Source organism: Hakea prostrata, chromosome 5 (genome assembly GCF_041222555.1).
Source record: "Hakea prostrata isolate BN-2017 chromosome 5, UWA_Hpros_2, whole genome shotgun sequence".
In the NCBI taxonomy this organism is placed as follows: Eukaryota; Viridiplantae; Streptophyta; class Magnoliopsida; order Proteales; family Proteaceae; genus Hakea; species Hakea prostrata.
In genome coordinates, this window is record NC_142604.1 from 47,918,252 (window position 1) to 47,990,092 (window position 71,841).

The 71,841-nt window shown below is 37.5% G+C and overlaps 4 protein-coding genes across 7 annotated transcripts; 2 read left to right on the forward strand and 2 right to left on the reverse strand.

Moving 5' to 3' along the window:
• The first annotated feature begins 2,546 nt into the window (after nt 1-2,546).
• LOC149016250 (uncharacterized) lies at nt 2,547-10,958 on the forward strand. The gene is made up of 2 exons (XM_089157379.1): nt 2,547-3,004; nt 9,557-10,958. Exons 1-2 carry the CDS (start codon nt 2,789-2,791, stop codon nt 9,920-9,922), a joined length of 582 nt encoding a protein of 193 aa, XP_089013505.1. The 5' UTR covers nt 2,547-2,788; the 3' UTR covers nt 9,923-10,958.
• Nucleotides 10,959-15,217: 4,259 nt separating this feature from the next.
• Nucleotides 15,218-49,082, reverse strand: LOC149016251 (kinesin-like protein KIN-4A). Of its 4 annotated transcripts, XM_089157382.1 has the most exons (27): nt 48,624-49,082; nt 41,676-41,822; nt 41,430-41,579; nt 40,222-40,475; nt 37,291-37,478; nt 37,076-37,200; nt 36,774-36,810; nt 32,420-32,511; nt 32,161-32,274; nt 31,939-32,052; nt 31,582-31,675; nt 31,249-31,370; nt 30,059-30,157; nt 29,839-29,952; nt 29,635-29,751; nt 29,453-29,533; nt 20,770-20,841; nt 19,881-19,974; nt 19,765-19,796; nt 19,563-19,660; nt 19,362-19,460; nt 18,952-19,173; nt 18,060-18,222; nt 17,093-17,162; nt 16,968-17,053; nt 16,569-16,874; nt 15,218-15,877 (listed from the first exon to the last, which is right to left on the reverse strand). In XM_089157382.1, exons 1-26 carry the CDS (start codon nt 48,738-48,740, stop codon nt 16,662-16,664), a joined length of 3,114 nt encoding a protein of 1,037 aa, XP_089013508.1. In that variant the 5' UTR covers nt 48,741-49,082; the 3' UTR covers nt 15,218-15,877; nt 16,569-16,661. The 4 variants fall into 4 exon arrangements, with proteins under 4 accessions (XP_089013508.1, XP_089013507.1, XP_089013509.1 ...); XM_089157381.1 differs by having other exon boundaries at nt 16,968-17,162; nt 31,249-31,361; XM_089157380.1 differs by having other exon boundaries at nt 15,219-15,877; nt 16,968-17,162.
• A 13,549-nt stretch (nt 49,083-62,631) lies between these two features.
• On the forward strand, nt 62,632-68,739 carry LOC149016252 (SUMO-conjugating enzyme SCE1-like). Its single transcript, XM_089157385.1, has 5 exons — nt 62,632-62,823; nt 62,997-63,080; nt 67,643-67,795; nt 67,899-68,012; nt 68,116-68,739. Exons 1-5 carry the CDS (start codon nt 62,755-62,757, stop codon nt 68,176-68,178), a joined length of 483 nt encoding a protein of 160 aa, XP_089013511.1. The 5' UTR covers nt 62,632-62,754; the 3' UTR covers nt 68,179-68,739.
• A 732-nt stretch (nt 68,740-69,471) lies between these two features.
• Nucleotides 69,472-71,495, reverse strand: LOC149016253 (scopoletin glucosyltransferase-like). The gene has a single exon (XM_089157384.1). It carries the CDS (start codon nt 71,190-71,192, stop codon nt 69,753-69,755), a length of 1,440 nt encoding a protein of 479 aa, XP_089013510.1. The 5' UTR covers nt 71,193-71,495; the 3' UTR covers nt 69,472-69,752.
• Between the last annotated feature and the right edge of the window lie 346 nt (nt 71,496-71,841).

Genomic DNA, 71,841 nt, shown 5'->3' on the forward strand with positions numbered 1-71,841 from the left:
CTTTTTCATGGTCGCCCCTTTCCCGCATCCCGGCGGCCTCCATCTCCCATCTCTCCGTTTCCCTCCCCTCCCCCTTCCCCTTCCTCCCCACCTCCCCATTTCGCTCTGACTTCCCATCTCCGCCCTCGCGTCCATTTCCTGAAAACCAGATGCGGTGTTTTCTCCCAGAAACAGTTCGACATGCTCCCAATAATCAGATCTAGGGTTTCCCCTTAGATTTTTTTTTCTTTTCTTTTCTGGTTGCAGTACTTTGGTTTTATTTTTTTTTATTTTTTTATTTTTTTACATAACAACTCCTTTGATTGTAGCTGTTCTTTGGTGCACCCCGCAGAACAACTCCAAGTCTAGGTACAAGTTTTTCTGCGTTGAGCTTGACCGGTACGCCTATACGGCATCGCTGGATGGGAGGTCTGAACCTTATCCACACTTTCGCTGCTACCATCGCTGTAATTGTAGGAGTTTTGGATCCGCCCCTTGAGGCGTGTAATTTGTCCCCTTATGTGGGTGTTATGTCCGCCCTTGAGGCGTGTAAGTTGTCCCCCTTTGAGGGTGTTGGTGTTTTTTCGGTGTTCTTGTTCTAAGGGTTTTGTGGCTGTGATCCACTTTGGGGTTGACCCAATCCTTACCCTGGCTGACCCTGTCTATTGCATGTACGACAGTTTAGTCTTTTGCCACTCCTTGGTTCTATTTGAACCTTGTGTACTCATGCAGGTGTGTTTGTACTTTTTTTAGTTATCTAAATGAAGTGCTGTTTACCAAAAAAAAAAAGAAGGAATAGAAAAAGAAATTAAAGAATTTTATAAAAAAATGTAAATGTGAATTTTATTTTTGTTGTATTCTACATTTTTTTCATAAAATTTTACTTATTTAGTGGGATTTAAATAAGTAGGATTTTGAAAAGAGATGGGGTGGGAAAAAAGTTAGACATGTAAATGAATAGTCAAAATCTGCTTCCAAATTCGTATTCGCATTCGTATTCGTTTAAGGGTGTCTGTATTCGAAATTTTTCTTACCGAAAAATATCCATATCCATCCGCTAAACAATCGGATTGATTCGGATAATTGTGCTTATCGGATCGGATATTATTCAAATAAAAATTGGAGCAAAATATTCAACATTTTTTTTCTTCTTTCTGAAATGGATGATAATCGGATCCGGAAACCGATAATCGGTAATCGGAAATTATCTGGTTAGAGTAAAGAATTAAATACTTTTATCTAAAAAGGGGGTTAATAATCCAATTCGGAAACCGGTAGTCGGTAATCGGAATTTGAAAATCGGAAAAAAATAAATAACAATCACCAATCAATAATTGGATAGTTTATCGGATCGGATTACTATCGGATATCCGATAAAGTTCCGGATTCGAATTCAGACGTTTTTCTAAATTTCTGCTGGATTTGGATAGTGATTTTGCTAATTGGATTCGGATATTGGTGTATCCGAGCCGAATCCAATCTATTTACAGGTCTAGAAAAAGTAACATGCCACATGGGTCGCTTGTTTGCCCACTTTTTTCACTCTATTGAATCAAAAAAATTGTATTTTAGAGTTTCATGAAAATTTTATTTCACTATTTTTTTCCACTCCTGTTTTTATTACCCCACTTCAACTCCAGATTCAACAAACAAAGGGTAACTTAGCGTGTAGATTCATCTCTACAATACAAAGTTTGTTTGTGGCAATTGTTCACATCACACACCAGGAAGGAAAGGAAAAGGCAGCCCCCGACAAGCGCCCCGGGGGGGCCGGCCCCCCCCCCCCCCCCAAACGGGCCCCCCCCCCCCCCCCCCAAAAACATTCTAGGATGTGTCAATCGCCTGGTACTTCATTCATCCTGTCTTAATATTTTAAGCAATGTTGTCTCATGCCCTGCACCCTCTTTATTTGTGATTGACACCACATATCTAAAGAACTTACTTTGTGGGATCTCCCTCTCACTCATAGCCACAGCCTCGTGATCCATCTTAAGAGTAAGAGTAGCTAAGATACAATCCATTTTTTTCCAATTTTTGCTTTATTTATCTTTAAAACCTTTTGATTCCATGTTTGTTTTTATAACTCCACTTTGGCGATAATCCTTGATTATCTAAACTAGATTTCGGGCCATCTTTTATAATTTACTCATTTTGTAGTACTCCCGATTCACATCTGCTATTGAACTAATTCCAGTTCCCACATCTTGGACTCAGATCGACGGAATACTTCATATCAATTAGATACTTGTTATATCAATATTAATTCAAATGGATATCTCTTACTCGACTTGCATTTTCAATATTTTGCCTTGAAAAGAACTTAGAACATCTACGCTTTTTAGCACAAGAATTTGAGTTTTGATCTGATTCCAATATTGAATCTTAACTTGATCTGATTCAGGGGGAATAAGTTGGGTCAGAGTTTAAGTGTTTAGTCTGCCTTATCCATCTTGATTTTTAAGTCTAAATTTATCCCTAATCCTAACCCAATCAGGCTAAGGATGAACTTCCATGTAAAGTAATCTTAGGGTTTTCCAAAACCCGAGTTCAAAGTTCAAACCCAACCTTAGGAATCCACATTAGCCAACCATTGGTCTCGCGTGCGTGCGTGCGGGAGTTACATGGGCCAGGCAAGTTTCTTGCCTATTTAAAGATTATAATCTACCTGACTCAGCGAGTTTAATCTCGGAATTCTCTTACGTTAAGGTGGTAGAAGAGTTGAAGAAAGGGAATTCACTAGAAACATCTGGGCAGAAGGGAAAATCGAGAATTCATTTATAATTAAAAAACCCATAAAATCTTCGAGGTGATGGAGAACGAAAACGGGAGAAGTATCGCTGGTGTGTTTGCTGATGCCATGGACGAGAGCTCTGGTATGGATATGGACTCTCAGAACACGGTGATTTCGGTGACGGCAACTAATCCGTCGCCTAACAACTTGAAAGATTCAGAGCGTCTCAGAAGCTTGCTCACATTGGCTCACCAGTTTTTAACTGAAGGAAAGCCATCTCAGGCACTGCAGATGGTAATTAACGACGACTGAAACCCTTTTCTTGTTTCCGTTTTATTCAAGATTCTGTCCTTTGCTTGATATTTGTACCTTCTTTCTGAAATTGGGTCTTTCAGCTTTCTTCCTTTTCTATGGAATGCTTTAATCCCGTATCTGTTTTTGTTTTCAATCCCTTCTTTTCTGAGTGTGATCAGTGTAGTTACTCCTGACGATTTGTTTTTGGACAGTAAACTTATATTGCGATGAGAAAAACTTATATTGAGATGAGATTGCATGCAGGGAACGGGTTCTGATAAATAATTTGAATTCGATTTTAGGCCGAGTAAATTAGTTTCCGAATTGGGGTTTGCTCTTTTCATGGTGCAGTTGAAAAGTAATTAATAGGCTATGTGGCAGATCACTGTCCTATCAGTGCAAGTTGGAAATGTGATTTAATCTTTGGGCAATGAATCCATTTTTGATGAATTTTGGTTGTGATAAACTTAGATAGTTAGCTTGTGAATGTTTTAACTGGTATTACTGAAATAGTCCTTTCAACACCAGAAAAACAGGCCGGAATTTAAAAGTTTCATCCGTCGTAATTCTTATCAAACCAAGGTGAACCTAAGATGTCTATAGTTGATGAATGTGAGGGTTGGAATTGGACAAAAGTTGAACCCAGTATTTATGGAGATTGACTTGAGTAACATGCATGGAATACTTCCACAGAAGTCTCCATAGTCTTTTGAAAAATCTGACCTAATCTGGTGCTTCTGTTTTGTTTGCCCGCGTTTCTTTTTTTTGTTTTTTTTTTTTTTTTTTTTTTTTTTTTCTGGGGCGGGGGGGGGGGGGTGGACAATTTTGTCATCAGCGGATCCCCCAACCAAACTTTATCCTATAAAAATTCACTGTGGCATGTGAAGCATTGGAATAAAATATAAATCTGGTTTACCCTTGGGTATAAAAGCTTGTCTATTCATAAAATATAATTAGGTCTTCCACCACTGTTGTTGAGTAAGATTGTCGGGATTTAAGTCTTTTTGAGATTAAGCATACCAAAATACCCTAATTAACTGCCCGATGTGGTCTCCAGACACCCTAATCATGACAGAAAAGTTAATGGTCTGCAATTAGTAACTCAATTTGAAGTTTGTTAGATGTCAGGGGGTAAAAAGGGAAGATAGCAGGTAAAAAGAGGGAATCTTGAGTCAGCACCTGGTGCTAACTGGAGAACGTAGTTTCCTATGTTGCGTGATTCTATTTTATGGTTTCCTTGTTAGGATTGCATTCGAAGTGTTAGTCTATTGGAGGCTCACAACTTAACATAAGGCCTAGCCTCCTAGGCTTTTCTAATTTCTTCTTCTCCTCTTGCCTTCTTTGGTTCTCTCTTTGATTTACGAAGTTCTTTATGTACTGTTTAGAGAATTCATGGTTAACTATAGTGTTTGGTGTAATTCATTCAGATTTTAAAGGGGAAAAATGTTCAAAAATGGAGACAAATATCAAATAAGACAATTCGAAATAAATAAATAATAATTTTAGGAAGCCACCAATTCAACCAAGGGGATTCCATTCCTTTTAACCATGAATGCGTTTCACTTAAGTTCTTGATTTGCACCGAAGATGCACTTAATCAAATATAATACTGATTCTCTGTTTTAAACTCATTAGTTCTGCGTAGGTTGCTTTGAAATCTCTTTTTCTGTAGCTTATTATCTTTGCACTGATTCATTCTGCAGATGTAGATCCTTACTGAACTGCTTTTTATTGTGGAGTCATTACTCTACAGACTTCGCATTTTTATGGAATTCTTTTGTTGTTTGTCTTCTGACATAGCTGTCCTTCTCTGCTTTTGTGTAGTAAGTTAAAGCTGTATGCATTTTTGTGCATGATTACATACCTGATATATGTAGCCTAACCTCAGTCTGAGAACTCTCAAGATCTTACCAGATCTCATGAAATATCTCTCTTTTTTCATTTAGCAAAATGAGATGATGTGCAGATGAATATCATGGCAAATAGGTCTTAAGTTTCGACTCTTGAGTTGTAACTTTGATGATTTGATTAACCATGTGTAATGTATAAGCTTGTTTGAATTTTTGAACTTTGAGTATAATGTATGAGTATATGATGTGTACAGTAGGGCTTCTAAAGTTTCACTTCATTGTAGTGGTTTCCCACTTGGGATCCAAACTGGAAGTCATGTTTCCGCTATTTTCTTAAATCTGAGTTCGCCAGTGTGGTTAAAAAGGCTGATTTAGGCTGGACAAGGAATTTCAGCCTCAAATGACCTCTAATTCCCCTTGAGTTTGAGTATCGAGTTGGGGTAAAAAAGTTCCACCAACTTGATGAGATTTTCTTTATCTCAAGCCAACTCTCTTTTTTGAGTTGGCAAGACGGTCTCAGGATTGAGTTCTTGAACCATGAGCCTAACTTAAACCACCAAAGAGAGAATTAAAGAAAGATTTTCAAAAACAGAATCTGATTTGTTTGACAACATGGACGCAAAAGATGCTCTGAAACTGGACATCGCATAAAGGAAGATAAGTAAGGAAACAAAGGTGGCAGAGAAGAAGGTGAGGAGCTTCTGACCAGCTGCCACGATGGTCCAATTTTCTGCAGGGGTTTCAAATTAGGACCACTGTTAAGAATGAGTTGCATCCAGTCTCACAAAAAGTTGGCAAAAATTTTCAGATTGTTTGATAAATTTTCGTCTCCTTTTCTGGTTTTCATGTGCTGCCTTAAAAGTAGATCTTCACTTACAGTTAAAGATTATCCAGGATAGGAGAAAGATAAGGAAATTTAAATTCAAATTGCAAGGATGCATGAATGATTGATTCAATAAAAAACCGGCGCTGAAGGCTTCTGCACAGGTAGAGTCCAGGGGGCAATTTCCTACACTGTCTTACCTCAACAACTTGGTAAATCATCTTGACCATCCATTTGATATCCATCACCATTTATTCTGGCTGATGCTGAGACCTTGACTCTTTTGTTGAAGGCTGTTTCGGTACCTTAACCTCAAGCTACAACTGCAGTCTACTAACCATTGCACCAGGTGCTTACCCCTGTGAATGTTTGATTCAAATCATTCAATTATGCATGGAAATTAGGGTTATGCAGTTCAGATTGGAGCGGGATTCATTAGAATGTCTTTTTTTTCTTCTTCTTTTCGGATGAATAAATAAATTTATTAACCAAAGGAGAGAAAGGGGAAGGGGGTGTAAAATTTGAATAACCTCCTTCTGTCCTGCATTTTCTGACTTTTCTTCCCCCCCCCCCCCCCTCTTTCTTTTGTGTATTTGGGCTAGGTTGGGTCAGTGAGTATTGGGACAGGTTGCAGCGAACCAGCAAACTTGTGCTCTCAAAAGGTAGTGTGGATAAAGAGGAGATGAAGAAGAAATTAGGGACAAATGAAAGGATGGTGTTAAAATTATATCAGACCCCATACATCTGAATCTATGAGAGAGATTGAGAAACTGACAAGACACTGTTTATCTTATAGTCGGTGGTTGGCTCGTGTTGTCTTCAAAAAAGAACAAGGGGTATGGCATTAGATCTCGGTTTCTTTTCCTTTTTTCTCTTTTTTTTAATTTATTTTTCTTTTCTTTTCTTTTTTGGGTCTATCCTTCTTTAATTTTAAGTTTTTTTTTTTTGGGGGGGGGGGTTCATATGGTAAGGTCAAACCAGATTTTGTTTTTGGTTCAGTTGGCTGGTATACTTCAGTGGTTGGTTAGGGATGGGGCCATATTGGGGACCACCTAGCAGGAAATTAATGGAATGGACTGGATTGGCTGATTTTGAAAATCAGGGGAGGCCTGTGTCATATACATATTAAGAAGGGTGATTGGTCAATATGCAGACTGAGAAGGGAAGTACATGTCATTTACCCTTTCAATTTTGGAAATGTTGGTTTTATGGGAAAGATTACATGTTGCATGCAGTTAACTTTTTGTATCTTGGATTGTTGAGTAATGCTTATTCATTACCTTAAAGTATTTTGAAACTGTACCCATATTTTAATACTGGATTTTTTTGTAAAGAGTGTACAGCATGCATGAGGCTCCTACCACTTTTAAGGTCTGCGGACTAGGGAGGGTCTCAATGGACGCAAACTTACCCCTTCTTAGGGAGGCTGTTTCCAAGACTTGAACTGATGACCACTTGGTCACAGTGGAAAAACCTTTACTGTTACACCAAGGTCCAACCTCAATGTTGGATACTTTTATGTGACAAGGAATTCCCTTTTTGTTTATATTTGAAGACATTGATATCATCTTTGCTTAATAAACTTACTTATCTGTTTTAGTATCTTGTGGTTCTGTTTTTCTTGTTATTACTTGTGCCATTTGACATTCTTTTTCTATGATTCCCATTCTGTCTTGTGTTTCATGGTTAATTTTACCCAACCTTTCAAGACAAACTTGCCTTCACAAGCCACCTAGTTACTACTTCTGGAGGGCTGATAGAACTCTTGGGACTTATTATTTCATCTGTTAGTGAACTTTCAAATTATTCTGAATGCCTTCTGGTGCCACATGGTGAAAGTATTTGTACTGAATCTTACAGGACCATTAGATGGTGTCACAGGCAGCATTTCTACAGAATCTGAAGAGATACAGGTCAACTGTTGGATTAGTTAGGATAATTATATGGTTTGATTTATTTAATGGTATTTATTTTGTTAGATATGTTATAGAAAGTAGGAGTTCAAGTCTTAGCTGCAGTCTAATTTGTTTCTGTTCTAGGATAGTTTCTTATGCTATTATCTATATAGTAACCATGTAACCAGTGAATCTGAGTTAGGGTTGCGTTGTGAAACTGAATAAAAATTTTGTGCATGTGCTTCCAAGAGTTGAGAGTACACAACCTCTGCAACTTCCTATTGTTTATTCTTCCGTCTTCTTTTCAGGTTAATTTTTTCTTCCTCTCTGTTCTGTTCTTCTTAATTGCTATTGTCTAGCCTCTGGTTTCCCTGTTTATTTGACTGATTTGTTTTTATTGCTGTTGGCCTAAAACCAACCCTATTCTATTAGTGTTTCCCTTCAATGATAGATTGCAGAACTTTCAAATGAATCCCTTTGAGTCTAGGGTTTTGGACATAGATTTCCTCTGGTGAGAGTCTTTGATCAGACTGCAAATCTGGATTTGAAGTTAACACCTTCACAACTGAGTTGCAACAGTTGCAGATTGTAGGCCATGAAGGATAATTTTGCTTTCTTTAATGTACGAAATGTAGGATCCTTAACAAGTTGGCAAACTACTTGTGTTCCTAGTGAATTAGTTACCATGACTAAGCTTCTTTCTCATTTTGTGCGCAATTTCAAGCTTCAGTTTTTGCATGGCTCTCTTTTGAATGTCATGATCCTAGTGAAAAGTTTTGACTCGAGAGGATTGTTGTTGGCTGAAGACTAATTGGACCTCTTTGGGAGGCTGTCACACACTGGAAGCCTCAATTCTTTGTAGGACTTTCCAAATATGTTTTAGGCCAGTGGACATTTATTGTTCACTGCTTGTGTAGGGATCTCAATGGCCAATTAGATTTCTGAAGTGCTTTGGGAGGACTGTCAGTCTTCTTTAAGTCTAATTTCTTTATAGGACTTTCATCCAAATAACTGTTTAGGCCAGTGGACGTTTTACTGCTCACTGCTGATATAGGAACAATAGCCAATTAGATTTCCAAAGTGCTTTTATGATAGAAAATCGCGACTCAGCTTCTTTTCTAGCGTCATTGTGTATGATGTGCTTGGACTTATGATGGGTCTTACTGTGTTAGCTGAGTAATGTCTCTGTATGTATGTTCCAAGTCTTTTAAAGTTTCTTTGCAAGTTAATCTTTTACTTGGACTTATGGTGGGTCTTACTGTGTTAGCTGAGTAATGTCTCTGTATGTATGTTCCAAGTCTTTTAAAGTTTCTTTGCAAGTTAATCTTTAACCCTAATGCATTTTGTCATAGTTTTGCAGTCCTTGTATTTGACATTTGTAGTTGATTCAATTCATATGGAAGTGAGGAAACTTTTAGGTGATAAAGATTACCATGGGATATTGCATGCATGTTTGTTTCTGGTATAATGACAATGTGTGAGTCTCCGGTTCTATGTAGAATTTCATACTTTTCACCTTGATTTGCATTCATGAAGAAGTTTGACTTGTGCAGCTGTTTAATACTTGAGAAATACAACCAGTTCTTTGGTAAATAAATGGAACTGTCAGAATTTCTGTTAACCCCCAAGGTGCTGTTGTCCTAATGTTAATCCTAATATGTGCAGAAAATGTTAGATTATAATGACACAATCAGCTGTATGAACGGATTTAATCCCTCTAGTTCATTCCAGACAAGGTAGAGTAGCACATACAGTTTGAGGATGAAGAGAAATGCTAGTGGTATGGGACAGACTTCTATTTAAGTTCATAACCAAATAAATAAATAAAAATAAAAGTATTAACTTGACTGTGGTGTGGATGTGGACTTGGATGTGGACATGAGTAATCAAATCTCTGTTTCCTTTTTGTCTCCCATGACTGTGTTTCCTCTGTCCTTGGTGTTGTTTCACTCAGCTTATACTGATCCATCTACTATGGGAATAGGTGATGGTTGCTATTAGAGATGATGGTGGCGAGGATGCTGTGAACCAGACCCTTCACCGTGCTCGTGAAATGTACCGAAACAAAGTGCGGACGGAAGCTGCTGCTGATGAGCTGGCTTCCTTGTTTGCTGAATGTGCAATTGCTGAAGCAGACCCCCTTATACCTAAATCATCACTACTTGATTCTGGGGGCTCATCAATGACACCTGATCTTCATGGAAGTTCAATCCTTGCAAAAACTGGAAGGGAACAAATCATGTTGGATGCATGCTCAGATGGAAGTAGTTTCATATGCTTACAGTGTGGGGGCCTTGTGAGTCGACATCGAAGGGAGGAACATTTTGCTTACTGGTGCAGCAACATCTAACATTAGAAACGTATTTAAATTGGTTATTCCCATCCCTTCACCGAAAACATAGAAACAACATAAGACTAGCATGTACTGAAAATTTAGTTTTTTAGAGTAAGTAATAGTGTTGAAGTAAAGCCCTGTAATATGCAGAATAATGAACAGACTTTGTGCCCTTGTTGTATTGTAGATGCATTTGGGAGTGGATCCAGGCATTCTTATCTTTGGATACCAATTTAAAGCTCTTTTTTCTGTATCTTGCAAGTAGAGTGCAGGTTCCCAGAACCTAACCTCATCTTCACCTTGTGCCTTGGGGTTAAAGCACCCGTTTTCAGACATTTTGAGCCGTGTGAAAAGTTTTACTAGTTGAATCAATTGGTTGTTGAAGCTTCAATGTTTGCATTGGGACATGCATTTGTGTAGAAAGTATAAAGTTTGTGGGATGGCGGTGTGAACATGTCTGCAGAATTTCAGTGCCAAATAATTTCTGGATTGAAGTTCTGGTGCTAGTAAATGTAAATTAGGTTGTACATGGGTAATGAAGGAAGCTTTCCCTTTTCCAAACTTTTATGAAATGGGCTTTCGCATATCGTGCATCATTATGACTTATTACTTGGGAAGAAAATGAAAATTTGAAGAGTAAAAAAGTAAAAGAAAGCAAAAGATTTTAGAATTGAACCATTGAATAGGATATCTAAAATTGAAAGCTTGGCTGCCCCAAGTGTTGGTTAAATTCTCCAAACAGGATAATTCCATCCCACAAGATCCTGAGATTAAAATTTAATATCAAGCTAAAGTGGTAAATGCCCATATTTGTTACTCAAATCTTCTCTCCTGAAAGCTTCCCTCTCTTTGGTTGGATTTCATTTCATTTCATTTCAGCACAAGTTATTTTGTTCTTCTCTGCAAGTCTGCTGTACTACAATTCCAGAGCAATACACGAACTTCTCCTTCTAAATCATATAAACACTGAAACGAAATGTGGGTAAGAGCAATGCAATTATATTGACAAGAACCATAATACAGAGGAGTTCACAAAGTGAGACAGAAAAGAAATGAGTGTGGCAAGTAGGGGTGTAATGAGGAGGGTTGGTATTGAAATGGGAAGAATTTGGTGAAAGTTGGATACATGAGAGACTATGAGATTGAAGGATCTCATAAGACTTCGAGAATAAATATTTTAATCAACATGGTTAGAATCTAAAAAAAGAATTCTGTTTTTAGATTGGAATTGAAAATTTTGCTCTGCGTCTGGATAGAGGATCCAAACTCAATTGGAATTCAGGAAAAACCATGGTGGAGGACACCGAGACCAACCCCGTCAAGGGCGTTGTGAGGGAAGTGGGGTGGTCCGCCGAGCATATCTTGCCAGAAAAGCCTGAGGGCTCTCTCAATCCTGTGGAGTCCCGTTCCATTAGCGTTTAGCCCTTCAGCTGCAATCCTTTCTAACCTGAACATCAGAAGTGAAGATGCTGCAGAGAGGGTGTCGCACATCTTAGAGACACGTCTTGACACTGGAAGGTATAGATTGAAGGGCCACAACAGAGGGGTGAACTTGAACCAATACAGCACTGTCGTCTTTGCTAACAACAACAAATGGATTCCCATCTCTCTCTCTCTCTCTCTCTCTCTCCACTTCAGTTCATCCCTCTGGAGTTGTTCTATTCAACACTTGCGATTCACTTAAGCGTGTGTGACTTCTCTGTGTCTCTTGTACGCATCGCCAATTAACTTTTAGGGATGTTGATGTGTCTAAACTTTCAACTGAAAAATTAATGATCTTTATGAAAATCCCAGAAGTACACGCAACAAATCCCAAAGTATACGCAACAACTAGAAGAAACAAAAGAGTATGGCAGAAGAATGCCAGCGCTCTCGGATATTAGAATAACAGCAACAATTCATGTATCAATTTTATTACTTCCTCACATCAACTAAACTCCTCAATGTATCTAAATTCACATGAATAACCCATTTTTCATTGTTTTGCAGAAGAATGGAACCGAATACTGGATGAAGAACATCAAATTCCTACCACTTCAGGATGAACATCAATAACTTGTTTTTTTCTTTCAGGGATTTCTTTAAAAACTAAACGCATTTGAAGTCGTTGGATTATTTTAGCCACAAGCGTCACAAGCACTAACAAAAATCCTCGGATGGCAGTTCGTCTGGATATTTGATTGAATTAGTGAAAATTTTGTTAACAAATTTAGAACTTCAACCAAAAAAAAAAAAAAAAAAGGCATGATTTTCATTTTTGAATTGAAGCTATTTTTTTTATTCAAAATACAAAAATCATTTGATAACTAATCTGTTAAAACATTTTTTTCACTTCAAAAATACGTTTGACATTACCTTTCTGTTAAATAATTTTTTTTATGTACATCAATTGCAGGTTGTTTGTAATAGTTTTTTCATAAATCTAATATCAATCAACACATAAAACACTAAACTTATTGGTTCATTAGTCGTCTGTCATACCCGATAATAGTAAAAAACCAGTTAATGCCTAACAAAAAAAGAAACTCAGAAGGGTCACGAGAAAAAAAGTAATAAAGGCAAGCTTTCAAGAATCACAAGAAATTGTTGGATTTTGTTTTAAAAAATATATAATATAATATAATATACTATTTAGATAAATTTCAAAATCATTAAAAACTCTTTCTCCCTAGTTTTGTTTTAGAGACTCTTGTTTCTATGGGAATCTTCTGGATGTATATTAGGTGATTTAGATTACTTATGCATTTAGTCCCACATCGGATAGAGCTAATGATTATATGATTATATGATTATATAATCATATATAGCTCCTAAGTGAGGTGTATGCTGGTAGAGAGCTATGTGTGGATCACGCGTATGCAACGAGTTGGACCAAGTCGGGCGTGGTTGCGGTAGTGGTCCATAGACCCTAGTCTAACCAAGCCATGTTTTTGGTGAAAAACAGAATTTCGAAAATCTAGTGTTAGAAAATTCATTCTTTTGTTTTATACATTCGGTGCTGTTTATTACCTTCGGATCTCCTTTGCAAGTAGACTCCGTTGGAGTGCTGCCTTCATATCTAAGAGTTGTTGTATCTTGGAGGTAAGAACGTCAAGGTCAAACCCAGCAGCATAAAGGGGGTGTTCAAATACCTTAAGGAAAAGTACAGTTTGTACACCTCAACTCAACTCACCCTTTGAAAGTTCGTGCGTGTTCAAATACCTTAAGGAAAAGACTCACCCTTTGAAAGTTCGTGCGTGTTCAAATACCTTAAGGAAAAGTACAGTTCGTACACCTCAACTCACCCTCTAAAAGTTCGTGTTGTTTTCCTTTCGCTCATTCTACTACATTACATTCGGGTAAATACTGATATAAAGAATACGTTATATATTTATTTCTTTTTGATTCTATAATTGGTCTTCTGTTTGATTCTGTAATTGGTCTGGTATTCTGGTTCTAACAGAAATACCTAAAAAGGATGAAGCAGTTTACAAATATATTCTACAATTTTTTTTTTTACAAATATCACCTGAATTTCGTGGATTTGAATTTTGAAGCAACCCATTTACAAATTTCATTCATTCTTTCTTTTTCTTCTTCTTTTGTTTTTAAATCATAATCCTAGACATTTTAACCGACTGAGTCAATTCTGGAAATAGGTGTTTCTTTCTCTCTATACATGAGACTTCAATGTCAATCGAACAAACAAATGGATGCTGTCAAACAAATTTTTGATGCCAAAGGTAGTATGTTAAAGCGGTTATTGACCCAATTTCTCTAGGGGAGGTCTTGGGTGTTTGCACCGCGGCATTAATACAAAGCTCCCCCCCTGAGGAAGTAAATCGTGGTGCGTGCAAGCTGGCCCGGATGAACCTCAGTAAAAAAAAAAAAAAAAAATTGATGCCATAACAGTTCAATAGGAGTTGAGACATGGCTAAACAATCTCCTCCCATAAATTATCCCTTATACATAGCTTTGTATCTCGTACAAATATTTGAAACCATATTAAATTCATGTGATAGATTAATGCCAACACTACCTTTGATTGCTTGGCTCACAAGCCAAGTTGCCTTCCTTCTGAGTATTATTGGAAACCTTTTTCCCATTTTCATACTCTTTTAATTAGGCTTTGAGCTAACGTAACTTCATAAAACTTGCGCATCAACATTTCCTCCACTACCTGAAGCTTATGCAGCTCATGTGACATCGAACTATTTGCATCCGTAAGGTCCTCTCTTGTGTTCTCCAAATGATTCATCTCCACAGAGTATTTGCTATCCATTTTCATTCTTCAATTGCAGAGAGCAAATCCAACTTTCCAAATTAACCTCACTTATGACCATTAGATTCACATGTGTTGTAAGAACACCGAAAAAACAGATGAAAGTGATTTTCATAAAAAAAAATCAAAAACAGGTTGATAACTATTTTTCTCTTTTGATTTTTCTCAACCCTTTTTAAATAGAGAATAGACTGTATAAATTGTACCAAACACTACCATTTCTATTTATTTGGGTAAAAAAAAAAATAGAATCATGCCGAAAACCTAGTTCTCTTTATGCAACAGTTGAACTAGACATACTGTAACCTAATTTCTACCATTTCATCTCTAAGAATTCACAAAGGAATGTACAATAAGAGATAGATATACACAATTGCATGAAGTGTCATGATAAGAGAAAAGAGAGGTATCGGTTTTAGTTTCATGGACGATCAAGGTAGGCCAATCCTGGTGGTTTTGGAGCCAGTGGAGATCCAATATTAGGTGCACTGATGGGTGAAGCCCTCGCTCTTCATTCTAGTTTTCTTGTTGCGATTCAAGAAAAGCTTTCTGAATCTTGAAGTAGATAGCAATTTAGGGAATCTCCATTCTTTCCTGATGGACCTTATGTATCCTCCCCCAAGGGGTTAAGTGAATGTGGTTAGTGACATTAGAACTATACTAAGTCAATTCAATAGTGTGATGCTCAAGAAAACTTCTAGGGCATCTAATGGTGTTGCAGATGCCTTAGTTAGGAGGGCCCTATCTGTGGCAAGTCATACAAAATGGCCACCAATCAATCCTTGGGGCTTGGAGCTTTGTAACCAAGACTCTTTTGTGTTTTTCTTGCCCATTCGTTCAATATGAGAAGTGAAAGAAATAATTGTTGGTAGAAAAGTTAACCTTGGGATCAGAAGCCATTTTCATCCAAAAAGATTAGAAGAGAATCTACTTTACTAGTTCTGATAAATAATATCAGACCCTCAGCCCAACATCAGTGGAGCATTGGATGAGCATTGCAACCAGAAAGAAATCTGGTTTTAAGTGCAGTTGGTACTGCATCATGAATATGCAAAATATCAAAAAAACTTGGCCTTGGTTTTGGCTTGTTAATGTTCAAGGTCCAACTTTTGTCTAAACCAGAGCTTCTTGCCAAGGTTTTATGTAGTTCTCACGATAAGTAATCAGGGTAGAAGGAACAGATAAGAGAAGGGGATGGGGTGGGTAGGGGGTGAAACAAAAAATGGTGTATATGAATTCCATTCTAGATAAAAGAAAATGTTACAGATCTAAAGTTCTTACAAACTAATATTTTACTTATACACAATAAAACAGACATTGCAGACTACAAAATAATGATGACACTGAACAATCAATAAGAACCTATATATAATATACAAGGCTACACCACATCAGAAAAATTTCTTCTCTTTTCAATGTTATTGTTACCACCGAAATATACCCCAACACTGACCCTTCCGTACCAGATCTTCTCTTTAGAACCAATATCATGCCTTTTTTGTCTATCCAACCCTCCTGGTTGTCTGCTTTTACTTTGGTTAACCACACTGTCAACATGTACACTTTGCAAGATGCTCATGGTGGACTAAACCTGGCTTGAACCCATGTTAGTCCAGAAAACTATCCCATCTCCAGATTTGCTCGTCTTGGAGAAAAGAAACTGCAAAAACTGTGGTTCGCTAGAGTTCCACCACCATTTTAGAGCATTCCTACATCCATAGAGTAACATAACAAGTGTGCTTAACTCTCATAGATTGATCAGTATGCTAAAAAACTTGTAAATGAAATATTACCAGCCGATAAGAAATTTGATGCAATCATGACAGTCAGGTGACGGAATCAAAGCCTTGGGCGATCAATTTTAACTTTCTCATAAACAGCAAGCTCAGCATGACACCAATATGTGGCACGAATGGAAGAGGTCTATTGCATAAGGGCAACAAAACAACACTCTCCCTCATGGATTGAAGTTATTGAACATCTAACCTCTACATAAAAGAAACTGGCTTTTTGCTTGAAGCCAGCATCTTCAGGATCTATTGGAGGGGCAATGGATTCAATCCATTTGAAGGGGGGAACAAGCTGCAGGTAGGCAGGCAAAGTGGGGGAAGAGGGCATCGATTGAACAGGAAGAAAAGAACGGAATGCTGGTTCGCTCTGCCAGATGTGTCAGTTTACATATAACAAGCGAGATCTTTACCGTCGAAACCAACTGTTTTGATATGAAGCAATAACTCCACATAGCAACTGTTGCTTAAGATGAGCGATGTCCAGAAAAATCAAGATGAATAGACTGTCCCAAGGCTTAGGCCACTTCAGCTTTCAATGAGGTTTTTCTTGTAAGCCTCAGATCCAGGAAAACAGACCATACCAAACGAGTCTAAAGTTCATGATGATTACCTCAATTCTATTTCTGTATGCCATGACATTGGAGTCTCGTAGTGGTCAGAGAGCTAAGTTGCATAGGAAAGAGAAGTTGCCGGTATAAAAGTTTCACATCATCTTCGACAAAACCTGCTGGCGAGGTCTTGTCCTCACAATTGTCTCATCACTATGTCTGATCAATTCTGAGAGCCTCCATGGCTTCTGCCACTTCCATTTGAACTGCAACAGCCACTGATGATGACTCCTCTTCCACTTCCAGAGCTTTCCGGCTTGGCCAACAACTGCCAGCTTCTTCATCGATAGTTGTCCAATTGGTATCATCTAGAATCAGGGAAAAAAAATCAAACTCCATAACCAAATAAGAAGGCATGCCCAGTTCCAAACCAAGAAATAGCAATGAAGCGAAAGACTAACCTTCTGCAACTGGTCCATCGATGCTGTTGAATCTCTTAATGAGCCATTAGCAATGCCTGCTGTATATTTGAGTTGCTTCTGTGCAGGTACTGACATTGGAGACAAGGGCCCATTCATGTCATCAGGTACTGACATTGGAGACAAGGGCCCATTCATGTCATCAGCAAAGTTTTTCAATGAACCATGTGAGTTACCCTGTACATTGACAGCAACAGCTTTCAGATAAATCATTTTCATATTTGAGATAGAAAATTGAGTAACAGAAAATGCAACTCCCACAGTATACTAATTATGGTTGTAAAACTATGACCAATTAGAAGTCCAAATATTTGAATTACTTCACTCCTATTACCAAAGAAATTCGGGATTGTTTTGAAATGCAAATAAGCTCTGCTTTCTTAATTGACCTTTTACAGACGGTGGCGTGCATATGAGTGGGAAATAAGGGGTGGTTTGTTATACTCGTGCTGCTGTTAACGTTTTAAAGGAATAGTCACACGACTAATCTAAGAAAATACATTTTTTATTTTTCAGCAAACAAAATCCAACCCTAAGAGAAGTTAGTTTCAAATATTAGGCCAAGGCCATTGCGATATTTAAATTTCTCACCACAAAGTGAAAATAAAACAAAATAAAATCACCGGGTACACAATAAAAAAGGAAGGAGTCTCAAGCGTTCAATTTTTCCCTTCCAAATATCCACTGGCTAAAGTTTTATTTTTCCCATAAAACCTTCTAGTCTTTGGACTTCTTGAAGAAGTGGACAACTCTCTAGAACATCTAATTTCTCCTGTGCTGTCAAGAAGTTCTTCCGTCTCAGTTTTTGCCTCCAAGAACTGTCTCTCTTTTCAGAAAAGTCACATGTTTAGCTGCTACTATTATTTTCCCTTCTACTTGATACAACAATTTCTGGCCAAAACAAGTTGATGGAGGTTTCAAGGTGATTGCAGGCTAGGTAAAATAATTCCAAGGTGACTGTAGCCTAGGTAAAATAACCGATCACTTTTCTTCCTCAGCTCTCAATGATGAAAATGAGTTCCTTTTTCTGTTTTTTTTAAGGAAAAAGAAGTAGAGATGCACAGAGAATCTTACCGAAGCTGATGTAGCCAAGGCAATGGCAACAGCTTGCTCCCTCAGCTTTTGCTGCTTCTCAATTTCTTTTCTCTGCTCTTCACTCTGTCGTAATAGACCTACAAGTTCATTTAACTGCTCTTTCATCTCCTTGATTTCAATTTCCTTCTCCCATAATTGGCACCTATGACAACATAAAACCTAATACTATAAGAATATAAATAGTCAATCACAATGTGGTTAGAATCAAGGTACTAAGTTGGACAAGAAAATAATCCTTTGCAACCATATATTCTGAACTTGGAACTAGAAACCAATACATGAGGAGTCAGATTGGGCACAGAAGATGCTACAGGGAATCCATTGTACCAGAAAATGTGCATTATTATCAAAATAATTTATGGTTCAAAAAAGAAAAATGAACAGCAGCCTTAAAAATCAATTCATGAGCTACCTTAATTTGATGAGTTGAGGAGAGTTTATAGAAGGTGGAAATTAGCAATTGGTCAATCAGAAAACATATCTCTCCAGACACGTTATGGTGAACGGGAGCAGGAGATGGCTGGAAAAACCCTTTAAAATCAGTTGCTTCATCACAATATTTGAAATTTCACCTCTTCCATTTTGTCCTTATTCAACACTATATATATTAAAAAAAAAAATTCCTTACTCAACTCTCTACTCTATTTTTCTCCCACTGTCTAGAACTACATGACCTTTCCCTTCATATGGTATACTACAGTCAACAAGGAGAATCTCTGAGCTCTTTCTCAAGCAGACATAGTATTTAGTAAATGCAACATAATGGGCTAATTTCCAAGTTGGTAGAAAGTTACAGAACTGAAGCTCCAAAGACCAAGTGAAAAAAAAGCAAATCACCATCACTGCTACTAAAATACATATCAAAGAGCACCTTGCTTCTGCTGCTCCATTGAACATGTACTGAAGTAAGCTCTTTGCATCTGCCATTGAGCGCAAATGATTCCAACGTCCTCGGCCGGTGAAGGCACGATCACGTTCTTCTGCCTCTGAAAGCTGTGATGCCATTGCCACAAGTGTGTTTGATGAAATGCTAAGCATGTTTTCAAGGGATGTGATCCTTGACATTCTTCCATTTGGTGAAATGGAGGAAGCCCTGAAAAGAAAGAGCAAAAAGAAAAGGGTTCAATTAAAACAACACAGTATGCTCATATTATGCTTCAGTAAATTTTTTACCATTTACTCCCAAATACCAGAAGAAACTTCAATAAAAGGAGGGGGAGAGGGGAAGGGGGAAAAACTGCATTTGAGGTTCATATACTAGCAATCTTAAACATTTAGTACCTAGAATGTCCGTTTATTCCTCCTGGAGGACTAAGCCCCCTTGCAGCATATTCATCCACTTGTTTCAATGCAGCAAGCTCTTCTGCCAAGGCAGATCGTCTGAAGAAAAGAATGAGTAACATGATTAAGATACTCAAAAAAAACTTGGGATAATTATCCTCCATTAAAGGTTCTAGCATGAAATTAATTTTGAGTACATACACTTGGCTTTGCTTCTCATACTCATAACGGACTTCATGCACTTTCACCATGACTTCCAGCTCATTATCAAGCCAACGTTGTAGTGATTTTTCATTGCTCTGGAAAAAAAACTTCTTGTAAGTTAATAGCCATAGTTTCTCAGGACAAACAACTAGAAAATAAAAGAATACTACAAGCAAAACTGTCAGATATTGACTAACACCTGGCCACTTGGGAGACTTCCATTTGAGGTAACTGAAAACAACATCAGTTGACAAAAAAATTATTAGGGAATAAGGTAAGTAAATGACCAAATTTAAATCTGCAAGAAATCTTTACCTGAATTGTCACGTGACGAAGTCTTCCGTGCTTCAAGCAACTCTTTGAGCCTTTTGGTGACCATTGCAGCCTCTTCTGTCTTCCTCTGGAGAACCTGCGAAAGTAAGGAGTTTCTTCTGAAGTTTAGCTTTGATTAGTTCGTCAAATGAAATATAGATTCAAGCATAGATTAAAGAGAGTCTATTCAAAAAAATTATGAGGAGGTTTAGTTTTCAATTGCCTTCTTGATAATGAAATAACAGATAGGAATCAGTAGTCAATGTCACAAATGCTTCCTCATCATGAGGATAACAAGTTTCTCTTTCAGAGCAAAGACACAAGTGAACATCAAAATGACTTCTTCAACTTGGCAACAAGTAGAAATTAAACTAAGCAACAGAAAATAAGCTATTCTAAGTCTGTTGAAAGAAGGGGAAAAAAATTCTCAAACAGAAATTTGCCTTATGGGAGCATGTAGGTCCATTTATCTTATTATCACTTTGCACGTGCTTTTATATGCAACAAATGTGCTTGAGTGCACATTCATCTGGGTGAGTGTCAAGGGATATAAATGGATTCTGGAATTATTTGGTTCAGATACAAGGGAACAGAAAAGGATTCTTATTCATATATCCGACAAACGTAGTAAGCAGGCATTTGTAGTAATCCTACCTAATTTTTGTACATGGTGTAGGGGGACGAAAATCATGTAAGAAAAATCATATAAGGTCCATTTTTACTATTTATTAATGAGTATTAGATATGGATGCAGATTTGCTTTCATACCCCAAGCATCAATTTCATATTTAGCAAGGAAAAAAATCTCAATTGAACAGGTACTCAGGAGTCAGGAGTCAGACTTCCATTAGGTCGGGGTATTCCCACAAAGAAAAAAAAGGTCAATACTGACCATTTTTTGGCGCTGATTTAACGCTTGCAGTTTATGCCGCTCATATTCATTTCTCCTTCCCTCCTTCCGTAACTATAAAGCAAATAAAACATCCACAATACAGGAGTAGTCATTATTATTACAGTACAGAAAAAGTAAATGGAAAGGAAGCAGAAAACCTACAATGGCATAAGCTATGATAATTTCATAAATCATAACCTCTTGACATGCATACATGATTTTCCATTCAGTCATAGCTCATACAAGAAAGCAGAAAACCTTTAGCATAAAATGCAAAATCTGGGAAATAGTATGTCAAAATGAAAATGTTATCATTTAAAGAAACGTCTGGATATAAGCATTTCCCATCTCCATACAATTTAATCTTTTAACTACAACCACACAAGAAAGCTAAAGGAAGCATGCACCACCCTTGTGCAGACTCCAATACACCCTTCTCAGATAATATACGGTAGGGCCCACTATGAAACTCTCTATCTAATGCTGACCGTAGTAACCTTATATGGATGATAGCGTTCTCTCCACCTTCATTGATGTAGCATGTAGATTTGTTCTTACGATGACATCATAGAAAACCCTCTCTATTATTTTTGTCATTGTGGAAGGCAAAATAGTGTCATACAAGTGTCATAGTGCCAATGATTCCACAAGAAAATCATAATTTCTTAAATTTAAAAAATATATCACTCATCTAAATGGTTGAAGACTTGGTTCTTAGCATCTGTAAAATCAAGTATGTAAACCAACAAATTACTCTGTGGTTGGACCTGGACAGTGGCTAGAAAATAAATAACAATATCAAAGTCGGAAGATCAAGTTTTGAAAGGTGCAAGTCAAAATTTTCAGAAACTTGGTCAAAAGTCATGTAGACTGCACTACGGTAAAACCTGATAAGAATCAGTTGCAATTCAACGGAGTCAAATGAGACTCAGTCTTTTCGTCCGAGTCATAACCAATTCGACAAGTCTGGTCATTTTTTAGAAGACCATTAAACTATTCCTCTCAAGTAAAATGGTAATAAACCCTTCAGTCGTGTTTGATAATTCTTTGAGGGAAAATGAAACCCTAAGTCCTTCTGCAAATTGTCAATGTCTAATATCCATGAGTTTTTATATTTGATCATCAAATTACTCCAAAATTAAATGCTGAAAAGAGACTTTTACAGAACCTGTAACATAAAAAGAATACATATCTATTTAATCAATCACATTAGTCTTTATGAATGACTGGCCTTCATCAATGATCCCCCCCCCCCTTTTTGGGGTGAGGATGAGATAATCCCACTCCCAAATAGGACCTACAATGATCCCCAGTATGAAGTCTGGACCGTCTGGTATCGATATACGACAACCCAAATAATACTCAATTGCTAGGCAGAAATACAGTTAATCCAGTAACAATTGGGACAACTCCACTTTAGATAGTCACAATGGTATCACTTCAACCCAAAACAAACCCAAATATCCAGCATTTAATCACCCCTATCAAACTGAAATAACACCGGGTAGCAGTGATTTGGTTAGTTGGATGAATAGTGGAGCAAATAACTCACAAATCTGAAGTTGCAAGGGACTCAAAATCTGATAGAAAGCTATTACTGCTGTGCAGATTGAATGCTTAGAATCTGGGCCAGAACTGATGCCAAGTTGCTGAGATATGAGAAGATCTAAGAAATATAAAGTAATCTCCAATACAAACTTAGTGAGGAACTTCCGATCTGCCTGACCGCAGGAGTCAAAGTAGGATCAAACTAAGGTCTGTTTGAATCTTGTTTGATGCTCCAACTATCATTCTAACTGGGTGGGTGATTGAAAAGATTTGTAATGACCCAAATTTGCAGCATACCCTAGACAGAGAACCAGAAAACAGATGCTAAAATCTGAGTTTCACTAATCAATGTGAGCTTCAGTAATTAGCAACTTCAGAAGGGCTCAGATGGTCTCGGTATCCTTGGTTTAATTGCAGATAAACTAAGGGAACAAAAAAGATAATAGAAAAAAGAGAAGAGAGGAGATTGAGCAAGGATTGGGATAGGGATAGATGGCTATCTCAACCTGGGCATTTCATCTTTCTCAGCCTCTCAGGACAATGGAGCTTAAAACAGCCATTCTGTTCTTCATTCAAAATCATGGGTGTAGTAGTTCCTGCAACTGTGAAGACCAGAACAACAAGGACGAATGAAGGAAGAAGAGAGAAGAAGGAGAAGATAAATGGAAGAAGAGGGGAGAAAGCTTGCATGAGAGGTCTTCCTACAGTGCTTTATTTATAATATAGAAGGCAACCTCAGTTTAGGATAACTTTCCTACACTGAGTTACAGCAAAAAAGAAAAATAAAATATAACATAGAATCTTCCAAATCTCTCAAAAATAGAAATAGGAAGATCACTTGTAACTAAATAGTAAGAAAACCAAGTGTACATGGTCAAGATTTCTCCATGATATCTTGATCATGAGTAGGATAGAATCGTCAACATTCCCCCTAAAGCAGGAGCATATAAATTGCCCAGACATACATTCTTAAAAGGAGGTCCAAGGAGTGACTGTAGAGATGTCTCCTAGTTGCTCAGTAGTAGGAAGAAAGGGGGTAACAAACTTCTTTTAAGTCGCAATCAACTTCGATATGCTTAGTGCGCTCGTTAAAGACAGGATTACTCATGATATAGTTTCAGCTTGATTATCGCAAAACATCTTCATTCGTTGAGTCACTAGCAGCCCCAGCTCAAGAAGGAAAGGTTTGACCCACAACCAATTTGGCCGTGGTTTGAGCCATGACTCCACATTCAGCTTCTGCACTTGATCATGCAATAGTGGTCTATCATTTGCTTCGCCAAGTGACGAGGTTGCTGCCTACAAGCATACAACTAGTGGCAGATTGTCGATCACCATCCGAACCAACCCAATCAGCATTAGAAAAATAGTGATGTCAATGTGGTGATGAGAATGATAAACAATCCCCTTTCCTAGTGCTTCCTTAAGATATTGCAAGATGCGACATGCAACTCTCGAAAGGATCTTTCTGGGAGAATTCATGAACTAGCTCACAACACCCACAACAAAGGATATGTCTAGTCTAGTAACAATAAGATATATGAGTTTTCCTACAAGTTGTCTGCATCGATGGGGATCCTCAAATACATCAATGTCAGTAGAGACAAATTTCTGATGAGTATCCATAGGAGTATCTACTGGTTTAGCTGCAAGGAACCCTTTATTAGTTAGTAATCAAGGACATGCTTCCTTTGAGACAAATTGATCCCCTTCTTGCTTTGCATCACTTCAATTCCCAAAAGATACTGAAGTAAACCCAAATCCTTCATTTGAAAATGCTAGTAAAGATGGGTATTAATTCCAAAAATATCGGTAGAATCATTGCCAGAAATGATAATATCATCTACATATGCTACCAAAATTATCAGTTTAGAATCTTGATGATGAACAAAAGACAGAATGGCCAGAGTAACATTGTGAAAAATCATATTGAGTAACTATGGAACTAAACTTGTCAAACCACACTTGTGGAAATTGTTTAAGTCCGCATATAGCTTTGTGAAGCTTGCACACCTTCCTTAACACCTCTCCTAAGCAACATACCCAAAAGGTTGCTCCATATATACATCTTGAAAATCAACATAAAGAAAAGCATTTTTTATGCCCAACTGATATAGTGGCTAATCAAGCTTTGTAGTTAAAGAGATAATGATGCAGACAAAATTAAGTCTGGCAACTGAAGAAAAGTCTCAAAATAATCAACACTAAATATTCAAATATACCATAAGTAGCTAATCGAGCTTTAAGATGCTCAATTGATCCATCATGAAGATACTTAATAGTGTACACCATCAACAATGAACGACCTCTTTATCACGGGGCAAATCTACAAGAGACCAAGCCTTTTGTGATAACTAAGCTTCCATCTCGGCATCCATAGCAGCTTTCCACCGGTCGTGTGAGAAAACCTCAAGAAGGGATTTCGGAAGAAAGGTAGCAGATAAGGAGGATACAAAAGTCCGTGTAAAGGAGGAAGATGGTCATTAGATACAAAGTTAGCAATGGGATAAATTGCAAAAGGTGTTAAGGTACAAGAGTGTTTACCTTTGCAAAGAGCAACTGGTAAGTTAGGAGCATCTGCAAGATCTAGAGGAAGATCATAGAGAGCTAGAGGAGGGATAGTAGTCACTAGTGGCACCAGAGGTTGCAACCGCTATTATCTCTGTTGTGTAAATTTTATGATGAGGACATCAGTGAGCAGTTCCGAGTTTACCGGCGACGCCGACATAGAGATCATCCCACGACAGCATCTATGTGGATCGATGATGAGTTTGGAGGTTATTAGATTGCTAGGATCCTATGGTTCGATGAGAAACACTGCTCATAAACAGTTTGTCATGTTATTTTCCTTAGTCTTAGTGGGTTGGGTAGTAGTTTACTATTGAAATATTTTAATTTCATGTTTGAGTCTTTATGGGTTGGGCCTAGAGTCTATTTTGGCCCAATTTTGAATTATTTTGAGTTTGGGTTATATTTACAACTTAAGTTGGGGTTATTTTGGGAATTAAACATCTAGGGTTGTGAGGAATCAATTTTTTTATTTAAAGCTTGTATGGAATTCGTTTTTGGGTAATCAATGAATGAAAGAATTTAAAAAAAAGAGAGCTTACATTGCTTCTCTCTCCGCAGAACCAGCATTTCCCCCTCTCTCCAGGTAATCTCTCTCTCCTCCTTTCACCCTTGTTTCCCACTAGAAAAATTCCCCTTGCTCTCCTCTACAAAGATCTACTCTTTTTTTTTTTTTTTCTCAAAAAAGACCTAGTTTATTTCCTGAAAATCTTCTTTTTCTTCCCCAAACCCCACACACGGTTGTTATAATTTTCTTGCAAAAGAAAAACCTTTGTTTTTTTTCTTCCCTCTTTCCCTTATACGGCAATGTAGTTGTCTTTTGTTAGTCTCCCTTCCCTTCTCTTTGTTTCTTTTCTTTCTCTCCCTCTCTCTTATCACCTACTCTCTTTCCTAGGATACGCCTTTACTTCAAAATATTTTTTTCTCCTTTCCTAGGATTCACCACTACTTCAAAATATTTTTTCTTTCTCTTTTTTGTTCCTAGATGCTTTCTAACCCCTGGTTTGCAGCCAGGATCAGCAGGTAACATTATCTCTCCCAAAATATTTATCATTTATTCTTTGGTAGTAATTTTGTTTAAAACAAAAACTTCCCAAGACTCCCTTTACATTGTTAATTGTTGAATTCCTTGTTAAAAATCTGATATTGATTAGGACAGCTCTATTTTTCTTTAAGTTTCTTAATTCCCTTGCATTCAATTTAGTGTTATGGTGCCAAGATCCCCATTCCCTTGTTTCCCTATTGATTCTTTTTTAGTTGTGCTTAACAGTAAGACTTATTGTGTTTATTTCTCTACTTTAGCTGTCTTACATGCATGATTAATCAGATTTCAAGTGCTGCAAATTCTTTTCTTTACTATCTATCAAGAATAGGTGTTTAATTCTAAGAGTTTAGTAGCCCACTTTGTAGGTCCCCTAGTTTCTAGGGTTTCTCCTACATCACTTTCATTGACAGAGACTTAGACAAGGGAATGATAGGAACCATAGGAGCAGGGGGATCATAAAGGATAAGCATATATGGAGCCATGTCCTGGGAATGTTGCTGTGCGTGAGATGTCCAGGATGTTGTCCAAGCTTCACAAAGCCTTATATAGACTTAAACAATCTCCACAAACATGGCCTAACGAGTTTAGCTCCATAGTTACTCAATATGGATTTTCACAATGCTACATTACTCTGACTACTCTGTCTTTGCTCCTTTAATTTTTTGAGATAAATAGTAATAATAGTCTGGACACACCCGAGTCTAGAGTTCCTCAAGATAACCTTTATAGGTACTGGAGTAGTCATTAAGAGTTGTATAACCTTGAGAAAATTGAAAAATCTTCTCATACCTTCATAAGTACAAGAAATGTTCCTATGAGTAACTTTCATGAAGATCATCCCATACTCCTTGTTAGAGATAATGAGAATAAATATGATGTAACACGATAGGGGGAGTTCCAACAAAGTGTCTGAGAATCAATATGATGTAATACATCATATTTATTCTCATTATATGTAACACTCCTTGTGCAAAGGTATGGAACATTACATTTAAATAGACGGCTCAACACTACTCTATAGCCAAATCTTAACAATGGAATTATCTTGCATCCACTCACCATGTGCAGCAATGGATTTAGGGTCCTTAAGTTCCGGTGTTGGAGGGTTTTTCGTAAGACATTTGAGTTTACCCTTAGCATGTATATGAGCTTAAAGGTTGGGTCCATAATAGAAAATTGGAAACACTACTCAGTTTAATGGTAGTTATTTGGACTTGTAAAACATCAGTTGGAGGTTTCGATTCAGCCATAGGATCAATAATCAGACCCCCAACGGTAGACCATGTGACCAAACAAAGCACAACAGTACCGTATCTCAACTAACAGTAGTAACAGCAATTAAAAAGTTACCAACAGAATTGTATCAAAAGTAGCAACAGTCAAACTAATTTACCGAAGCAGTCCAGAACCTTAAAATCAGTTAAAAGTCTTCCATATAAGCAAACAGACATCAGAAATAAGGCCGAATAATATTGTAGTTTGTAACTAAAATAGCAAAATAACCAAATTTACATGGTCAAGATTTCTCCACAATATTTGACCATGTGCAAGAGACAGTCGCCAACAGTGGGGATGCCTCCAAGGGCCATTACAAATAAATGGGCTATGGGAGTGTGTCCAAAAATAGAAAACAACAAACATACAATGTCTCCAGGAGAGATGAGACTTCAGATTGCACTTTGATAAGTAACCAAATTAGGAAAAAATATCAAAAACAGGATTTCTAACTAAGATTAATAAGGACAGAAATAAATATGAAAAAGAAAAACAAAATAAAATCTTGTAAAACAGATGCCCTGTATATCCTAGAGTAGCTTGCTGTCCAATAACTTCTAAAATATTGAAATAGAAGCCACAAGTTGGGTCTGAGAGACTAAGAAGGGTTGGTCAATAGCCCTATGGACTAGTCCGCCCATCATTGCGATGGACCAGCCCTTTGAGTCCTTCTACTGGAGTAGTACTTGCAGAAGAACCGAGCTACACCATGAGGGGGAGAATTCCATTTGTGTGTACTCATTAAAGAAACACTATATACTAATAAACAAAATAATTGAAGGAAGTTTTAATGTTTACAACAGAAGCTTCAAGAAATTAGACAAACTTCTTAATGAACAGAAAACTGTTTGATATGTTTTCAGTATGTTTTTATTTTTTATTTCTTTTTTATTATTTCATACGTATCTATTTGTTTTAAAAACGTGACTCACCCTGACTAGGTTCAGGGAGAGTCAAGCCACAAAAATGGTCTTCTGTATGTATATATAGGGCAAAATGAGCCTCAAGAATGGCAAAATCTTTCATATGCCTACTCAACTACATAACAGCTGTAATGGTGTGTAGGACTCTAGGCAAACCAAGGCACTGGAAGTGGCCTAGAAGCAAGGCAACCAAGGTTACTGGATGCTCTCGAGAAACCTTGACTACTAATAACTACAAGCATATATAGGCCAGTTCAGTCAACAGACAAACATTAGGGAATATTGGGACATTAATTACATAACAAACTATCAAAAGGGCTTATAGGGATTAATTAGCACCCTAAAATAAGACCAGATCCTTTTCCAGCAATCAGATACTCACTCTTCGATGCCTATACCACCTTGCTCCTTTGCAAAGGAAATTTCAGGAAGATGTTTTTTTTTACCACAGAAGAACCCTCAAATATATCATATACTATCATATACTACTATTATAAAAGCACAAACTCATGGAAGATGTTTATATTTTTTTCTTCCAAGAATACCCCCAAATGTTCATTAAAATGACAATTAATTATGTCCAAATTCGTAAATCAGAACTCTCACTTAATTGTAATTAATTCTCACCATTATTTCTCTTCCTCCGATTTCTCAAAAGGAAAAATATTAATTGCTTGATATTTTCTCTCCTTCCCATTTCTCAGGAAAAAAAATACTAATTACTTGATCTCTTCTCACGATTATTTCTCTCATTCCCATTTCTCAAATAAAATATTAGTTACTTGATATCTGCTGTCCTTTCCATTTCTGAAAATACATAATTACTTGACAGCTTTCCAATGTCTCTCTTTTTTTCTCAAAAAACAAAGCCTCTCTCCAATTAATTATTAATAAATAGAACTCTTTGTATTATTTTTTTCTCCTCATACAAAAGAATTTTGACAAAAATTGCTAATTTCCAAAGTGTCACATAAAACATTCCCTTACACAGCAAGCTAAAGAATATGATTACATCCACAATCTTCCTTCAACTGTAAAAAGGAAAATAAAAAAAGCCCACAAAAGACCAGAAGAAAAAAACCAAACAAATAATTTTATGGTTAATAAAAAAAAACAATTACTAATAATCAAGGTACAATAAATGGAAAATGCAGATTGTTTCAATTTAAAAGATAGAACTGGTCCAAGTTTAGTTTAAAAAATAAACAATATAAAAGTGAACTGCATAGTTCATTTTATGAAATTCATATTCAATTAGATAACCCCAATGTGCATTCCTGCATGTAACCGTACTAATATATTAGTAAGCATCAAATCAGAGTACCTGCAGAAGTTCCTTCTCGCGAGAGGCCTTCCAGTGTCGAAATTGTTCTGCCTCTTGCTTTATCTTGTGCTGCAGTTGAACCTACAATTTCAGAAACAATTATAATGTCAGAGGCAATTGGTAACCCATGAAATATATTTCATGAAAGGAAGGTGATTAAAGACCGTATGCAAATCACACACCTTCTGTGCCTTAATAGACTGTATTTCATCTTGCAACCGCTTTGTTGCTTCATCACTTCGTTGCTTTTGCTTTAAAAGCTGAACCTGATTTTCTTGCTTCTTCTTAAGATCCAAAATCTGAAATAGGCAAAATATAAAAAATATATAGCAAAATTTGAGTAAAATAATGTGAATGACAACATCTAAAAGAATTCATCTTCTGACCTGTGCTTCAAGTGCCTTCAATTTTTGGGTGTGAACATCCTGCATTTTCTGTGTTTGCCCATCTGAATTAGCAGCAAGGCTTTCAACTTCAGCCAACAAACAGTCCCTTTCTTGCTATGGTTGTACAACTATGCATGTCAGTGAACTTCAAAGTCCAAAAGAAAGTCATGAAAGCAAGAAAGAACCCAAAAAAGATAAAAATTGAGACATGTCGTTTCACCTGCACAGTTCTTTTCTCATCTTCAAGTTCTATTATTTTCTTCCCAAAATGTTGCTTTAGTGTTGCAGTATCAACTCCACCAAACAACTTCATCTCTGACTGCATACATTTTAGAGCACTAGTTATGAAATGCCAACATAATTTTGACAGAAAGATAAAAACTACACATGCTCCAAAGTCAACCCCCAAAGAAGAAAAGGGAAGAAAAATATGTATACTGTAAAAGGATCAATTACAAAATTGCTCAGAAAAACTGTAAGTAAATGTAGGATGAACTTTAAGTGCAAATAAATTCAAGGCTCTGGAAATTGGACAGGAAAAATGTCAAACAATCTTTATAAAAATGAGTAAGATGGTAGAAGTAAATGCAACAAAAAGTGGAATTATCTAACCGGTAACCCAGATCTCCTTTACTTGTATCCCTTCTGTTGTAATATATTCCCATCCCATTTCCCTATTATATTTTTCATTGTCAGTTAAAAAAAAACAAAAACAAAAACAAAAACAAAAAACCTAAGACAACTTTTCTTCAAGGTTAAGTGAATCTGATTGCAAATGGTATGATTTGAAACTACAGGTTAAGATCCTTATCTATGCCATTTTCCCAAATGACAACGTTAGGTTTTGCCTATCAGTCTCTCCCACACATAATTGTTGTACCTTAAAAGAACATATTAGCAGAAAATAGTCATTTCCAACAATTTGCTACACGCCTACACCCGAAACAGATAATGAATATAGAATGCTCTCAAAGAAGTCAAAATATGAGGTTATAATATTGCAAAAAAAAATTTTCATTGTTAAGTGCTTCTAGTAGAATGTTTGCAATTTTACAGTGTCTCCCACACATAATTTTCATCACTAACATACATATTACCAGAAAATAGTCATTTCCAACAGTCTGCTACATCCAAAAACAGCAAGTGAATGGAGAATACTCTAAAAAGTAGTTAAGATATGAGCATATAGTGTTAGATATATTTCAAGTTATTCCTCATTGTCCTAGTGTTAATTGCATCTTCAAGAATAATTGCTTATACTTCAGTCTTCCAGCATTACATTAAGAAACAGACCAAATTATGACATTTCACAAAATATGGCTCACAGGTTTATAATCTCAAGATACTGATGCATTTTTCTTGAAAATATAAAAATTAAAAAAGTGCATTCAACATATTCTAAGAGCATGCCTCTTTCTGCTCCAAACGTTTGTTTAACTCATTCAACTCCTTGTCCATGGTATTTTGCAGAAGCGTATGCTCCCACTCTTTCTCAACTTCATCAATTCCCTTGGAATTATCACCTGCTGGAACTGTCATTAATACCATCAATATGAAGAAAACAGACAAACCAAGATTCCCCTTTAGGTGAACCTCAAGCGAGAAATGGAAACAGAAAATAAAGTATCAATAAGAAAAGAACTAGAGAAAGCAAGTCATGATATGCATTTTAGTATAGCTAACTCCATGTGAAAAAGAAATACACAAACACCTGGAAATCCTGAATTGAGAAAAGTGAGTTACCTGTTAGCATTTCACCCATTTGATAATCATAGGACTCCATATTCTGCAGACCCCTCTTCAGCCCTTCACCTTTCAATGAAAAAGTCGATCCATCCTGATAATTTGAAGACTGAATCAGATTTCTCATATAAAATCCAGTAACAATAGAATTAAATTGATGCTTTTGATGTAACGAAGTCTACTCTTATTGCAAAAATAATTTTAATTAAAAAGGAAGGAAAAAAGCTTGTGCTAAGTCAAAGTGTTAAGGAACCAGGAAAAAGAAAAAGTATTAAACATAGAGTCAAAAGAAAAAGTATTAAACATAGAGTCAAAAGAAAAAGGTGATTGGTGAGTCATGAGTACTCATCAACATACTTCAGAATTTGCTTCACATTGCATTATAGTACCACATCTACTACGGTGTTCATGAAGCTCCCTAGAGAGATCTTCATTAGTAGCCTCAAGCCAAGCAATCCTTTCTTTGAGAACCTAGACAAGCAAACATATTAAAGATGAATTTTTATCTCCCATCAGAAAAGAGTAAGGACAAAAGAAGAGGGGGGAAGGAAGATAATCAACAATCACATAAACATATACCTGGACTTCATCAGATGAAACTCCTCCCCCACGTACACAATGTAGCTCAGCCTGTAAGCATTCTAGTTGTTGTCTCATCCTCAGCATCTCACTGGAAACTGGATCTCTGTTAACCTGAACCAAAAAAATAAGAAATAACTCAAGGAATATGCCAATCGCATACTGAAGAGCATATGTAAAGATATTTTATTCCCAGAACCACAAAATGGGAAGACAAGATAAAATCCAATGCTAACAAATAGTGAACTGAGAAACTTACAATGGGCTTATTCTGAATATTGCGAGCACGGTTTGCATATTTGAGTGTGTTAAGAGTTTCTTCAGCATTAATGTCCGCAGGACTGATGCAGGCTGGAAGAAGGCAGCATTTTGGTGTTAGCGAAGGTAGCACAAAAAATATCAGTATCTTCACATATCAGGAATCTCATATTTACATGCACATATGTACTGAGTCAGCTTAGTATACAACAGGTACTCCAAAGGCCACTATACCATAGTGAGATGCAAAAACTAGAACTCTTACGGACTATTCGAAAAATTATAGATTCTAAAACATGTCCGAAAAGCATATTCAACAAAGAATGTGATAGACCATTCAACCAGTCACTGGGAAAAGGAAAAAAAAATCAGAAAGGATAACCCCTTTTTGATATCCAGAATCACTTCCATATAAATTCTAGATGAATACAAATGAGGATGGGCAAATTCCATGGCTAAAACCCTCCAAATTAAATGCCTTGAAGGTGTGCAACTAATTCACTAAAGAGATTCTAGCAAAATAGAAGTACAAGTATCAGAAGCAATTTCAGCATTGTAACTGGAAAAAAGGCAGTTATCTTGTTAACTCATTCAGGGTTGAGAAACAAGATGGTGAATATCGAACAAGAGGACCGAGATGCCAAATGGGCACTGATATAGGTCTATGGTAACACGAAAGCTTTCTGTCTGGTTTTTTATGCTGTCATGCTGTGTACCAGCTTATTTAAGTAATCATATACAACCATATTCACAAAGAATACTATTCGAATGTCTCTGATTACAGAACTTTCTTCAACATACTATTAATATATCTTTAGTTAATACCAACCATAACCCCAAAAACTAAGAGAATGGAGAGGCTAGGAGTAGTAATGAATGTTATCTTCCAGGAAGAAGGATTGTCTATATTGATATCAGAAAAATTAACCAAAATCAAGAGCTCCTTAGTCTCACCACAATCAGCTTCTTGATTCTCCTGGGTGGATTTCCAAAACCTCTGATTTCCTGAGCATAAGAGACCTTTTAATTATATTTGCTTCTATGTTAGTGGGTTTTGTCAGATTCTGAAGTGAAACATCATGAATGCATTGCTTTAGTCCAGCAGTATATCCTCTCAGCTCCTCTGTCAGTGAGGTCTTGTGATATTTGTTAGATGAAATCATGAAATGAATGTGAGAGCTGCCCTTTGAAAATAAACCATCATTTCAATGGCTTCTGCATGACTCCTTGATTTATGTCTGCTGCCTTGCTAATTCTCTGCTCAGTCGTTTGATTTTGGATAGAATTTGAACTGAACAAGTATGAAGATTTTTTCCTTTTCCTTTCCGATACCAATTTATGCATTTTAAGAACAATCTAAATTCGTTCCTTTCAGTTCCTATCATAAGAAGACACTGGAAAATGTAGCTGTATTTAATAAAGATTCAAAGCTTAAGTGCGTATATACATACATAATGTGGATCCTTTAGCTGAGGTTAACTGATTTTCTCATCCACATTTGGACTGATCACAACACAGAAACTTAAGTTCTCCTTCTTCACATGAACTGAAACATTTATCAGTTTAAACTTAAGTTACCGTTGACTAATCAGATTACATTCACATGAACTGTATCATTAATCTTTCTCTCCATGAATTCTAATCCTGTATTCCAATCTTCCAGGATGCACTATTCCTTCACCGCCTTCCTCACAAAGCTGGCCTGAAGTAAGAGCACTAAATTCAACCAACTCAACACAGAAATCAAGCTCATCACACTAGAAATCTTCAAGAGCAGAACCCTACATTAACTCAATATCTCTTCTTTCTCTTCTTCTTTGTCCATTTGAGAGTGCATGTTGGTGAAAACCATCTCACAACCGTAAAGGGTTGGATGAAAAATGGGTTCTTTGTAACCCAGTTTTTTAGGCTGAGAATTCTACAGTTGCCTTGATGTTAGCCAGACAGATCTCACATGTCCAGTTATCATCTCTAACACAGCCAGAAAATAGCACTTGTCATAGGTCTCTGGTCAATCTCATCCAGTGTTCCTTAGTTTTATTGCAGAAGAAGATGCCGCAGGAGATTTCATTCATGGGCTTCTTCATCTTCCTATCAGATTGGCTGAAGCACAAGAAGGAAGATGATGAACTGGACAGTTATTTTGAAGGTTTTAGGTAATGGGCAACAGGGTAATGTCACATTGGGCTTAGTGTACTTCTGGAAATACAAAATACAAAATGGTGACTAAACAGAAAGAACCAACAGAATGGACTGTGGTGTAATTTAGCACATGTTCATGGGATATGCATGCCATATTTGCATTTTCCTGGGGTATTTGTGCTTTAGGGCAAAGTTTTTGGGCTGCCTTAGTGATGCAGAATTGGCAGTAGATACAAAAGAGAGAAAAGCCCAAAGCTCAAGCCCATTAAAACCTAAGGACATGATCCAAAACAGCCCATGGCTTGCATGGGCTAGTACTATTGGAGTGGGTTAAAATGAGCCCATGGTTTCATGGGCTTGGATTACTTTAGTGGGAGAAGACCAGCCCACATATTTTGAACTAAGCCAAAGTCTAGCTTTGAAAAGTCAATAAAAGGAGCTAGTAGTGGGGTGTAGTAGGTGGATGTTTCCATTATTGTTTTGACTAGTGGTGTTGTGTAGTTGAGTTATTAATAGGTAGGTGGTGTTAGCTAGTGGTTGGATGTTACTATTAGTGTTTATGTCTCTTTAGAATGCTATATAAAGAGACTTATGTAAGTGGTGAAAAAACAACTTGTGAAATGAAATCAAATTGCTTGCTAGCATTCCTCCTCTTGGAGAACCCTTGTGTTTGATCAAGGTAGATTGGTGTTCAATCCAATCGATCCACCTTGCGGTGAGAAGCCCAGGTGTTAAGACTCCTTGTGTTTGATCAAAGAAGGTTGGTGTTTGATCCAATCGATCCACCTTGCGGTGAGAAGCCCGGGTGTTACATGTTACTTTGTTGTCCTTATTGTTCTCTTAATTCTCTTATATTGTTCCATCCATTCTTCTTTATAGCATACTGCTGTTTTGAAGACCTACTAGTCCTTGTTCTTAAACCAATATCCTTGTTCTACCACTTCGATTTTCAGCCTTCCATTATATCTGAATTTTATCTATCTTAAGTCTATCAAATCTGAAGTTGATTCCCTGTGAAAGGTCCTATTTGGCTACTGTTTTGATCATTCAAATTCGGTATCTACATTACTTAGATATTAACTCATATTTTTCTTGACAAATCATATTTGATTGAAAATAATAAAAAACTAATTCCAGTAAGTATGCAAACATATCCAATATTAGTATTTATCCCATCATATTAGAATGGCTACATAGAAGCATGTTTAAAGATCTACGCCATTATGTATATAAAAGCACTATTCACGTAGAATTTAGTGGAAGTTAAACTCCCTTTTAAAGTGCTTTAACTGACAATAGAAGGTATGATCCTCTTTCAATTTTTTAGCTGACGTGCTAAGAGTTAAATTAGCACAAAAGGAGTCCTGGAATTTTCCGATGAGGTCCAAATTGCTAGAAGATGTGAGCAATTTTAGATTTCTAGTCATTTATATTCTTTTTAAAGTTCAAGGTACAAGTCCCAATAGCTGTTTTTGTCACACACCAAGAACAGTAGATTAGTAGAAAGTCTCCTCAATTTCCACTACATATAGTTTGTTGAGTAGAAGGAACGGATCACCATATGCAAATTCCATTGAGTAATATGCCTTCACAACCATATCAAAGACTACTACGAAGGATGAGCTAAGGAATGAGCATATTAGAGCTAGATCAGGAGTAGCTCCGGTAAATAAGCTATGAGAAAGTCGACAGTGGTGGCACGACCACGTTCAACGGACGCCCTTACAGGCCCCAGTACAGAGAAGTGATTTAATTCAAATTGAAGGAATTAGAAGAGCTAGGGGCAGACCTAAAATAACCTCAAGAGGAGTGGTGAGAAAGGACATGCATAGCTTAGGCCTTATATCTAGTATGGCCTCACCTAGAGCTGGTTGGAAGGCAAGGATCCATGTATCGAACCCCATTTAGTTGGGACAAGGCTTGTTTTTCTTGCTCTTTTCAAAATACATCTCAAAGCCATCTATTAGCTCATGCTTATAGCCATTTCAACCATGTTTAACCAACACGATATAACCACTTAATATGCTTAGAGTTCCTTGGGAAACCACACACCCCCCCCCCCCCAAAAAAAAAAAAAAAAAAAAAAAAAGGGGAAGAAGAAACTGTCAAATGGCTTAAACTGCTTCTTAAAGATGCACCACATAGCCATATTTGAAAATGTTAATCTCCATGCGCTAGAAGAAAAAATTGCTGTAGGACAAGCAACACATTACCTATCATAACAGTTCTGCTATTTCCACCAAGTGAATCCTGCCAAGGCAAATAGGTGAACTTAGATTAAGTTTACTAAAAAGGCCCCCACTCATGGCACCCTCAACACAAGAAGGGCCTAATTGTAGCATACGAGGCCAGAAACCGTGAAATAAAATAAGCCACAAGTACTCTCCTGCTGAAACAAATGTGCTTCATCCTAAGAATTTACTTTTGCAGGGGTGCACTGTGAGAGGAATATTGACAAGATTACCTATATTATAATGTTGTCTCAAACCATTTAAATATTAGTGTCAAACCAAACCTGCAAAAGCCGAGTAAGTTTACTGTCCCGATAAGGAACATGCATGCCTTCTTTCCTTTTTTTCTCATCTCCAAGGGCACTTATTACGTTACCGAGTGCAAGAAGGCCCTTGTTAATGTGAACCCCTGTTTAAAAGAAAGAAGAAACAACATAAGATTTACATTGAGGATGAAAGGTTCATCTAAATTATTAAAATAAACACGCAATCAACCTACCTTCCTTAAAACGAAGTCCATCAGAACCTGTCCTCTTAGCACGTTCTGATCCAGCAAGATCTACCAAATGGAGCTTCGCACATAGATAATCTTCATTCATGTCCTCATTTTGACAGTTATTACCAGGGGAAACTGGGCATACTTTACGCATCTGCTCCAATGTGATGGTGAAGATGGCATGCGAACGACTTTTATAAAGATTGGAAGTATTAAAAAGAAAATAAGTTTGATATATAACCCATGGTAGCTGCTGAAGAATAAGTAATAATACAATTAATCAGAAACGAGTAATAATTTAGCTACGGCATGACCATTGTTTGAAATCTCATAACATATCACAGAGATTTCATGAGATATCAAATATCTCATACCCAGTGAGACGAGACGTGGGGTCGGAATGAAAAGTGACCAAATGTCAGCCCAAATCTTGCGATATTCTGAGATTCCAATCAAAAAACTCGAAGGGTCTAAGTGTAAGAAAAGCTTATTTAAACCAAGTATTGTCGAAATCTCGACCAAGCCCCCCAATTCTGCGAGATATCCACAGGAAAACCGAGTTTTAAGCCATTTCCACCATGTTGAGCAAGATAAACTTCAAATCAGGGAAACTCGAAACTCAACAATCAGACATGGGATTCTTATGTGTCACGATTACAGCGCAATGCACACCGAGTCCGGCAGACTTATAGTGGGACCAAGGCCAACAGAGCAGCTTCCATCAGTCTTCGAGTTTAGATGAATTTCTTTGGCTGTGTATTTCTTATGAATTGGTGGTTTGTATTTGATATTTGACTACTCCTGTGTATATTTTAGTTATGTGGTATGCACATTTTAATGTAGGTTTAGTGTCTTACTTGATTATCAATTAAAGTTGTGTATCATTTATGTCAATTTATACTTCATTAGATTTCTGAAAATTCAACATTTAGTTTTGTCCACATACAACCAAGGATGTGCGACTCCAAAAGACCAATGTATCTTGTTTTGTAGTCTAATTAACCATGGATGTGTTTATAGGCCTTAAAATTGGCTACCCAAACCAAACTTAGAAAATCCATAAAACCTACTGAAACATACCACCAACACCTGGCAGATCTTGTACCAGGTATTGACAAGATTTTGGTGGAAATCTCAAAACCTCAGACTGAACCAACAGCAAGAATGGTATGGAAGCACCCTCCAATCTTTCCCAGACTCACAAATACCACCAGGTTCTGTTTTGCTTCTCTATTTCATCTAAACTGCCATGTTGTGAGTTGATATGTTGAATGGGGGTTATTAGTCGATGAACCAATGAGTTACTTATTGGTTGTTATGGAATCAGGCTAAGGTGCAAAAGGTGCATCTGATCTGAGTATCTTCAAGAAATAATTATCTTTCTGTTGGATATTTTCTGGTGCCGCCTACTCCCCATTTGCTCAAGGCATCACTTCGATTTGCTTAGTATGTGCATGTGTGTGTATATGATATATATGTCACGACTGATTCTGAGGTCAGTGGACCTGTAGAAGAAGCAACGAGGGGTTTGGGTGACACCAACCATGGTAAGACTCTCTTGGAGAAACCCCAATACCCAAATTCTCTTGTGAAGTTGGAAGATACAACTATTGGGCCACTCTGCGAAAGTTGTAATTGCAAAATGGAGCAAAACTAGGGACATTTCTAGTTCTACTCAGCCCCTTTTGACTATTCCCACATACCTGAGATGGGAAAACCAAGAACATTACTAGTTCTATTCAAGCCTTGTTTTCTGCCACATACATCTGCTCTTTAGTTCAATTTATATCTAGGGACTATATTGTAAACCCCTCTCTTCACAGGTGAGACATCAAAGGGCCTCTCTACATCCTCCTCTGTCAAGTTAGCTTTTATCAAAATTCTCTAGGAAATTCAGTGCACCTGCAAACGAAGGCTCAAGAAACCATGAAAGCAATATAATAGCTTTGTTAACCATAGTAGCATAGCAGATTAGCCTATGACAGAGTGAATCTTATTCTTGCTACTGAACCTATGAAGGTTCCTCAAGTGCTTCTGAAGCTAATAGAAGGTGAAAATTCGATGGCGTTATTGCTAATAACTCAGAAATCCTCTTCAATTAGTTTCCCTAACTCCAGGATGAGGGATCTTAACCTTCTTCTTGGAATTAATGGCAATCTATATCTAGCAAGTGGCAACTGGTTTAACTTAGCTAAGAGATTGAGAATGATTCTTAGTCATTATCTTGCTACATAAACTGGATTGTGTTGATCTAGAGTGTTAAGTTCATTCTTCACTGGTAAATAAATTGTTTTTAAGCAAAAGATAAGGTTTTTTAGTAAGGTTGGGGTGCACTAAGCATATTACATTGATGAAGCCTTTTGAAGCATGGAGCATGAAGGGAACCTTTAGTGAGGATATCAGACCCAGGCAGATATAAAGATTATTTCGCAAGTACTGGTGAACTATGGAATAAACAAGATCCATCAAAAGCAAGATGCTTTCTTACATGCAGTTCATGAATGAAAATATAAAAGATTAACTTCACAATTCCCAATTAAAAAAATAAATTATACAGCAATCCCCCCACCCCAACACGAGAGGAAAAACAACAAACTCAGCTTCATCCCAACTTAATGGGGTTGACTACAAGGATCCAAATGCAAGAAAGTAGGAAAAACAGAGATGTAATTGAAAAGTTGGGAAAGGAGATGAGAAATGAGAGAAGAGAGAGAGAGAGAGAGAGAAAGAAAAGGAAATGAAAGATGGGAAATTGAAAAATAAAAGATGAATTATAGTAAGAGGATAGGCATGGATCCTTGCCCCCCATAGGCTCAGTCCAAGGTCATGCTTGGAATATTTTCTTCCTCACCAGTTTTCCTATGGTCTTCTTACGAGAGAAAACATTCACAGAAATAATTTTACAATCTAAAAGTTGCATGGTAGGATGTTAACCTGGACTGGTTGTTCATGTTTGTACTCCCAGTTGCCCTGCCTAATGATCCTTGTTCCAAACAAGCAGCCATTTCTTTTAGTGAACAAACAGCAACTTCAGTTGATCCAGCAAGCGTTATAACTCCGTTTGATGTTTCACGAATTTGTATTGGTGGTTTCCCTGGGACTGTAACCTTTGAAGCATGTCCATTAGGCGAATCTGATTTCACAGCAGACGTTTGATCCAACAAGTCCAGCACTTCTTCTTTTAGAATCTTCACATTCAAACCCTTAGGTTACATTCTCACTATGAAGGAGGAAAACACAGTACATAATCATAGAATAGACCTTTTAAAAAGTGCAACCACATAACTAAAGGAGGAAAATACAGTACATAATCATAGAATAGACCTTCCATTACCCAACAAAAAAAAGAAAAGGAATAGACCTTTCAAAAAGTGCAACCACATAACTGCAAAAATTATTGAACAAAAATGTTAACTAGCAAAAATTAATTTATATAAGGAGTTTTTCATAGAAAAAATATAATTTGAGAAGTTGTCACAGAAAATGGGAAATAAAACCATGCAACAGTATTTGGGACAATGCAACAAATCTAGACAAAAGAAATATCCAAAACAGTGAAGTGCTGCTACTTAACGAATCATCAAGCAGAAAAAACATATATATATATATATCTTACACAGTGAGTAAGTTGGAGCATTTTCCCCAAAAAAGAAAGAGCAAGTGGAGCATCTCACATTTTTGTGACATTTATATCTGCTTAAAAGGAAATTAAATTGTTGGGAAATCAAATTTTGCAGTCAATTAGGGTCATTTGGTCACCCTCTGCAACGTTTTTCTACCCCTTTATGATACAAGAAAAACACAGAAAAGTTGCAGCATGTCAATGCAAGCAGGAAGCATAAACTTCTATATTTACTTGAGCAGTATACGTTCTTTGGTCTAGATAATGATCCATGCATCACAAGATAGTTCTCGCCATGGGATAATTATTTTATACATTTTACAATCTACTTATCAGTTAATATATTTGCTGACTACAGATTTTCCCATTCTTGATTAAAGTTGGAATTTAGGAGTACTAGGTGCAATATATAGGCAAGCATAACTACATGAAAGAAAACCTATGCAAACAGATATCAGAATTGAAAAGATAAGAACCCCAAACCTATGCAAAGAGATATCAGAATTGAAAAGATAAGAACCTCAATGAAGGAAACGTGCAATTGGAATTCAGTATGATGCTTCAAACTTTCAATCTTGCTGAAAAGGGCATTCATAACCTTAGGAACTAGTCCAGTTTGGCAACCATCTCTTAAACCAGTGCCCATGGTATATGTTTTTCCAGAACCCGTCTGCAAAAAGTTGAAATGTCAAAAGAATATATATGACTGACTCACCCCCATCCCGCTTGATTCATTTTCAGAGAGGGGAAAATTTTCACTCTTTACCTGCCCATAGGCAAGAACAGTAGCATTATATCCTTGGAACAAACCATCAACAAGTGGAGAAACACATTCCTCAAACATTGCTGATGAGGGAGATCCACTGCTACCATAGACATGATCAAAAGTGAAGGAATGTGTTCCAATTTGTACCTGTACCATTCATAACCACCGAGAAAAATTCACTAAGTATGACATATCCATATATGCTTCGAAAGCACGTAAAATGCAATAAAAATATCAGGCAAGTGAAAGATAAATCTTTTACTTTTAAGAATACAGAGAGGTGGCTATGAAAATTTTCTACTAATGCTTACTTGAATATCATAGAGCATCTTTCATACAAATGATTGGTTTAACAAGGTTTCAACAAATATCTCTAGGATTATCCCTCTAGCCTCGATCAATTTTCGATTTTCAGGCTTCTTAATAAATTTGAATTTTGAAAATACAACACAGAAACAGTTCCCGAGAATCCAATTACCACCTAGATAATCTCGTTGCCCAATTGATCAAGGGCATCACCAGTATGAAAAGATTAAATAGTGTTATTACTCTTACAGATTTCATTTTAGATGCAAACCCCATCCAATCCATCCCCAATTCCTAAAGTGTGAAATTTTGGTTGTTATACCAGGGTATTACCCCTTTTAATGTAATACTAGTTGAGTGTTCAAATCAGTAACCAAAATGAAATCTTTCAATCAAAGGAAGGTTCAGACTAAGGAGATACAAGATAAGGAAATTGAATAGGGTTACAAAGAGGTCAAGTGCAACAACTAGAGGACACAAAGTTTGCTGAAAGTTTCAGCGTAGGGGTATACCAGTAATTTGAGGGACTGAAATTAAGGTTTAAAGGTAGAAAAAGAATTGGACTCCACTCATATATTAAACCACAAGGTGTCAATTAAATCAGACGCCACTCCTTTTTCCTTGATCAATACACAATGCTTCTCAACAGCTAACAACAGTTGCAGCAGTAAAGCTTGAAATTTTTAAATCTAGGCGGAAAAATTTAATCCTCACGAATGATTAAGGCCAAAAGACGACTTCGAGTTGGATAGGGACATGCCCCAACTGACTCAATTACAATGCAGAATCACTCCAAATCTAGCTAAGTCAACTCAAGTGATGTAGACCCACTCTCTTCGTTGCTAATTAAGAATCTAAAAATAAATACAACTAAAACTAAAGCAACATTGGATCATAATCCAGGCTATCATTCAATTAAGCAAACAAAAGACTGGAAAATAAATAAATAAAGTAAGAATGCAACAAAACAAAAGCCAAAACACCAACACGAAGAGGCCATGTTTTGGCTTCCTGTTGGCATTCTTTATATGGTTCTATGTCTTTAGATATACAACAGCTCTCCACAGTTTGAGAACACTTATAACACAAATATCAATCAGGAAGGCGCTTCTTGAAGGCATCAGCAAAAGCAAAGTACTGTCATACTGTGGACAACCCTTCCATTTTTCAAGAAATGCATGGTATCCAATGCCATGAGTGGTTCTCTAAGTGTCATCCACAACATCCTCAATGGTTTCATCAGCAGGTAGCTAGACTTGGAACAGCCTCAAATGTGTTCTATATCCCCACCGCTGAGTGATGTACCACAAAAAGATGTAAGTCAGACACACTGAAGATGCTGCTTAGGGTTATAGCAGACATAGCTGTCACAACATCCAGGCAAATGAGCGGTGTCAAAGCCAGACCAGCAAAGAAAGTGAGAGAAATATGCCAGGAAGCCTAGGCAATGCCTTGACAACTATGAGTTAGGTACTTAACTAATGCAACAAAAGTTCCAAAGCTGATGGAACGAGTAGCATCAAGCCCTTTGACCTATCCCACACTAGGCTGGCCCAATCTAGCTCCCATACGCCCGAGTGGGCCCCATTAGGCATACAACATACCACCACACTTCAATAGTCGTCATCCTTGACAATTCTCACTGTAGGCAGCTCACACTCTAGCACTAGGTAGCCCTCTCCAAGCAGGTGCACTCTGCTCCCTCAATTTTTTTGGGCCGACAGGTAGAGAGAAACAGAGAGAGAGAGAGAGAGACTTATATGGTTGGACTTCTTCCCCTTCTTCATGACTGATTCTTTTGAGATTCTCCTTTCTTCCCCCTGTCTTCTTTAACCTTATTTCTTCTCTATTTTGTCCCCCATTAGCACTTCAGCACTTTCTAGGGACACATCTAGTCATCTTCTTTCAATGGAGCTCAATGCTTACACCATGGTTGCACTTCTTCCCCTCCTTCAAGACTGATTCTTCTGAGATTTTCCCTTCTTCCCCTGTCTTCTTTAACCTTCTTTCTTCTCTATTTTGTCCCCCATTAACACTTCAACACCGTTGTTGCTCAAGTAGCCGTTGCAACCGCTATTGCTCATCTCCCTTTACCCTCTATTGGTTTCAAGGAAAACTCCTATTCTCCTATTTCAGCGTCTTCTTCATCAACTTTTGCTCAGTATGCTACCATCGTCACTCAAGCTAATCCCTCTTCTTCATCTTTAGCGATTTATGATTCCTGCTCGCCGCCGGTAGCTAGTTCTAACCAGAGAAGTAGATCTCGGTCAAAACTTGCACCGATTGTGACAAATCCCTGCACAGCTCCCCTCTTCGAGGATCTCTATCAGATTTCTGCACTTGAAGCCACTGCTTCCCCTGTCGATGCTTGGAATGTTGTGCCTTCATCGGCAGTAGATGGTCCTCCCTTTCAGGAGGCGTCGCCTCTTTCCCTTGACCCTCAAGCTCTGATTTCCCTCTTCCGTGAAATCTCCTATTATGAGCTCTCTGTCAACCATTTTCCTCTCTCAAACCTTCCATTTCGGTAACCGACTCTAGGCAGCCTCTCTCCACCGCTTCTAAACCATCTCTCTCTCACACGATCAACATCCTTTACCCATTATGCCCCCACCTATGCGATCCATTTTGGGCCCTATTGCTTATGGGCCTTGCTCCTCTCCTCATCCCTCCCCCTCCTTTGTTTGGGATCTCTTGGCCCATTCCTTAAATCCCCGCCTTCTCTCCCACCTATGGTCCATTTTGGGCCTTGCTATTATTGTTGCCCTTAAATAGTTGCTTGGCTCGATGTTGCTTTTTTTATTTCTTTGTTTGGCTTTGGGCCTCTTTGCTTGTATAACTAGTTTGCTTTAATTGTTGCTCTTAGGTAATTGCTAGGCTCATTGCCTCTTAGGTTGCTGTTAGTTGAGGCCTCTTTCTCGCTTTGTCTGGGCTTTGTCCCTTGTGCTCTTGTAATTTCTTTTATTCTCTTTGGTATTGAATTATTTAATCATCCAAAAAAAAAAACACTTTCGCACTTTCTAGGGACACATCTAGTCATCTTCTTTTGATGGAGCTCAATGCCTACACCAGGTTGGTACCTCTCAAGATTGACATGAAACCTCACAACGTCTCCAAGTTCAAACAACACATAATGTTGATGACAAACAATTGTAGCCTTATACACACCATTGTGTTGGCTATTGGTTGTGTTGAGTCCAATTCCCAAAAGTTCTTAAACTTTGGCTAAAACAATCAAAAAGATAATTTGAAAATGACTTGTCATTGTACAGATTATCTAGCACATTTTTCAACTACACAATGAAATGAAAGGATTTACCCTCTCACTGGAGAAAAAAGTGTTATACTAAAAGGAAATCATAGTAAGGTTATAAATTATCTGACAATTTATGGGTTTTCAACAAGAAAATCCCTACACATAAAGAGGTTATGTGGATGTTTTTCTTCCTATCGATCTCTCTTCTTTCCAACTCTTCCCTCCCCTTCTATCTCCTTTCTTTCCTTCATGTTTCTTCCTTGCTCCAATATGATTTACAGTTCTAGATACCCTCGTGTGTGAGTGTTTTGTTATTTAATATAGGGGTAGTAGAGCTTCACTAACAGTGATCTCTCTTTCTGTTCTCTCTACACTGCTGTCAAAGTAACTTGAGATCAAGCTTTTGGCTCTGATTAAATTAATGGATTTAGACCCCCATTGATTCAGTAGGTCCCCGTGTTGCAACCATGTAGGTTGCAGTATCTGTGGTTGTCGCTCTGTTCTAAGCATTTAAACCAAAATAAAAATAAAAGTGAAAGTTATGTTCTAAGCACAATCTGTTGTTATACTGAAGTTAAAGACGAGAGAAACACCATACATGTTGCAGATGCAAGTTTCTTTTTCTTTTCTTTTCTTTTTTTCTTTTTTCTTGGCAGGACATCTAATATCAGTTATAGTAGTGAGCAACTTCTTCTGAATTTGTGTTTCAGTGGTTGTGTTTTGATTAAGCTAATATGGTTCAATAACTTCTGACATGCAACATGATTCTCTGCTACTGATTTTACCATACCATTCAATCATGACTAAAATTACTGCAGTACTCTGTTTTCTACTCTGTTGATATCAATTGATCTCCACCTTTTCTCAAATATGCTTCAGTTTCTATTATTCTTTATTTGTTCTTCTATCCTCGTTGATTTGGTGTTCTCCTGTTAAATATATCACTTATTGTTCTAGTAGTTCTGAAGTAGTTGAGATCCACTTGATCTAGGCTGTGATGATGATTGCTGGCTATATTAAGCCTTTCTTTCTTGGCTGTGATATAGAGATCAACCTTTTGAATCAAGAGGTTTTAAGGTAAATAGAATACAGACAGATTATATGGTACATAACTTTAGTGACACCAAGACGAACAGAGAAAGTATGAAGATTGAGGAGACAGAGATACTGTGAAGTGATTATTTTACATACTTATGGGGTCAATCATAAGCAAGGAAGCCAACATAGTGGATGAGTGTTACAGAGAGTTCAAGTGGGTTAATGATGGGGAAAGGTGTAAGTGTTGTAGGATCCATGTATTACTGTAAAACTCAAAATAAAATTGATGCAGCACAACCAGAAGTTACTGTTCATGCTACAGTAGCGTGAACAGTAACTTAGATGATAATTTCATATCCCTAGGAGACACAGTGAGGAAAGACAAGCATGCTTCAAGCCCGGTGTCAAGTATGAATTTGAATAGAACTAATGGGAGTGCGAGGATCAATGTACATTTATTTGGGTAATGCTGGGTTGTTGTTTTTTCTGTTGTTGATATCACCTTCTCTGGTTTCTCCAATTTTCTAAGCTCATGTAATGATAAAGTCCTGACAGTGAATGTTCAATTGCTACCGTTAAGCTTAATAGCTTCCTTAATTACCTATTGTAGGCTCAAACTGTGAGTATTTGTATTAATGCTAAAGGAGTTTATCTCAAAGAAAGCAATTCTCTTGAGTCTAATATCTTTATGAGGGACTATACTTTCAAGCAGGAGAAAGAGCTGTAACTATCACCATGCTCTATGAACTTAACGTATAATAGCTTCTTACTACTTATGGGAAACAGATGAACGAAATTTGAGTCTCAGGTCCACCAATTTTGTCTGGAGTTAATTCAAAGCCCAATACACTCGTGTTCAATCCTTCCTGTTAAGATCATACTGTCCATGAATAAGGCTCTTATCAAGACATTGTTGTTACAGCTTGCTCTTACAGCATTTCTCCAAGCTGAGATGGATAATGCATATGCTCTAGCTTGACAGGGGTTTCAAATTGTAAGAGTATGCATACATGTCAAGGTGGCTAGGGCGACCAAGGAAAATTCACTATTGACAGACCAGTAAAAGAAAGGAAAATGCTTTTCCTTCAATGTGATAGACCCACAGGTTTCAAGTGTAATAAACACCAGCAGTATGTACTCAAGATTGACAATGTAAGGTTAATATTCTTACACTAATTATTCAAATTGAAAAAGAACAACTATTTATATAGTTGAATTTGATGACAAGATGATGGAGACACAAATCAAGAAAGGTGGTGGCAGCAGAGAATTTGATTCTTTTTTAGCCAGGCTAATGCTCCTCTTCTGACACAAATTATAATATTAATGGTGAACAACACATTAGTGCAAGGCTATAGACCTAACACAGCGGCATTGAACTATGAAATGACATTATTTTGATGAATAAAATTAAGTTGAAAAAAAAAACATCAGCACTAGAAGATAAAAATCTAATTTCACTGGTCTTCCCTTAACCTTTTGGCTGGTAAAATACTCCACCCTCCAAATCGTAATGTAAATTAGAAGAGTTTACTTGCACCATGACTTGAAGAGGAAAGATTGTGAGGGGGAAAAACTGAAAGCTAAGAACGTGAAGCGACCAGCTTCCGAAATTAAAAAGATGGAAAATCCACAACCCTTTAACGGTACAGATTTTACTGCACAGAAGTAAGCATATAATAAACGGGCTGTAGCCACCCAAGATTAGCAAAAGGAAGGAGGAGAACGCCTGAAAAGCGAGCCAGATGGGAATGAGATACATTCCAAAGGAGAAAAACATACTCTACTGAAATGCATTTACAATTCACCGGCTAATCCATAACTCCATTTCTTCTTTTCAAATGAAAAGACAAGAACTATGTGCAAGGAATTATCCAAAAAGGAGCTGAAACTAATGCAATTTATTAAATTTGTAGATTGACGAAAGAAGCAACTCTGAAGCCAGTGTAGATTCGGACGATCGCAAAACAAGTAAGGGAAATTCGGTTTACAAAAAGAGGAAGAAAAGACGGAAAATTGATTCAATTCTAGCTGCGGAATCGAAACAAAAGGAGAGTCAGTTCAAGGCCAAAAGTCCAAGTATCAGATCATGGGAACTGATTTCCCCAGCAGAGAAAGAACAAAAGAAGTTAAAAAGTAAGCAACTTCATCACTTAATGTCGAATTAGAAATTTAGGGTCGTCGGTCTCTCACAAGAAAGTATCCTCAAACTACAAGAAAGGAACCCAACCCAACCGAATTCTAGCAACCCAGAACTGCAGCAATTCACAGATCCAGATCCAACTAACAACTGAAACTTCACCAGATTTTTAACCAACACTACACTGTGACCAAAACGGAAATGTAAGTACCTGGGGTTTTCCTGCAACAACGGTGATACAGTCTTTACATCCTAGAAGCTTTTCATCACCGACGAGTGGACGTATATGAACAGCAACCTTTACACAACAATCCTCAGTACCTTCCATAGCAAGCAGAGTAAAGGAGAAAGTGGGAAGGTGAAGCAGTAAAATTCAGTGAATCAGAGACGGATTCTACCAGAAAACAACTCTCATTGTTTGGAAATGTAGAAATTTTGAAGGTATAGACTGAGGCAGAGAGGAGCACAGAAAGAAAAGGTTTTGATGATGATGATAAGATGAAGCTTAAAATGGAACTAGTGAAGGAAGACAAGGAAAACAACAACAACCACCATCATTTTCCTTGTTCTTCACTGCAAGATACTGGCACTGCACCAGACTGGCCAATCTGACTTTGCTGGTGTGTGCCGGTTGGATTGCTGGTGGTGCTTAGCGCTCACTGCTGTGCTTCCTATACGGAGGCTAGAATACGACAACTTTCTCTGCTGTATTTTCCAATTTGCCCTTTAGATGACTCAGCAAAAGTTTCTCTACGTATCAAAACAAGTGTGACTTCCCATTTATTACCGTTATACCTACTTCTCTCGCTGACCCCACCACGTTTAATTCCATCCAAGCTGGCAGTGAATACGGACCCATTAAATGGACGCGAGTTTCATTCATGTTTAGTTTTTTGGTATTACCAACGCAGATTTGGAACACCTGTTGTCACAATTCAACCTTCTCAATGCAGGATTGATTGGTAATCAGATTCATATTTATCACTGGAGAGGTCATAGGTTCGATCCTTGCGGACAATAACTCTCTCTAAAGATATAACCGAGCTACGTGCAAGGTGGCCCGAATGAACTCTAACACCGAAATTTTATTGATAAATTAAATAATTTTAAAATCCCTTCAATAAAAAAGTAATCGGTTGATTTCACATAAGCTTCGAAGAATCGGTGAACCAGGTCGGAATTGACCGTATTAAAATTCATATAAAAATCATTTATTCGTAGAGCACGAGGTCGGCGCATATGACGGTGATGGCTACATGATGTGTCATGGTCTAGCGGTCATGCGCAATGCCTGCATGATTGCGTGCTTGTGGAAAAAAAAACAGAGAGAGAGAGATCGTATTGACTAGGAAGGGCGAAAAGGGAAAACCGCATCAACAACGGTCTATGCAACATTGAAACAAATAGTGGGCCCCACAACACATGCTCCGTGTTTCAGGTTTCAGCCTTTCGTCCCAAATGGGTCCCCACCCCCACACTCGTCTCGTATCTACCTTGTTTTCATATACGAATCAAAAGTCTCTCTCAGACCGTAGAAGCGGTAAAAGATTAAGAAAGGAAGACGAGGCATCGCTATCAGGTTTCTTTCTTTACTATTTCTCTGTATATTTTCCAGTGATTCTCTGAACGGCGCTGAAAACAAAACCAAAAATTAATCCTATTCGCCATTTGAGGTTGGTTTGTCCTGGCTTGTCTCTAGCCTTCTTTGTTTTCTCCCCAACTATACTTGCGTGACATTACACCGTACACTAAGGGAATGAAATTCTCGTAACAGATCTTTCAAATCATGTCTACAGGATACTTAGATCATCCGTACTTGCAAGAGGGAAAAGGAAATCACATGGGATTTAAGTAATTTCAATAGTCATGACTCATGTGGAATACGATACGCCACCCCACAAGTGTTTGTATTTATGTCTCAATGAAACCTGGACTTTGAGATATGGTGGAATGCAAGCTAAGCAACATTGGCCCTTCCGCATACTACGCAACTCTCTCCCTCTTTTTCTTGTTTCCCTTTTCTTTAAGAAACAAATGAAAGAAGAGTTGATCAGAAGAGAGATTAAAAAAATAATCCTCCCAACCTTCCTTTTCACCACCAAACACTTTTCCATTGCCTGATCCTCCCATTTCTACCGTTAGCTTTGATGTTAACAGAGCAACAACTCGGCAGGGTCTTAGTATGCAGACACATTGTTCATGCCTCCACTACCATACCAAAAATGTCTTCAAATATCATAATCAAGCTTAATTATCTGGGATTAGGTCTTTCTATTTATGTAAACTTAGTTTATGCCTGTTTCTGTCGGTTGACATGAACTTAATCTTACCTAACTTAAATATCAAAATAAAATGGGAAAACAGAGGAAACTTGATTATCAGTCACTGTTCATGATTAACCATGCATTCACCTTACTGAGGTCAAAGTACTAACTGATTGATAAGAACCCTCTTTCATATGAGGAGAATATAGTCAGGTGTTTCTAGAGCCAGGCAGATTGAGATAGGTTATATGATGTCATTTGGTTACTTGTGTTTTACTCTTTTCTCTTTCTGTGTAGATTAGGAACTAACATATTTCAGATGAAACCTTTGGACTTGCAGAACAGGAGTACTAGGTTTGTCATTGGTGGGTGTTAGGTAGGTTTAAGGTCATTAATACTATATCAGAATAAGTCACCAAAGATAGGTTAATTGTCATCCATCCAAGGGTCTAATGAGTTTGGATTATGCAGTCTTTCCATAGTATGAGATTCCAAACAGTAGAGGCTACAGGTCCCCCAAAAAAACCAATCTTTTTCTCATCTGGTAAAGAGAATGATGGAGTTGTGGTGACTACTCAGAGAAATATTACAATGAAAACAGAAGAGAGTTGAAACACTGAGAAGCGATGAAATTGTGGTGCACCCCCAAAATATACTAGTGTTGGGTACTTTTTTTTTTTTGCCAAACTGTTGGTACTTGACCAGTGAGCCAAAAGCTCAGATGCTGATGGAACAAGAGTCAAGCCCTTTAACCAATCTCATACAAGGCTGGCACAATCTAGCGATCATACGCCAGATTGGGCCCAAATAGGCACATAACAACAACAAACCCACAAATTATGGCATACCAACTCATTGATCTGAACTAGTCTGTGGCAGAGCAGTAGAGATCTGATTTGGGGATCAAACTTCAGGCAAATGAGACTGGTATGTCATACTATGTAGGTGTCCAGTGGTCCAAAAGGTGAAGTTTTCTTCTTTTTTTTTATTTGAGATGCTGAAATACTACTGCATCTCAAATGAAATCAGAGGGGTCCCTATCATGCCAGTCTGTGGGAAAGTTTTTCTCATAAATGTAAGTAGAAACTACTCCCATTTTTCTTTTAATAATGGCGAAAGGTCCACGCTTATGACCAAAATGGTGAAGGTTTTCTTTGCCTCATTGCTGGTCATGAATGAATCTCATGGCTGATGAGAAATTTTCACAGGCAGCTCATATGCTTTCTAATTATCATAGTAAGGTCAAACAAAGACTACTGACCACATTCAGCATTCTCATTTGAATAAGAGAAGATCACTGGAACATCTCACATAATGGATTGAAATAAAATCCAATGTTACAGTGCTACAGCTTAACCAAGTTTAATTTCCTGACTTGTCTTTGGGAAAGTTCTTCTTTTCCAACTTTGTTTATTTTCATCTTCCTTTTCCTTCCTTGTGCCTGCTACCCATGTGAGGTTTGAGTCAGTGACCCTCCCCATCACATGCTCCACCTTCTTTACATTCCATATTATTGTGATCTTTTTCATCCATATTCACCTCTCTCTTTCTGTCCCTCCTAAATCCATCAATGACCCACAAGCTCCTACCCTTAACTAAGAATGATAATACATTAATTAAGTTGGCATCATTATGTTACTCTGAACTTATCCCCTCCTTGTATCAGTGCACTCATTTTGGTTTATGAAAGTATGAAAAACTGATAAGACTGACCGAATGCCGGAGAGGTGATTTAGGCAATTTTCTTAGTGTAATCATCACTATGTGGTCCTCTCTATTGTCCCGAAGTAATCCAATTACATATCTATACTTTTGTCTTCCATTATGTCTTGTCTTGGATTAGAATGGGTTTTACATATTGAAATGATTTAGACACAACAATGAGCTCCTCTCTAACAATATGCCATGCACACGTGTCTTGATGCGATTGGGCAAAAAATCTTTTATTGAAGTTGGAAGCAACAATCATAGACTTGAATGTATGGAAAATTAAGCTCAGATTGGCTTTCTGGATTCCAAGCTCTGCTGGGCATCAATTGTTGGTAATTGCATGTGAGGTAGGACCTGAAGAAAGAGGACTTGTGGGGGTGAGTGATAAAAGAAGAGAACACTACTTTCTTTCTCCAATTTCCACCCAAAACCCATATCAGCCATCTATTGGTCTTTGAAGTCAGCCACTCACTGTCCTTCGTATCTCTCTTCTCGTCTTTATCTTTAGTGAGGCAAGGCATTCATTGTCCTTTAGCATTGAGTGTTTTGCTTCTTTGAGTTCTGATCACATTATTTGTTTTAGTGGACTCAATTCTTGAGTAGGTTCATGGGCAACTAGATTTAGGCCTTCCACATCAGAAGGATAGCACTGGAGAGGAAGGGGACACCGTAAAATGCCCTTTGGTGTGGCATGCACCACGATGCACATACACCTCAAGAACCATCTTCTGTTCTTTACCCCCTCCCCCAAAAAAAAAAAAAAAAAATGTCTTCTTAAAAGTATTGAAGAGAAAATGCTTGATGCAAGACACCACAAACCCAAATAAAAAAATAATAAGAAAAGGTGAAAAATGGTCTGGAAGACCTTTTATGGCTCCATTTCCTATGCACCAACTACTTTTGTCAGGTTGACCAGATGATCATGATATGATCCCCTCTGACCATTAGATACATCATACATTAGATGTCTTTTTTTTTCTTTTTGCTTCTTTAGGATGAATAAATAAAGAAAAAGATAACTTTGGGGAGAGGGTGTCAATTATACCCTGCTGGTCTAAACCTGGTATGATCCCAATCTGAATTTGATTATATCTTTTCAACCCAAGGATGAGATGGGGTTTTCAAATGTACTAGCCTGGTAGCATTGGGTTGGGTTCAGATTAAGCTTTTGGGCTTTTACCCAAAAATAAAAAAGATTAAGCCTTGGGCTGAGCTCAACCAAAACATGGCCCAAACTTGTATTAAATATAAGGTTTTTTTACGTTTGACTCACCTAAAACAGGCTAAAATCTCTAGTTGACTCACTTATGTGGGACATATTACAAATGAACCACAATTTAATGGTTTAAATCTCAATATTGAATAACCAGAATACCTTTCCATGAAATCTCACTAAAGTACCTTCATTTGACTAAACATCCCTTCATGTACATGCGTGAAGGGATTTCCTTTTCTCCCATCTCCTTCCTTCACCTTACCTATAGGGTCCCACCCTGTCGGAAGCCATCCAAAAGGTCATGCTCAAATTTTGGATCCGTAAAATTGATTTTTTTTTTCTTTTCCTTTTGTGTAGTTTACTAACAACGATAATAATCTTAGGTTTCTTCAATGTTTCCATGCAAGCTTTGTATATTTGTTTAGGGATCTATTGTTTCTTTGTCATTGGCGATAGATTAAAAGAGGGGGTTTACGCTTGTTCTTCATGATGTGAGATTCTTTTTCACGAAATTAGTTGCCATGAGCTTGATCTAGATTGTTCTGAGACGAAAGTGGGCACCATGCTTAAGCAATTGGTCAACAAATTTCCTCAGAAATCACATAAATTTGATGTTTTTGGTTCTGTCAGTGCTAACTCCAATGATAATGTGATAGCCTTCAATAATGGGATCCAAAGAACAAACAACAAAACTATTATTTGTAGCCAGCAAGATAGGCCGGTGGATGATTTCCGACAGGCAAGGTGAAGGAGGAGGTGAGTGAAGCGAGTATCCCCTTCACCCATCTACATGAAGGGGGTATTTAGTCAAAGAATGGTACTTTAGTAACTTTCTCTATTTAAATTTCACGGGATGGTATTTTGGACATTTAACATCGGGATTTAATTGGATACTAACTTCAACCGTTGTTATGGGTCATTTTGAAAGCCAAGTGAAATAAGGTCTTATTTATCTTCTTTGTTCACTTCTTCTTTCCTTCCTCCACCCACTTCCTATTTACAAAGTACTATTGTTGCCATTTCTCCTCAGTTAAGTGAGGAACTGTGCAGACCCTTCTTTAGCGATAAGATTAAAAAGGCACTTTTTCAAATGAAAGATGGAAAAGCTCCAAGAATTGATGGGCTTCATGCCTGAGTTTACATAAACTGGGAGGTGTTGGGGGATGACCTTATATAAGGGGTTCAACACGTTTTTGAGGGGGTTCTCCTCAAGAGTTTGGAACAAGACCATTATTTCCCTTATCCCGAAAAAAGAAAGAACCCCCAAGAGGTGGGCCACTTGAGACCCATAAGTCTTTGCATTGTCCCCTATAAAGTTATTGCTAAATGCCTTGCGAATAGGCTTGAATCTTTGTTGCCCTTACTAATCAATCAATTCCAAAGTGCTTTTGTCCCGAGTAGACAAATATTTTATATTGTTTACCTCACTCATGAATTTCTTCACTTTATGAAGAGATCTAAATCCAAAAAAGGTTTTATAGCTCTTAAATTTGATCTCTGCAAAGCCTATGATATGGAATGGAGTTTTGTTGAAGCATCACTACGTCATCTAGGCTTTGCAGAGAAATGGATTCAATGGATCTCCCAATGTATCTCAACAATGGAGTATTTCATTAAAGTGAATGGTCAATTAACAGAAAAAATTGCTCCTTCCAGGGGTATTCGACAATGTTGCCCCCTTAGTCCATATATCTTTATTATTTGCCAGGAAGCTTTATCTCAAAGGCTTTCGTCTAGCCTAAGTATACTTAGACTCCTTAGTACAAGAGTTTCTAGAAATGGTCATGAGATTAATCATCTTTTCTTCGTGGATGATTGCATGGCCTTTGCTCCTGCTTTCTTCTCATGCCCTACAATGTTTATATGTTACCCAAAAACTCTTTCATATTCTTGAAACACATCTATTATAATAAAATATGTAAATGGTTTGTGATATAGAATAAATAAAATGGCTCGAACCAGTTCGGATAAACCCAGGTTGAACCAGTTCGGATACACCCAGGTTGAACAAACCAAGTCAAGGCCGGTTATACAAGTGTAAAGGCAGGATAACAAAGTGAATCCTAGTAGATTGATAACCGAAGACAAAGTATTCGACTGGGACTCAATGACTCATATTTGAGTAGGACTCAATCACTAAAGTTCGTATTGCAGTCCAAGTAATATTTTAGTTCGAGACGAACTCATACGTAGAAAACCTATAAAAAGGTAAGGGAGCACAAGAGAACGGTACACTGAATAGAACCATCACAATTCAAATTATTATTGTTCATTACTTTCTTGTCTTCCTCAATCGGATTCCTAACTAGATCGTCGGAGGTGAAAACTAGACCTCCACAGTCGAGCTCATTCTTGCAGGTTCATCCTGCTGAAGGGACAAACAAGATTGTGCAGCAACAGTTTGAATTCAAAATTTGAACTTTAAAAATAGTATGCAGGTTTGACTTTAAAAATTCCATTATTTGCTTTCTTCTACACCCAAAAATCCTCTACTTTCAAATTAGAAATCATAATAGATAATATAGCAATCCCCTCATCAAGGTTAATAAGGTGTTTAAGTAGTGTTGTTTCCAACATTTTCCCCTCTAGTCAATTAAATCACCGACAAGAAGAGGCCCCATTACAACTTGAGGTAAAGATGGGAAAGGGGAAGTCAAATGGGGTATCCATGGGTCCCCATAAATTTGGGTTGTTAAACCATTACCAATGCCCCTAAGTAATCATTTCTTAAGAACATCTCTCCCAGCCAAGACACTTTTCCAACCCCACGAAGCTCTTTTAGGTGCAAAGGCATCCAAAAAATTTACATCTTTAAAATATTTTCCTTTAAAGGTTCATGCCCATAGAGAGTCTTGTTGAGTTAGCAATCTCCACCCTTGTTTCGCCAATAAGGTTTTGTTAAAAAAATGAAAATCTCTAAAATCCATATCCACTTGATTTTTTGAACTATATAACTTGTCACATTTTATCCAATAGATTCTAGAGTTTCCATTATTTTTCTATTGCAACCTTCTGATCAGACTAGTTAGTTTGTTGCTCAAATCTTTAGGAAGGAGAAAGTCTGAAAAGGTGTAGGTTGGCAAAGCCACAGCTACCGTTTTAATAAGTATTTCTTTCCCAACTTGGGAGAGAAGTTTATCCTTCCAACCTTCCAGTTTTGAGAGAAGCCTGTCATAAACAAATGAGAACACTTGACTTTTGGGCTTCCCAATGCTTGAAGGCAGTTCTAGATAAATCCCATAGGGTGACACTTCTTTAATGTTGGTGGTTTGTGAGATATGCATTCTCATATGATTAGGGACTTTCTTTCTAAATATTATGGAAGACTTTGAATTATTAATATGTTGTCTCGAAGCTTCTTTATAATCATTGAGAATCTACATAAGGGTATTGGCATTTCCAAAATTGCTGGAGCAAAAATCATGTAATCATCCACGAAGAAAAGATGATTAATCTCAGGAGCAGATCAAGCCGCTTTGATGCCATGGAGCCGGGGAATCCTAGTAGCCTAAGACAACCTTCTAGAGAGGACTTCATTGCACAAGATAAAAACATAAGGGCTTAAAGGACACCCTTGTCTAAGCCCTCTAAAAGGAGTAACTTTGGTCAAGAGCTGCCCGTTGATTTTAATGTGATATTCCACAGTGGAAATGCATTGAAGAATCCAATGGATCCATTTGCTATCAAACCCGAGTAAGCTCAAGGTATCCTTAATGAAGCACCATTCCATTTTATCATAAGCTTTAGGTCAAGCTTAAGCGCCATATACCCTCCTCTGGAATTAGAATGCGTCATAAAATGGAGACATTTGTGGGCAAGGTATATATAGTGTCCGAGATAGATCTACCAAGGACAAAAGCACTTTGAGTCTCGCTAATAAGAGAAGAAAGAATGGGCCTTACCCTATTAGCTAACCAATTTGCAACAACTTTGTATGGAACAATGCACAGGCTAATGGGGCGAAAGTCACTCACTGGCTGGGGATTTTTCTTCTTAGGAATAAGTGTTATGAGAGTTTTATTTAAACTTCTAAGGAGGAAGCCCCCATTAAAGAAATGTTGAAGGAGGAAGCCCCTGACAGTGTCCCAATTTGTATGGTAGAACCTAGCAGGAAGGCCATCGATGACTGGGGACTTGTTACCCTTCATTTGAAAGAGAGTAGTTTTAATTTCCTTGAGGGAAAATTCCCTACAAAGCCTCTCATTTTCAGCACTAGCAATGCAAGGTTGAATGGTTGATGTAAAAGATGAGGGAATTCCGGATTAGAAGAGATGAAAAGATTTCCGAAGTACTCAGATATTTCAAGAGATATTTCATTCTCAAAGTTTAGCCATTGCCCATTATGGGATTTTAATTTGTAAATCCCATTACGGTGTCTCCTATGACTTGCAATAGAGTGAAAAAATGAGGTATTTTTGTCCCCATTTTTTAACCAATAAACCTTATATTTCTGGTGCCAGTATTTTTCTTCTTCCTTCATGAGCACAACAATTTTATTTGTTAATTCTATTTCAGATTGAACTTGTTGGCTAGAAGGAGGGGATTTTCTGAATTATTTCTAATTCCCTTTGGCAATTTTTAATTTCTTTTGGAGCAAGAAGAACTGAGGACTTACTCCAAGCTTTTAGAGTCATTGTACAATGGAAGACTTTTTATTGGAAGACTTAAGCAGGAGAACCATATAGATTAGTAGACCAACCATTGCATATTTGATCTTAGAGGTCATTGTACCCTTCCCATTTAGTTTCATATGTGAATTTGATAGGGCTTCTCTATGTTTTTGGAAAATAACTTCTAATGGAGAATGGTTAGAACCCACCATAGCTAACTTATGAGCACTAATATCCCTGAAAGTATTTAACAAAAGAGAGTAGCAAAAGATTCTATCCAAGTCTTCTTTAATGAGTGCTTTCCCTTTCCTTTTGGTGGACCAAGAAAACTAAGGTCCAGCACATTTAAGCTCAATGAATTCACAATCCGAAATTGTTTTCCTAAATTTATCAATTTGGTTTTCCTCCTCATTTCCTCCTCATTTCCTCCTTATTGCTAAGGATTTCATTGAAATCACCTAATACCAACCAAGGAGTGTTAACAGTTGTACTAAGTTGGATTAGTTCATCTTAATTTCTTGATCTCTTATCCATTTGGATCACCATAAACCAAGATAATTCTAAATTCAAGATTAAGAGAATTTACATTAACAAAATTAATTGAAGCTGAAAGAAGAGTTAAATAAATCATACCATTCCAACATAGTGCAATCCCACTAGATTTCTTAATAGGGTCCAAAACAAAACAATTAAAAAAACCAATAGAAGTTGAAATCCCTATTCATGACTGATTCAGGTTGCTTAGTTTCCAGAATAAGCACTAAACAAGGCCGAGAAGATTTGCAAATACTACTTTGTCAAGCGTTAACTACTTCCTTGACAATTCCAGCAAATAAGCTTCATTTATCATCTGGGGGCTAGTTAAGTGTAGCCTTCTTCACCCTATTTGCCAATGTTTCAAAGATTTTTATAGCTCTTTCGAGCTCAACAGTGTTAGCAAGAGTTGCTTGAGTAGTGGTGTGAATAGACTTAGCCTGATTCTTCATTCTCAGAGAAACAAAATTTCTAGTAGATACCTTTGGTTTTGCCTTTAGAAGTAAATTAGAAATTTTGATATTTTTGAATTGAGAAGAGATCAGCATTTCTTCTTCCATTTTTCTTTTATTTTTCCTTCATTAGGTTCTGCTTCAAGATCTGGAGTAGGTAACTCCTCAATTGTAACACTTGACTTGTGAATAAAAGGATCATTATGCTCAACAGTCAGAATAACTATTTTTTGGGCTATAGTGATAGAGTTTGAAAGTTTAAGATCATCAACCATTAAATCCTCAGACCCAAGAGCTGAACCTTCATTCGAATATTGCACAAAAAGCACCATATTATCAACCTTTCCATCTAAAATAACCCTGAAGAGGTTGGTAAGGCCTGATCCAAATATATTCCTTTAAGGCTCAAAGCATTCAAGACTAGAGAAGGGATCGTCCACAGAGGCTTTGAGAAGAGAGAGAACATGAATCTTTACTCTCATATGGTTTGTCACTACCCTTGAGAATATAACTATTGTCCAGAGGCTTTTGACGACCCAAAAAAGCATCTTCAAAATAATGCAAGGCCCATGGACTTAAAGGAGGAAGAACCTAGTCCGAGAGAGGGTCACTTGGCCTGAGGAGCAAACTGGACCTAAATGGGCCTCACTATAAGGTTCTTTAAAATCAGGCATAGCTAGAATCTGACTCGGATGTGAGCTATTATTTAGGGCAGATGTGGTCTGCTGAATCATCAGTTGATGAGGAAGAGAAAAAGGGATAAACTCGTTCTCTCTAATTAGCGGCGCGGAAGAGATGTTGCGAATTACCCTAAAGACCCCAGGAACTAAAGCTTCCGACGAATTGATCTCCACCAAATCCTAAATGAGCATTTGCAACTGAGGAGGCAGTAAAATCCCACGATCTTCAATAGAAGGAGGGACAAGCATGTAGGCTTCGATGAGCATAACCTTCACTAATAGGCAACGTAGATCTTTTAGGGGTAACCGACCAACATCACTACCAACCCTCATCGAGTCTCCAAATTTGAATCACCAACATCTCTCTCAACATTAAAAAAAATAGGGTAACCCCTTTCTTCAATTGTAGTTTCACTTTACAAGTTCAAGCCTCATGCCCTAGGATACCACAAAAGTAGTAGAACTGAGGCATTTTAACAAATTCAAGGTCAGTCCAAAATCTTTCACCATCTTGAATGCCTGCCCTGAACCTCAGGTGAAAAGGTTGCTTTACATTCCTCTAAATCTTCATGATCATAGGTTTTCAAAGATTCCTTAGGTTATTTGTCATGCTGACAGATTTAAGCCGCCTGCCCCACTTCGCTCCCAATTTGAGGAGCGGTCTCCCTTTTTACATGTGAGGAGGGACATCAAGGGCATGCAATTCTATTTCAAAGTTTTCAAAATAATATCTTTCCAAGGGCACCTGCGAGTCCCATTTTTTGAGTAGCAACAAATTGCTTTTCACTAACCAAGGGCCTCTATTGAAAGTTAAGTTCATCTCAGTTGAAGATGCAAGTTTAATAAGAAAAATATTCTCCAGAGGTTGAGTAACTTCAATTTGGTGGTTATGTTTCCAAGCAGCAGTCATAGATTTTGCCATTGTAGTTTTCGAGACTTTTTTTTGTGGTGAATAGCTTCCCAATCACCACTGTGAACCAAACATCCCCACTAGAGGAATTATGGGAGTTTCCTTGGGAATTAGGAGGTAAGACGAGATTATGCATAAACACCTCTTCCACATATTAGGGTAGAGAAATTTCCATCTGTAAACTTTATGAGTAGTTCTGACAATAGATGTCAACAGAAAAAAGCAAACAAAAGCATTGAAAGCAAGTACATGAGTGTAATAAAAGCTTGGGTTGTTCTTGGTTTCTTGCTGAATAAATTGCTTTTCGACCCAAAATAAAAAATATTAATGAACATAGTCATTGCATACTCTGACTTACAGCTACTTATATTCTCTGATAAATATATTTTTTAAGAAAGGATGGAACTTATTTTGAGTGTTAAAGTTATATGAAGAAGTGTATAATCAGTTCTAATTGCGAGTACATGATAAGATGCCATGTCATCAATTCGGAAAAAAAGAAAATGTCTTGTCATCAATTAACAAAGAACTTAATGACAAGGGCATCAATAATTTTAGGTAGAATCTAAGGTTGGATTAATAATTTAAAAAAATACAAAAAATAAGAAGATAATTAAATTAAAGTACAAAAGGGCACCAATAATTATTTTTCTTTAGTTCAATTTTAAAAGAAAAAAGGAATTTAAAAAAAATTATTATGAAAATTTTATATTATTCATGTGAATTAACAAATACATTCGTAAAAAAGAAAGACAAGAAAAACTACATTTGGTGTAGTGCATATCCTCTCACCCAGCTATCCGTTTTCCCATTCCTCCACCTCACACATGGACTTGCCCATATACTCACATAAGGTCTGTAGGGCAAGCTTGTGTCAGCCCAACTGTGAGGGTGAAAAGATGGGGGGAACAACCCACCTGGGTGGAGACGATCTAGACTCTATTTGGAGAGTCCAAATCCTCTCCACCCAATTGCTCGTCCTCCTATTTGCTCTCCTCACATTTGGCCTACTTATGTATTACAGGCAGACTTGTGTCAAGTAGGGGTGTAAACGGACCGGATTCGGATCGGATAGTGGTATATCCATATCAACATCCTATTATATTTGGATAATATCCTATCGGTTTTTTGACAGATTCTGTCGGATTCGGATGATAATCGGATAGTTATTTTCTTAAGTAAATTCTTCTAAATGGGCATGAATATAGATTGAATATAAATTTTCGACTACCTATTTACATCGTTACCTTTTTATTTGTGAGAGCTAGGTTTGAAATTTAAGAATTTAACAACTTTGGTAGCTATTTTAGTTGAAAATCTAGAAAAATAATCACATATCATAAGTAAAATTTATAAAAATAAGAATAATAAATCTAAATAAGTAACTTAATCGGATAATTTTATCGGACGAATAATATTCGTAAGAAAGGGGTATTACCATATCCGTATCCTATTAATAATCAGACGGATTCTGATACCCCTAAACGGATGCGGATGTGAATTCAGAAGCGGATTTTGGTTATCCATTTACACCCCTAAGGCCCTAATGTCAAACCCTTTGTAAGGGTGAGAGTATGGGGGGACAGCTCACCTGGGTGGAGAAGATCCGAATCCCCATTTGGAAACGGTCTCCTTGGAAAATTGATCCAGATTAAAACCCGAAGATCCGTAAAATGGTTAGCCCATGGGTTTTCCGGGTTTGGAAAACCCAACCCAGGAACAGGAAGAACTCCTAAGAGTGAGTCGGTGATCGGGCATCGGACTCACCCGCTGAACCAAAAGTAGCGTTTTTCTGACGCGAGGAATGGTGTTTGACCTTTAAGCCTGATTAATAAATTTTAATAGATTTGTTTACACTTGGAACTCTCCTGGTAGCAAATATTAAACTTACATTGCAGCGACTACCGGAGAATCATCGAGCGAAGCAGAAGAAGAAGAAGCAGCCGCAGCAGAGATAGAAGCAATTATGTCGGGAGGAATTGCTCGGGGTCGTCTTGCAGAGGAGAGGAAAGCTTGGCGTAAGAATCATCCCCATGTAAGAACACTCGTATTTTCCTTTTCAAGTTTTTCTTCCTTTTCTCCATTCTTGCCCTTATTTTGGTCCCTTTTTTATTATTCTTTCGTTTTTTTCACTTTTAAAGTTAATTGTAAGTTGAATTTAATGGTGAATTCATTTGTCGTCCCTGATTTGATCTTGGGGTTTTCTAGGGTTTTGTTGCTAAGCCGGAGACATTGCCAGACGGGTCGGTGAATTTGATGGTTTGGCATTGTACTATCCCTGGGAAGACTGGAGTAAGTTATCTTTTATTCTTTGTATCAGAGGAAGTGATAGAAATTGATGGAAATGGGGGAATTTATCAGAATTTAGTGTTTGCATGAGGGTGGCTGCTTTGTTAAATTGGCTGCTTCTTTTTGGGTTTTTGTTTAGTTTCTTACCTTTTTTAAGAATTTTTTCATGGCTTGAGTACTTTTTTTTACTGATAAAGTGAAGGAAAATTGTGGAAGATTAAAAGAAGCTGGATTATGAAAGCATAGAGATTTCACTTTTGATGTTGTTATATTGATGTATTGATTCCAAATAATAATGTCATATGTTTCAATCTTAGAGAAGACAATTCATGGGTTCACTTCTTCCAACAATAAATTAACTATCACCTACGATTGCTGACTCTTGGGATCCAATAGATCTTTAGGGATTTATGTTACTTGAAAAAATAATGTTGTTGTTTATTTTATTCTATTTATTTTAGAAATTAGCAGCATATTGCATTTGGTTTCCTTATTTGAATAGTCTCCTAGTTGGAGAGTTAGGCTTATTTTAGGATTCTCTAAATTCTCTTTATATATCATGTGACCCCCTATTGTTAGATATAGATGGAAAATATGAATTGAGTTTGTATTCGTGAAGAGCCTGTGTAACAGCCCGACTCTCAAATGGGTCTTGCCATATTAGTTACAAAATGAAACAAGAAGCAAAAAACATATATGAAATAAACCAAGATCTCATTTACAAAACAGTGATAATTGTGGAGGCAAGAGACCTTCAAAGCTAAGGCACTGGTGGCTGTTTCTCACTGATATTGATGTACCAATACAGTATTTATGACCCATAATAATTACATGTGCCTCAAGAGGACTTCAAAAGTTAATAGAAGGTTGTTCATTAACCAATTTTACATTTTTTGGAACCCTAAGGAAGAGCTTAGACTAACCTAAACATTCAAAAATGCTGCATGACAAGTCACTCAATATAATCCTTCTTCGGGATGAGTTCCCACTGGAACTAGGGTCTTTATTCCTGTCTATGAGGGTAAATAGAAGGGAGTGAATTCTCGCCTTGTGGGGGTTATATACATGCAGTGCGTACCATTAATATATACATAGATTCTAAAACTTGAAAGAATGGTTCAATGCATTTACACAAGCAATCCATAACTATGTAAAACATTCTTCCAAACTCAAGTTCATAAAATGAAAAATGAAAAATTCAAACTTTTCCTTTTTGGCACCAAGCCATTTTTATATACATAATGGCACAATATCGTAAACAATTCCTACCCTTGGCTGAAGTCCTTGGTTTACTTCCATTCAACTCAAGCCATCATTTGCTTACTTCCATGAATTGGTCAAAAGGTTTGACCGAAAAAAAGATATTGGCCACAAGGATGTATCATAGACGTTGGCGCGAAGGATTTAACTGCATCAACTCAGTTGTTCGATGGCATGGACATGTCTTTTTGCTGGCATCCACTCTGGGTATCTTGATTTGCTTGCTCACATTCTTCAGTTTTCTCCTATGTGGTTCATGCATCAACTGGTAATTCCATTTCATCAATAACCATAAGGGTTGTCCCCTTTCTCATTTCATAACCACATCATAAACTTAACAATTCGTACAAACAATCCATCCAAACCCAACCAAACCTTGAATTCAAGTTTCAGCCCATGGCATCACATCTCAATATTCTCTGTATCTTTTGGGATGGGCTGAGTAGAGTATCTTTGATACCTTAAATACGATTTAAGAGCATATGGCTTTTAAGCAGTGGGCCTTAACTTAACCTTTGCCTTTAAAACCAAACCTATCCTCTCCATATGAGTTGTTTCCTTGAAGGTTTTGGAATAACTAGGCCTCATTTATTTGAGGCTGCATCATCTTTCTTCAAAGTTTTGGGGCTGAAAGGGTTTGATTTTAGGTTTTAGGGTTAGCTGGACTTGCTGGTACTAGTTGGGGTCACTGGTTCACCCGTATTTCAGCACTATAGCAGCATTTCTATAGTGTTCACCCCGCTTTATAGGAGTTTTCGACCAGTTGCAGCCAGAATTTTGATGAACTGCATTTCATAAAATTTCTAGGTCCTTAAATCCTTTTATGAGTTAGTTATAAGGCCTAGTTAGTTACTTAGGATCAGTCTTCCAATTACCAATTCCTACCCAAATTTTTCCTTCTCATTCCTACACTTGGGATTTCAGGTTTGGGCATAGATCTTAGGGTTTAAATCACTCACTCAGATCACTGATTAGTTGTTTAGCAAGAGCCAAACCTAAGATTAAGTCCATATACAAGATTACACACTAAGAAATTGGGAACTATTATAATTCTAAAGCCCTTTGTCCCAGGGTTGTTTAAAACCCTTCAATCCAACTGTTACGCAGTGTCTTTATCTTCAGGTGTTCCTTCAAGAACTTGCAACTTATAAATCCTACATCTCAATACCTAACTCATTAACTCTGTACAACATTCCTCAGCTCAGACTTTATTCTACTCATTTAAGGTAGTTACATGGAGTTATTTTAAATCTTTTCTTAGATTCTTGTTTCAGCTCAGCACTTTATTGTCAAAATAATGTTTTTTTAAGGATGAATATGTTGTTTTCTGTTGATTTTTTGTTTTTGCTTTTCTAGAAATAGTTCAACATGGTGTAGCTTCAATTGAATGAGGTCTGAATTTGTACGCAACCTAATTACCTTGCTTTAGTCCCTTAAAGTGGCCTATTATGTGGGAAACCCTTGGGATATGAAGTTCAACATGTTTATAACCCAAATAGACTTCTTCCATTAAAGTAAGTTTGTGAGGGGCTATGACTTGTACACAGATTTGTTTAATGTGATTGGCTTGAGCCTTTCCTTTTATCATGTGTCACTGAGGTGGTTGTGAGATGCAGTTCTATGTGGTGAGATACCAGACTATGATGAGAGGCTGTGGGTGACAGACCTGAGTTTAAGAGAGACTAAGATATGTGCTTTTCCCTGAAAATTTCCTGTAAATCTGAAAACCGATAATTTTTTTTAGTTATCTGGGGATGAAGTTTGCTGTCCTGTTGGACTGGTCTACAATAATTTGCTCCTGCCAGATCCTTGTGTACTGTGCTGGTGGAGTTATTGTCTTTCGGGCAGTTTTCTTGAACCCATTTTTTTGTTTGCCTAAGCTTTTTCTGCTCCTCATATTTTCTCCTGGGGGTGTTTGGTTTGTGGTATATATGAAGCTATATCTACAAGGCTTTTTGTCAGTTTTTGGGGGTATATTCTACTTGGAACCTCTTTTAAGGTCTGTCACTGTCTTGTGCCTATAATATGCCATTCAATGAAATTTAGAGGAATGGTGATCCAGATAAATTGCCTGGTTATTTTAGTGGCAATAATTCTTGGGTTGCGTTACATGTGGGTGTTGGGCCTTGGTCCAAGGGTCTTTTAAAAGGCACTATTACATACGGGTAGTTTTTTTTTCTTTTTTTTTTTTGGGGGGGGGGGGGGGGGGAGGGTGGTTTGGAACATACGGGTAGGAGTTAGGAATTCAGTATTATAGTCTGTTTAGTGGGGTACCTTTTTAGTAGTTTTCTTTTAGAATTGGTTAATTTATGTTATCTTTTTGGAATAGGTAAGATTTAGAATTTCAGTCTCATCATTCCAAGTGGTACATTTTTTGTGGTTAAGATCACCTCCCTTTGCTGGCCGCTGGGGTTTTTATCCCATTAAACTGCTGTTTCTTATTGCTGTCTTGTGGCCTTGTGGACAAGGTTAACCGTAAATAATCCTTACTCAATCCTATATTCGCTTAGGAATCATTTTAAGAATTTGCAAAGGCCAACCTCCTTTTCAATTTGAGGGACACATCACTTCAGTTTTTCTCTGTAGATCCAGTAGACAATAAATGGATTCTCATTTGAACATAGTGGATCCTAAGTGATTGGGTTTGTTGGATTCCTGGACTTACGTCCTTTTGTTTTACCTTTGCTCGTCAATCAGCTCAAATTTAAAATTTATGTTCGTTGCCAAATACTTGTTTTCAATTTTTTCTTCTTCCAATACACATCAAGTATTGTTCTGTTTAGGTCACACTTCATACATGAGTTCATCATATTGCTCTCTGAGATTCAAAATTTTCTGGTTGGTTACTACTGTTATTGATCTGCCATTGTTACTCCTATTAGGTCTAGGACTCTAATAGATCTCCCTATTCAATTATCATTTTGGCTCAAATTCTGCAGACTGAATCTGCTGTTAGAGAACAGCACTCAATTATAATTTCGGTCTTCAATGAGAATTCTGTCCCAAAATTGTAAAATTTTTAAAGCATCTCTGGTTGATTACTCATGTTCTCGAACAGTTTATGCTAGATTACTCTGCTCTGGAAACTGGTTTATATGAACCAGATGGGGGGTTCTTCTTCTTCGTCTTCCTCTTACGTTATTATTATTATTATTATTGTTGTTGTTGTTATTATTATTATTACATTTGACAAAAGGAAATTAGTGGGCAACAACTTATTCCACTTTCGCTGATTTTACTTCACTAATAATCATGTCACATGGTTTGCGTCAACAAATTTCTTATGCCTGCTCTTCTACTTGCAGACCGACTGGGATGGTGGTTACTTCCCAATTACTCTTCACTTTAGTGAGGACTACCCTAGCAAGCCACCCAAGTGCAAGTTTCCTCAAGGTTTCTTCCATCCTAATGTGTATCCTTCAGGAACTGTTTGTTTGTCAATTCTCAACGAGGATAGTGTAAGTACTCAACACTGTTGTTAGGCTTTACTGCTGTTGCTGTTTGATGTGAATGATGAGATTTGGTGATCTCCATTACTAGAAGTGCTTTCATTATGTCTAGGGTTGGAGACCAGCCATCACGGTGAAGCAAATTCTTGTCGGCATACAGGATTTGCTGGATCAACCAAACCCTGCTGATCCTGCCCAGACAGACGGATATCACCTCTTCATCCAGGTATTCAGCCACCTGAGAATTTTATTTAATTTTTGTGCGTATATTAATTGTATCATGGATGCCCATTATTGTCACTACTGATCTTTGATAATCCTCATTGCAGGATTCAGCAGAGTACAAGAGAAGGGTTAGACAGCAGGCTAAGCAATACCCACCTCTGGTTTAATGCCATATCTGACCTGTTTTTCTGAAATGATGGGCGTCTGCCAACTGCTCATTGGTGCATTTGTCAATTGGTTATTTATGTTTAGACTGCATGGTAAATGCTTGTCTGGCATGGAAGAACTCTTATTTGTAGGGATTTCTCTTAATATGATAGTTTACCAACTCTGAATACCAGAAATACTTGAATGATGTTTATTTCAGTGGTAGGGACACTGTATACTCTGTTGTCAGATTTCATGCTTTCTCTATGCTTATGAGATTGTTTTTCCCATTTTGAGCAAAGAATGAACAAACTGATATGTTTCTCGATGTGAAGGTTGGAATTAACATATGACACTGACACATCTTGACAGCAGGGTTCTGGAGCGTTTTTTGATACTTACCAGTCTTTTTGACCCCTGGTTAGCTGTTTGCTGATAAGAAATTTTAGATGGTTGCTTGACTGTTTACTGTATTGAGGATGTTAATTTGTTTAGAGCTTTTGCTTCTGTTCTTAACCATCCCTGTCGTAAAATGATTTTATGTTTCTGAAATTTCAGATGTAAAAATTTTCCTCCCCTCTTCAATGAATTGATTCAGCTTTGGTGTTAATTTCTGGTGAAGTCCCAAACGTTTGTTATGTAAATTTTGAGCAATCCTGGTTCTGGGTTCTGGGTTCATCATGGAGAAGGAACCGTATCTAAAGAACAAAATGCTGCCTACTTGTATTTTGAATTAGAATTATCGAGTTTAAAGAAGTAGTGTCAGATTTCAATTGAAGTGGTTATTTCCGAATGAGATTTAAATTGATCCTTCTTTATCAAAGTTTATTACCGAGTTAACCTGTCTTGGAAAAGGCTCCCTGTGTCGGCATAGAGGGACCTTGCCTCTGTCCTGTGCATTTAGGCAGTTTAGTGACACATTCCGATCCGTCTTTGATCTCAACCGAAGTATTGGAGCCGACGGTCTGAAATTTTGCCGAACAGTCTTGTGGATTAAATGCGTAGGACTGAAGCTTTTTTTGGCATAGATGGCCATTTTCAAATTTTCGTATATCCTTCAAATGCGAAAAAGAAGATCGTTTCTAGACATGTTTAACAAGTATATTTTGTAAGTAGAATGAAGAATATGATATGAATTTATTCACTTTGTTGGAGAATCATTGCAGAAGCAGCATGCGAAACTCTAAGAACAAAACACAAAGTGGAACCTTATTGTGTTCTAGATTGACACAGCCCAATTCTTAGTTTTTATGAAATCTCCACTAAGAGGTGATGGTTATTGCCAACTGAATCAATCTTTTGGTGGTTTTTGTTTCTAAAAAAACACTAGGAGAATGCATACCAAATACATAGAAAAGAGATTATAATGCACAATGTCTCTTGCCACTATGGGTTTGGGCTCTGGGGAGGATCATAACATAGGCAATCTGATCATAGGTTTCGGGAGACTTTCTATATTTGAATCTGGAATCAAATAAAGCTTCTAACAATTGAATAGTATTCCATGCACCTTATTATCTTCTCAAGTTTTCATCCCACAATTTTCTTCATGCGCATAGCAGGGAACCAAAAACTAAAGAAACATACATGGGATTCAATCTAGATCCCTTCCTCCAGGTCGTGGATGTAACTTCAGCTCCTCGATCAAAGCTGTCAAGTTGGCATAAGAAGAACCTCCTTCAGAAGCCTTTCTAGCCATCTCTTTGACCTCTTTAGCTCTGCTCCTTAACTGTTTTGCTTCTTCTCCATCGACCATCAACTGCTGCACAGCCTCCTTTATGTCCTCTCTGTTCACCACTGCCTTTTCCCCTACAAGTTCTTGATAGTTATGAGCCCCTACACTAACTCCTACCTTCAGCACTTGGGTCACTAGCTTCTCATTATAAAATTGGTCTGCAAACATTGGCCAAGTAATCATCGCCACACCTGCACTCAAGCTTTCCATTGTTGAATTCCATCCACAATGGGTCATGAACCCTCCTACTGCTGGATGCTCAAGGATCCTAATTTGAGGAGCCCAATCTCTTACTATTAGACCTTTCCCTTCAATCTTCTCTTCAAACCCTACTGGAATTCTCCCTTGCTCAGCTCCTTCATCATTCAATATTGAAACCCAAATGAATGGTTGCTCAGAAGCTTCAAGCCCCACAGCAATCTCAAGCAGCTGAGCTGAAGTGAATGGAGCCATGCTCCCAAAGCAGACATAAAGCACCGAACTGGGTTTCTTTGAATCAAGCCATCTCACGCATGTATGTTCTTCAATGGAGGATCCGGCGTCCCTGCTGTGACGTGAAACAGGGCCAATAGGCCAAGCCTTCCTTCCTATGATTTTCCTGTAATGATCTACATAATCATGTTCCAATTCAAAGAAGCTATTCACCAAGACTCCATAGCTTCTTCTCTCTGAATCCGCAATGCGTTCAAACAACCTGCTCAGCTCCCTTGGCATTTTGTTGAACTCAGGCAGCTGTGAACACCTCAGCTCTATTTGATCAGGAAGACCAGGGACCACGAAGGCTTCAGTTTCAGATTTGATATTCTCGTACGGGTTATGGCGTATCAAGCTGTCTGAGACGCAGAGAGAGAAGAAACTAGTCCCATGAAAAACAAGCCTGGGTATCCCAAACTTGGCAGCAGCATCAGTAACCCAAGGGAAGAACATATCTGCAACTACAAAGTCAGGGAGAAATTCTTGAAGAAGATTCTCAAAGGGTTGCTGAAGCAAGTCTAGAGCTTTGAAGAATTTGGGTGCAGCACTAGAGAAGTTAACAACAGAGCTTGCATTCTCACAGCCTGGTGGGAATCCAGCCTCTTCTGAAGGAAATTGGATGAGTTGAACAGAGATATCAAGACCCAACTGTTTACCATGATCGATGGTGTGGGAGAAGAAGCTGGCATTGACAGGAGTAGTGACTATGGTTGTCTTAACACTATGGCTAGAGAATAATCTTGCCATAGCTATGGTTGGAATCAGATGACCCTGAGCCATTAGAGGAAAGAAGAAACCATGAAGTTGATATGCTTTAGAACCCATTTGAGATTCAGTGTTCGATTGCCTTTCAGGCTTTCAGCTCAATCAGATCTCATATAGCTCAATCAGATCTCATATATGTAAGTCGATCAACAAATTGGTACCTAGGAATTAGTTGATGCACGATCATCATGAAGGTGGAAGGAAAAAACCTGAATAATTGTGGAAAAGTTTATTGAGATTTCAAATTCGATGGGCTATTTCGCAAGTAGGTGAAAGGTGAAACGTACGGTCGAAATCCAAATTTCGCTCGAGATTTTGATCTCGACTATAGACAACACAAAGCTACGCATTTTATGTGCAACACTGAAGTGAAACCGAAAATAAATTCCCTGATATGCTTGGTGAGCTGGAACCATTTACCTAGAAATAGCATGAACCTCTCTATACATTATAAAAATACTTTAATCTGAGTGTTGTTTATAATTTAGTGTTTAGTTTTTTGGTCACTATAGGGGTGGGCATAGGCAATTTTGGGAATTCATCTATGGTCGATTCCTTAAAAGATAAGTAGGAATTCCTCCTAAAATATACTTTTTTCATGTTGTCATTGAGTGACTTCAAAAACCCTTGTGGCTGTTCACAAAAAGAATTCCTCATGGCATGTCGGTAACGACCCTCTGCGTTGGGTTTTGCTTTTTCTTTGTTCAGA

Bases quoted from the DNA above. Each gene is read 5' to 3' on its own strand.
- LOC149016252 (XM_089157385.1), top strand. From the start codon at position 62,755: ATGTCGGGAGGAATTGCTCGGGGTCGTCTTGCAGAGGAGAGGAAAGCT. The intron at 62,824-62,996 runs GTAAGAACACTC...GGGGTTTTCTAG, and splicing joins GGCGTAAGAATCATCCCCAT to GGTTTTGTTGCTAAGCCGGA. The intron at 67,796-67,898 runs GTAAGTACTCAA...CATTATGTCTAG, and splicing joins CAATTCTCAACGAGGATAGT to GGTTGGAGACCAGCCATCAC.
- LOC149016253 (XM_089157384.1), bottom strand. From the start codon at position 71,192: ATGGGTTCTAAAGCATATCAACTTCATGGTTTCTTCTTTCCTCTAATG.
- LOC149016251 (XM_089157380.1), bottom strand. From the start codon at position 48,740: ATGGAAGGTACTGAGGATTGTTGTGTAAAGGTTGCTGTTCATATACGT. The intron at 29,953-30,058 runs GTGAAACGACAT...GTACAACCATAG, and splicing joins ATGAGAAAAGAACTGTGCAG to CAAGAAAGGGACTGTTTGTT. The intron at 20,842-29,452 runs GTACTCTGATTT...TTTGCTTTATAG, and splicing joins GCGAGAAGGAACTTCTGCAG to TTACGGAAGGAGGGAAGGAG.
- LOC149016250 (XM_089157379.1), top strand. From the start codon at position 2,789: ATGGAGAACGAAAACGGGAGAAGTATCGCTGGTGTGTTTGCTGATGCC. The intron at 3,005-9,556 runs GTAATTAACGAC...CTATGGGAATAG, and splicing joins CATCTCAGGCACTGCAGATG to GTGATGGTTGCTATTAGAGA.